The sequence below is a fragment of the Corvus cornix genome, chromosome 9 (assembly GCF_000738735.6).
Source record: "Corvus cornix cornix isolate S_Up_H32 chromosome 9, ASM73873v5, whole genome shotgun sequence".
NCBI classification, from domain to species: Eukaryota; Metazoa; Chordata; class Aves; order Passeriformes; family Corvidae; genus Corvus; species Corvus cornix.
The window spans coordinates 18,331,853-18,403,941 of record NC_046339.1 but is presented as its reverse complement, the minus strand read 5'-3'; positions in this window follow the sequence as shown (position 1 = coordinate 18,403,941).

Genomic DNA, 72,089 nt, shown 5'->3' with positions numbered 1-72,089 from the left:
ATGGAATAATCTCAGAATGTAATGACTGATATAAAAATATAATTACTTCAGAACTATAAAAGCAGACCTTAAATGCAGGTATAGGGGTAGCATTTAAACTATTTAATTTTATTTTAAGAAGTAAAGAAACCTCCACATTAAAACATGTCAATATTTCAAATTTATAATGTTCATTCAACCAATTGTAAAGAAAAAACAGATAACCAACAAAATAAATAATGAGATAAAGTACAAATATGCCACCTTTTATAATGATTATAGGGTCTTATTTTCTCACAAGTAGAATTAGTTTGCCAGCTGGCAATTGGAAATAAGTTTTGCTGAGAATATAGTTTGAAATTTGGGTGATGGGAATAGTTGTTTAAAGTACACTATCTTTTCTTAAAGCAGAAAAAGTAACGCTTGTGGGTAATTTTATTCCATTGCAGATCTTGCTAATAAAGCTGCTTGTATTGCATTATGTCAGAGTATTGATCTGATAAAACTTTTCTATTCAAATGACTATTTCTTCAAATAGAAAATTCAAGTACGTTGTGAGTACTTGAAGTAAATATTTCATTTTTTTCAATATTTCGTAGGGTTTTTCTAGTTTATTTTCAATTACAATTTTAAAAAATGTTTTTTATTTTTTTATCATAAACTCGGTTTCCCTACTCCCTGTCCCAGTGGTCTGGCAGAAAAAAAATGTAATTCCTTTTATAAAAACATTCTAACTAGTTTTAACTTAAATTATCATAAAAAGGCAAAATAGAGAGTTCTCAGAGTTGGAAAGAAAGAAAGAATCTGTCTCTGGTCTGCTTGGATAGACTGACGTGTGTTCACAGCCAGTGGAAATACAGCTGGATGAGGCACTGAGACCACACCTCTTCAAAGGGGAGCTCTGAAAGTTGTTATTGTTTCATTCTGCTGGAAAAAGATCCAACAGATAGTACTATTACTAACATTCCTAAACTGGGGACCTAAAGGTTTAATTAATTTGATTAAAGAAAAGTAAACAAATATGGAAAAGTTCAGAGAGCAGCAGTTCTCACTGATGTCATGGAAAATGTGTTGACTGGGCATTTTTTAAAAATAAGTCACATGTTGGAAAGCAGCTCATGTAACGCTGGGAGCAAAGAAAATAAACACGCAGGCATTGGAAAATAAAGACAATTTTTTAATAGGATGTGGCAACTGGAGAAAATGTCTCTCTCCTCAACCAAACTCAGTGTTCACAGCCGTGTTTCCAACCACCAGCATCAGTGGTCAGATGAAAAAATGCGTGTGCATCATTTACAGTTCTTTTTCTTTGCTGCTCCTGTACTGAACAAAAGGACAAATTTCAATCTATAGGAAGTAACAGCATTGCTGAGCTGTGGATACATAGATGGAGATTATTCATAGCTCTTAGATATCTGAACCCAACAATGGAGGAGTATTGAAGGATGTGCCTAAAGAAATAAAGAAATATACATGTAAAAGTACAAAGATGTAGGTACATACTTTTGCTAGGAATACACTTTTATACTGTGTTGAATTTTGGCCCAAAAGTCTTTTTTTTCCCCCATATTAATTCTACTACTTTGTGACGGAGAGCAAGCTTGCAAATTAAGATGTTTCATAGGCTTTTGATCATCATAAAAATATGTGAAGCTTCTTTGAAGCTCCTGTATTAGCCTACCATGCTGCTCTGGGAAAGAAGATGACTAAGTCAGAGACGGTTTAACGCTGGATTTGGCCTTCAGGCTCCCAGCTAATGGTTTTGAGTGTAACTAAATGTATACTATAAACTAAACATGCTTTGGTTGGATTTGGTTTGGTTTTGTTTTGTCTTTCACAATTGACACAGCGCAATGCTATTTAAAGTGTGAAAAGAATTCTGCTTAAAGAAACTGCAAAGTGGCAGAACAGTTTTCCCCAGAGAGAGAACGTGCAATATCAAGCACACAAACTGTAGGGTCCACTGAATAAGAAAGGGTACAAGGAAAACTCATTTTGAAGAAGCAGAGATCAGTATTTCCTGCAGCAAATGCTGCCAAAAAAAGTAGCATCAAGAAGAAAGATACTGTAACATTAAAAGAAACAAGATTTACTATATTACTTATGGCATGGAAAAGGACTTCGATATTTTTAAAAAATGATTGGTGGAGTAAACTCAGGGCTTTGAAAGATATGGCTGCACCAGCATCTTAATATAACATACAGATGAATGTTAGTCTCACAATTTATCTTAGTTCAGTTGCTCCAGAGTAAAAAACAGATACACTGGTAATTAAATTAAACTTGTTGTTTCTTTCTTTCTTTCAGTATTGGTTAGTTAGAAACCATTTTTTATGACTTAGTAATAACAAGCATTGATTTGTATGCCTTGTAATCTATTTGTTCTTGCACGCATCTCGTCCACACCCACCCACGCTCTCGGCTACAAGTAATCACAATGCCACAGTGCTGGGGGGAACACAATTAATTTTTAGCATGTAATCGCTGTGAGAAGGTTATAATCCCTCACTTTTAGCCAGCTGTTGTCACAATTTCACACTGACAATTCTGGCACAATGAATGAAATGTATAAAAATTGCCCTCAACGAGAAATAGTCCCCATTAAGTCACTCGGTTACAGGATATAGAGAGACTGATTTATGCCCTGAGCCGTGTATAAAGTTGTAGTCGATTCACTTTGGACAAAAATGTTAAATGAACTAATTAAAGAATAAGCCCTAACCAGATGGGTTTGTTGCTGCATCAGTAAATACAGGCCAGTAATAAATGATCTGCAGATTCAGTTTTTAAACTATCCATGGATAATTCTAATTAAATTGCCCTGCTAAGAGTACACCAAAATACCATAATAAATGCAAAGTATCTGATCCAGAAGAATTGCTGGAGTGCGTTTTAGCATATTAGTTTCATTATGTAAATGGGAACCCCTGAGGGTTGTTCTGAGGGCTAAAACCTTCCCTGCCGGAGGTAGAAATATGTCAGACTACCTGCTTTTCCTAGGTAAAGACTTAACAAAATCATGGTGTGTATTCTTCTAAAAGTGTCGAACTAGGTTTTAGCAAAAAGAGGTTGAATTTTGGCTCTATGTAAAGAGATGAGGGGGAAAAATATTTATAGAGTTGTGAATGACTTTTTCAAAGTGAAATTAATTTAGAGCCAATTATCTGAACAGATAACTGAAAAGTCTGACACATGTACGTGCACATCAGCTGACAGTTCTGGTACAGGAGAGTGCACCTAGGGTGGAAAAGTGAGGGTTTGGGTGCACAGAGCTTTTCAGCTGCAGCCACACTCAGTGGAGCTTCTCACACCACAGACCACATGAAGAAGCTCTGAGGCCTCTCCAGAACTAAGCATTTCTGATATGTTTATCTTAGGATGACTAAAATCTATTTAAAATACATAGTCCTTTGGAGGAAGAATGGAGGAAATTACCACCCCTCACTTTTGGTCTGCTCTTAATTACAATTTCCTACCAGAAATTCTGACACAATAAATCAACTATATAAAAATCATCCTGCTTCATATATTAGAAGCAGGTGTTGGTTTCATTAAGTCCATTTCACCAGCTTCTTCGCTTGGCCACATTTCAAGATTTGGCAAAAAGAGAATTGTTTTCTCATTCTCTCTCCCCCGTCTCTCTCAGCCCTCTCTGTTTCTCTTTGCCCTCTTCTCTCCCCACTTATGTTCTCTTGCTTGTGCACTCACACATGCTGTCACACACCTGCTTTTTCCCTCTCACATGCTCTTGCTCTTTCTTTCCCTCCTGCTTATTTTCACCTCCCTTCTCTCTCTCCCCCTTTTCCATCTCCCTTCTCTTATCTTACCTTACCTGAATTTTCCGCTGTGAAATTTGTTGTATCATATGAAAATGAGATGCAAATTATAAATTTGCAGTCGGGTCTAGAAGTATCAGAGCCCATAAAAATAACTGCATAGGATTATGTATCAATGTTCAATCTCTGAAATTAAGAAAATGTCACTGTAGTTGCAAAAACTTTTTTCTGTATATTTAATATACTTAATAGTCCTTAATACTGGAAGAAAAGTGGACTTCAGGGCTTATCCAAGCTGGTAACAACTGAAGACTTGGAAGATCAGAGGCTGTATTTACAATATAATATTCAGCACCATAATGCAACTTTACAGTATTAGATTCTTACCCAACCATTTATATTTTTTCGGACCTGAGCTTCTGCTTGCTGCCTTTGTGCCACTGAGAGGAAGAAGAGAGAAGTATTTACCAGCATTTAATCAATAGATGCTCAAACCTTGGCACCCTCTAAAATACAGCCCACTGCTATAGGTGTGTTTTAATCCTGCTACCCTAAAATGTCTATCTCTTTGATGTGGCAATTTAATTAGCAGAACACTAATTGCTAGAACTGTGGGACCTTCATGGCCACATCTTACAAACAAGCTTCTTTTCCAAAATAAAAATAATAATGATAAAAAATCCCAATCTCTTTGAACTGTCATTACAGAGAAACACCTTGCTAATTTACCCAGACTTTTTTATTACTTTTTTCCTCTGTTTCTCTCATATCTCCTCGGATGTAAAGAAATCCTTGCTGTTCCTAATCTCTTTTCTGATTTTACCTATCTTACCTTCATTTCTCTAGTTTCTCTTGTGTATCTAGGAAGCCACTTAAAGGATCTTGTTCCTGTTTGTACATCCTGAATGTGGCCATATCAATGTCTAGTGCAGGAAAAGATTTTTAAAAAGCTGCTCTGTTTGGTTAGTTTTGTTAAGCAGGATTTCCTCCTACATCATGCTTCTGATTCGGCTCTAGATTTGGGAAGCACGTAGAGCACTTTCTTATTTAACTTTATTAGGGAAGCAGCTCAGCACACTTGAGCCTTATTCTTTTCAATATATGACCATCCTCCTGAGTTTAGACAAAGTCTGTTTCCACAAAGCCACTGGTATTTTAGAAAATTTACATGATGTTAATAGAACAGAAATATTTTTATGATGCTGAGCTTAGCAGTGTTGAACTCCTGGACAAAACTTAGGGACTTCCTATAGCTCTGGCTCTCCAGAGTTTACATACATGCCAATGATTGTAGAGAATCACTGGGGCAAGAAATACTTATGAATGTTTTGGGGGGGACAAAAGAATGTTGTCAGATTTAATGCCTGTCATGTCACTTACTTGAAAGAGATGCACATCCCAACTTGTAATTTTGAGAGGATCATGGTAGGTTAAGTGGAAAATGTGGATATTTGTTAAATCAATTTCTTTGCTTAAAAATTGGGAAGAGATAAACCCTTCAGGAGATCAGAAAATCTTGAGGATGTTCTTTCTCTTTCTTTTTCATTTTAGACAGTCCCTTTATGTAAAAAATAAGCCCCATGGCATGTGAAAGGTAAAATGGTGGCTGCTCAGGAGGGTAAGAGCTGACTAGGCACAGAACAGGAATTCAGTTTGGTGCAGTAAAGGTTTGTAATTTTAGAATCCGATTTTGCAAGTGCCTCAGCATGTACATAACTCTACTCACAATCAGAGAGGAAGGAAGCATAAACACAGGTTTCTGCAAGAGCTTTTGTACAATTTCTGAATGGATTTTTTCCACAAGTCCAGAGATAAATTGATGGTAGTAATTAAACAGCTGAACTTTGTTTGGTTTGGAGTGCATTTGGGTTTTTTTCCCTTTTTGGTTTGGGGTCACAGAAAATCTTTCTGAAAATATTAGATATTTTTTTCCATATAGTATATTGAACATAATTTCATGAGAACACTTACCTGGTTTAGGGGATTTTAAAAATATATTTAAATCTGACTTATTCTTTCTTCTCTTTCCTCTTGTTTGTAGCCTTGATTTTTTTTTTTAATTCACAAGTGCTGTCAGCTCTCAAGGCTTGCTGTGACTGAATATCATCTTCCAGAGACCTGTATAGCTTTCACTGGGCTTTTTCTTAGCAAGTCATTTCTCTAAGGATTTTTCTCTTCCTGTGCTGAATACAGTTTCACTATGATGAGGGTCTATTATCTGTGACATGTCATAACCATGCTTATATGTGTATTTTGTAGCAATATCTTTAAAAACAAAGAAAAGTACTTTTCTAGAAGTGGGAGGGAAATAGATTACCTGAAAAAAAAAAAGGGCATCTGTTTTCAACATTTTAACATTTTTTTGTATTCATGCAGCTTGCACCAAAACTACTTATGAAAATCAGGAAAAATTAATTTCCTTTTAGAAAGCCTTAAAAACGGGTATCAAGAGCAGCCAACTCTCAGCTGTTCCCAAGTGATGAGTGAATCAGGCTGGTGGCTGGAGCAATTCAATCAAACATGGCCTAGTTTTATGTCATGGTGATTTTAGGATTGGGCTTACTCCACCATGTCTGAAAACCAGAAAGCAGGAGATCTGACCAAAGTTTCATTTTAACACAAATTAACCCTAATAATACTTTGCATTAGAAAGATTTTCTCTTAACAAAAACCCTAAAATTTTCAAGGTATTGAAATCTACCTATGTATCTTTTTTTTGAGGAGTATTGGAGAAAAATATGTCCTTCAAAATGTTAGGATTTTTTTGATCCTATCAACCTAACTGAATTCAAATTAATCGCTCAAATATAATCTTAGTTTATGGCATTGCTGTGGGAAAATAAACTAGAAGTATTTTATTACTTCTATCTATAGGTTTTAATCTCTGACTCATAAAGTCACGGGACTTGGTGAATGAATGGCAGTGATATGTAGTCAATCACACATGAATGTGTGTGTATACATATATTCATTCACCTTCAGACACAACATAATCCCTTTAGTTTGGTTCTTTTACAGGATAAAATTAACTGGAATAAGTAATGCTCAAAGCAAAATACAGAAGTCTAGGAAGTCTTTATTTAGAAAGTACTGTTTTAGTTGAACTGGCATCACGAAGCCTTATTGGATTCATTTCTGATTTTTAGCTGAAAGTTATTTGTATTTTTACAGAAAAGGTCTTCTGTCATTTTCCTAACAAGTTTTTTAAGACTTAGATAAAAATAGGGTGCAAATTAGGAAGCTTCACTGACCAGCTTGCTGTTACCACTATTTAATCAGAAATTGGGAGCATTTACATCACGACAGTCTCTTTGTTGCATTTTAAATAGGTCCTTTTATTTGTTTTGTGAGTTTCCCTGATTAGTTATGAATTATTGTTTTGTTATTATTTGAATAAGGCTCACTGCTAAACAAAAGTCTTTCATTCTGGGCTGGGAAGCTGCCCGAAAAGCACAAGGCATCAAGTTCCAAATATCTGTTCCAAATATCAATTCAAAATGTCTCTTCAAGTTAATGTGATTTTTTTTTTCCTCAAATCTAGTTAAATCAGTGGGAAAGTGTCTTGTTTATGTTGAGAAATATCATTCTAAATTTATTGACCCAAGAGTAGCTGTGATCAAGTGTCTCGTCCAGGAGCATCTGAGGAGTAAGTCCCATGCACTTCCCCCTCTGGGAGCAGCAGGAATAATCTCCTGGGCCGAAAGAGGGCCTGGACCAGCAGAGTGGGTCTGTGTTATCATGGGCACACTCTCTTGGATGGACACTGTGGCTACTTCTGTGTGCTGGACGGGGTTTAATTGTGCGGCTCATTTCACTGCAGCATCTCACTGTCTCCTTAGCAAAGTCTTGTTAGAAATGGAATAGGTTTAAGGGAAAAAAAGAAGGTTCGGGTTTTTTTTTTCCTTTCTCTTTATTTAGTTTATACTTAAATCTCTCTCTATATATATATGCCAGTAGTGTAAATTTTTTTTTAAATACCACTAGTGTTCAAAATCATATTTATGTTTTAAAATTAGGATGACAGCTATCGCCCCTTAGGATTTTTAGTGGCAGACTCCTGTTGTAGCTGCTCTATGTATTTCCCATGCGAGATATAAGGAGATATTTGGACACTGGAAGTTATGAAACCTTGTGTACTTATGTTCTGATGTCAAGAAAAATGGGGATCTTTTACCATTTTGGAAGAATTTCCATTCAGGTAGTGTGGAAAAATAAAAATAAGAAAGTTGATGGTACTCGAAGACAAATTATGTGGTGGAAAACTGAAAAAATGCAAAACATTAGGAGACAGAGGTCCCATACTTATTTTTATAACACCCTTAAGTCAGGTCCTGCTGCAAAAGACACTGTATGAATGTGTAATGAGAAAGCTGGTCTGCCCTGAGTGTCTTATGGTTTCTTTAATGTGATTTCCTGTGTGTGGAGGACAAATGATTCATGCAGGATCATGCAGGAAGTGTCACAGCCAGGACAGCTAAGTTCAGGACTGTTCAGTGAGTACCTATGAGTGACAGCAGGAATTTGTAGCTTGTCCTTGTGTGGTTTTGTAGGAAAAATCTAACAAGTTACATAGGAATTTGCTAATCAGTGTGAGAAGGGGTCCAAGGTAAAGGGTAGAACGCGTGTATATGAGATCTGCCTTTTCCATGTATGGCTGTAGATGGTCAAAGTTTGTCTGATTCATTTTAGATCTGCCCTTGAGGCTTTGCCACTGTAGTACAAGCAGGTGGAGAGAAGGGAAGTGACCAACATGAGCTCACCCTACGTATGCAATTAAGTTTGGAAAATTTGTCTGGATTGGCAGGTTGGGCTGGATAGCACAGATTTAGAGTAGCTGGAGAAGCTCACAGTTCTGGGAAAGAATGAAAAACTTTAGATCAGTGATGGAAACTTAGGAAAGGCCATGTAAAAGTCCACATTTGAAAATGTTGAATAATGTTGTCATTGTGCAGAAGGTTTTCTTATTTTACTTCTTAGAATCAAACAAGTTGCTCAGTGCCCTTTAGGCATATATTTATTTTTAATAAGTCCTTATCTTGCAATCCACTTTGAAGCAAAAACTAAACAATAAAATAGAATAGAGGTAGGAAAAAATAAATATTTTAATGAAACCCATGACTTAAACTGAGCCAATTCCATACATCATATGTAGGAATTTGATTTATGTAGTAAGCAAATTAATATGGCAGTGAGATTTCCAACTGGAGAGCACATTAATTTATTTTTATTGAAATATTTCATAGTTTGCATTTTTAATACATTATGAAATGTGAAAGGAGTCTGGTACCCAGAACACAAGGCTCCCTCACACTCACACATTGCTTAACCCAGTTGTGCTAATAAACCTTTATAGGGTTATGTTTTTCCAGCCCAAATCTCAGCACAGCCTCAGAAGCACAACCTGCTGAAATTTATGGGAAAACAACAACAGCTTGAAGGAGAAAAATGTGGTAGTAGAGGGGATAGGAAATGTTCCTGTTCTCCCCACTGAGAAGACAAATGATGAGAGACTTTTTTCTGATTCTTTTTCTTTTTTTTCCTCAAACCTCACAGCGTTTCCCTCGCTTTCTATAAGAAAAATTAGCCTTAAGAAAAAGAAATTCAATGATCATAAAGCATGAAGAGAAAGAGGAATTGATCTTGGATACAAGATGGGATTGAGTTATAATATAACAAGTTACAGGTCTTTTCCTACTGAAAAGCAGAACCAATTGATTTATTATCGTGACTCTCAGCTTGCATTTTTTTTAGTAAGGAGCTGTAGATGCAAGGTAGCACGTCTCCTTTGATTTGCCACACTATGTCTTAATTACCAATGCTAGAAGTTCATGCCAGCATTTTCCAACTTCAAAGGTTTCAGCAGCTTAAACAGCATGAATGGATCAGATTTGTAAGAACAGTGACAATGATATGGTGTCTTCATATTTTAGAATCGTCAGCTCATTTTTTATTTACTGTACATCAAAGTGAAAATAAGCACACAGAGAAGATAATGGGTTTAGTCAGCATTCTCTTCTTTTGCTATCGGAGGAATTGAAAACATTCTCTTGTTTCAAGAACTGAGATTCAGAACTGCAGTTAGTAGGGAGGGTATTATTCTCATGAAAGAGGTAAATATTCTTAAAATTCTATTCTAGATATCTTTGAGCTTTCCCTACTTTTTGATATTTACATCATTAAGACTCAAAGAAACTCTGCAAATATGCTAGGAAAAGGCTGGTGTAAGGGTAAGAAAATGTGGCACATGAGATCAAGGGCATGGCATGGGTGATTTTGCTTCTGTAGAGTCCAGTTCGACAGATCATCTAGGGAGTTCTTTTAGTTTAAGGATGGAAGTAGCCATTCCTAAAAACGTGGTGCGGTTAGAAACAGGAGCAAGTCTCTCTCAGTGGAATTGCTGACTGGATGTCAAATTGTTTACTTGGTGCAGTGGTGAAACGCAGCATAATGATGGTGCAGCAATGGCAGGGTCCATGCCAAGCTAGAGCATGTCCGCTGCGGGCATTACTAGAGCACTGAAGAATCTTTAACCAGGTTGGGGATGACCAGAGGATGATTGCCCCAGTTCAATATGAATGTTGGTTTTAAAATAGCGATATCTGTAAATTTATGGAAATTTATTTTGTATTGCAGTAGAGAATTAAAATGTAGCCCAAATTCTTATGTAAATTGCCTTAAATAATTATTTATAAATTAAAATATACACAGCATGATTTATATGCTTCCATTTACTCAATCTATTAAGGATTATTCTCTGTATTGCCTTTTGAGTTATCTGAAATGAGCATTACTGTTTATAAAAGGTCTGCTGGAGACTTAAAACCTTGCTGGTTTCTCCTGCAGTGAAAGATAGCTGAAAGGTCATTACATTTCTTGCTGCTTTATGAAACCCAACCTATAATCAGTGCATCAGGTGAAATATCTATTTTCTTTACTCAGTGATTGGCAGAGGGGATGGGTTCAAATCTCTTTATCGCTGTACCATAATAAAGAACAAAAAATACTATTGCTCTTCCCAGTTATCTGGCTGTGAAAATAAATTAAAATCATCAATGTCAGCAGAGAAAACAAGAGGAAAATATTATGATGTAGCATATGGAAATGAGACAGACAATATCTTGCATTGACATAATAATAAAATCATATCTTTATAAAATGATGGAGGTTTTGTTGTCCAGAGTCTTTTTAAATCTTTCATGCTTGAAAAACATTGAGAGCTATAAGTAATATCTGATAAATCAACATGCTAAGCACTAATTTGTTTCTACTATCTGCCAATACTGCCACTGTCAGGACATCATTTTGTATATGGTAAATCTTTCACAGATGCACATCTTGATCAGCCAGGCTTTTCCCATGCTCTTTTTCTCAAATGAAATGATATCAAGTTGTTACAATATTTTTGATCCTCATGGAGGAGCTTTCTTTTTTTTTTTTTAATTTAGGAGTTTTTTAATTGAGCAATTCAAAACACTTATTGGTGTATAATATTAAAACACTTGCATGGTGCACTACACTGGATCAAGACATGCTTAATTGGGACTCTGTTTAGTCTTAGAGGACTGATTTCAAACTGATGGCAATGACGGTTGTCTAACTGGAATGGTAGTTCTGTAAATAGCAGATATCAGTCTGCAGTTTTGTCAGATTTGAATCCAAACTTTGCATCTCTGTGTCACAGATCACACAGCTGAAAAAAACAAGAAGACTGATTTATTTCAAGTAACACAGGAGAACAAGAAGAACATATCATCCACCTTTGACACTTCCTTTCCTCAGTCTTCTCTTCACCAATCCAGTTTTCCTCCCTTTTCTCTTTTTCTGATGGATCCCTGTTGCTTACACTCGATGTACAGCCTGGGTTCCCGAAATTTACAGAGGGAGCTTTGTACAAGGATCTCAATGAGATATTATGCAAAGGAAGCAGAAGGAACACTTTGAGCCTTCCACCTTTCCAGATGACTAATAATTCCTCTCATTCCCCCAATTAAGCTTGCAGCCTACTTCCACTGTGTTATCTGTTTTGTTTTCTTTTCCTCTTCTTTTCCTCAGCATTCACAGTAAATTCTTTGTATGTTTTCCATGCCCTGAAGCTGGTTGTGGAGGTTACCAAAGATCTGGTTATATCTGAATTATTCTCTTGATTACAACTCCTTACCCTGCTCCTTAACCTTGCAAGGATGGATATTCCTCTTCTGCCCCAATACTGGCCCAGTAGCTGATCCTCAGTCTGCCTATTTGCTGAGGTGTCTTGGTTTGCCTGTTGTCTGCCTCTTTCTGGCCTTTCTTTTGCTTAAGAAAAGAGGAGGCCCAAATTATCTGCCTTCTTTGGTGCAGATGTCAGTGCTGTAGGTAGGGAGGAGTAGACAATCATATGATTGGTTAATAGAATATTTATTATAATGAAGAAAAGTAAAAATCTTGTATGCAACTGTGTCCCAATTTCACACCCTATGGCAAGTTTTACAGGCTTAGATACCCTGATGAAGATATTCTGGTGTTTAGCCTTTTCTTTTTAAGATGCAGGTGGACACAGTCTGTTTCTGAGGTATGTTGTCATGGTTGTGAGTACTTTTGCCCAATATGATAAATCCTGGCCTAAATATTGGGGTCTGTGTTTTGCAAAATATTCTTTGTAATGGATATAAGGTTTATGACATTGTAAATAGAGGGCATGGCTGTCTTTTTCATCAGAGGGAATAAAGAAAACAGTAAAATTTTTTACTTTTTTGTGCTGTTGGGTCAAGGTTTGACTTAAACAATAAGCAGTGAGAAGTGAGTTCAGCCACTGCGTATAAAGGTGATGGCGGTATGAATTCACTTTTCTCCAGCTTTTGATAACCTGTCTTAATAGGGCCCTGACCTCTGCTTTCACAGTGTCAAGCACAGTAGAAATAACAAACCATGAAAAAGTGAAGTTTGATGGCAGGATCTATTGGGGTTAAATTCTTCCAGCAACCTTTGAAAACTTGATTCTTCAGCAGCAGGAAGAAACAGGGTGTCTGTGGCAATCAGCACAGTGGTTGTGTCATACAAACTTGCAGTAGAAGAATAGGTAGCACTTTTATTCTCAATTTTTTCAAGGAAAATTGGGGGACCATGTGAGTGATCATTTGCATTGACTATCTTAGAATGCCTTTTGAAAAGACTTTTATGCAAATTTTAATGTAAGTGAGAAACAGGGTCTTAATCTGTTACTGATAATCCTTCCCAACATTAGTTCAAATTCTTGCCTTACAAGCAGTGTGATGTTAACCAAGTGGAAAAAGATAAGAATAAGCAAATGCATAACTGTACTTTGCAGTGGGTGCTGTTCTGTCCTACTTAGTCCCCAATGGGTGCAAAAGAAATTCCTCTGTGTTGGCCAGTGAGTAGCCAAATCACACTTGAGAAATTCTTTTGCTAAATTCACTTTAGGTGATCCAAACTACAAATCACGAATGTAATGCTGTTTCTCAAAATTATAGGAGTGATTGATATTTAATTAAGTATATAAAGTTCTTACCTCACCAGGCAAAATATATTGTATTGAACAATAGTGGTGTTAGTGAAAATTCATGTTCTTCCGGTAAAAAAAAGTTGATTTTTGAATACTGTTACCTGTCTGGGTGTTTGTATCATACACGAATATATATAGTTGGAAGAGGTCTTGAGGCAAAAGTAGAAAAAAAATTGTTTTGACAAGTATACTTTAAAAAAAAAGAAAAAATTGTTATGAAGTTTTAAAGTTGTCTGACTTCTTAATGACTGTACATCTTAACTTTTATAACTTCTGTTATGAAGGACTCAGACTGCAGCCTAACCAAAGTGTATTTTCCAGCAGAGAGGTCCTTCAGCTACGTGCACGTACTGAGAAAATGGGTACCATTTTGTTCAGCAGCCTCTGAAGTGAACAAACAAATTGTTCTACCATCCTGTGAGAGACGGGTGGGAAGAACATGGGAAGGAATATTTAGGCTGTACTAAGGGCATTAAAGCACAAGACATAACCTAGAGCATCCCCTTAGCTGTTCTGAACTTATCCGTGCTGCACTTTAGCATTAGAGATTTCATAATGAGTCAGGACAAAATGCCATTTGGAAATTTGTTTATGTGGAGTAGAAAATATGCACACACAGGACCAGACTTGAAAAGAAGATGTGGAGGATTGTTAAAGAGGAGAGAAATTTGGGAGTTATGGTAATGAATGTAGAGAAAGGCTTCTAGTGTATGTACATATGGACTCTGTTGCAGATATGCAGCAAGGCAAACGTGTGTGTGTAGAAAGGAGACTGAGGGAAGACTACAGGGCAACCACTGCAGAGCAGGGCAAGAGGATAAAATGTGGAAGAAAGGGATTTATGAAGTATTGTGACTGAAACTATGTATGTATTCTCAGTGCTTCCCAAAGCAAGTATTGCACAATAAAGCGCAATGGAGTTCAAACTAAATGTACTCCATTGTTAGAGCAATGCTGTAAACCACCTGAAATATTACAACTGTTACCTGGGGCATCATTAATATCCGGGAATTATTTCATAAATCAGGCCCTAAAACATAATAGAGTGGAGAGGGTCGGTGCTTTTTGTAAAGACGAGATTGAATTGTAAGAGAATTAATGATACCATCATTACAGCCTTTAATCTATTTTATAGAAAACTGCTTCTCCTTTTATGAACACTTTGCCCTTTAGAAAATTCTCTGTTTCTGAGTAAGCAAATTTTTTGAAGTTTTCTTCCAAGTGTTTAAAATAAAGATCTTTTGTTTGGTCTTTCCACGAGGAAAGGAATAAAATCTGTAACAGTTTGTTTAATTTTCTCGGGGGAAGCAAATAAATACATGATGTTTCACTAAGGCCAAGTTTATCTGTATGCACTGTACTTCTGACTGAGTAAACCACATAGTCACCAGTGTAGCTTGTATCCCTGCTACTAATGCTTGAGTAATTGTGGATGGAAAAATAGATGTATGGGCCTAATATTTAGGAGAAACAAAGGCTGAATAACTAACTGCCACAAGAAACAGCCAAAAGAAATTATTTATTTCTCAACTAAGACATTGACTTCCTTGCTGAGTCTCTTAACAGAGCAGTTTAACATTTGTTATTGGCTTAGGTTGAACTTTGCATCAGGGAAGAGTTTCTATTTTTCATTTTTGATCATTAGATCTCTGTTTTTTACTTTCATGAATTGTACATTGGACCCACCTTCTCTTATGGAATTTTTTGTGCTAATTCCTCCAATCTAAAGATGATGCTCAATGTAACAAAGCTATTGAAAACCTGACCTTCAATCTAAACTGTAACTAGTTTATAACAAGGTCTCTTTTCCTGTGTTTCATTACTGTGACAAAATCTCTTTTTTTCATACCTCAGAATGATAAGGCAGAGTGGGAAAAAAATCATTTTCCATCACGAGGCACACATGAAAGGAAGATGGGCTTAAGCATGCAGAATTGATTTATTTGCATTCTTCTATTGCCTTGGATGCTGCATCACTGAAAGAAGTTAATATCATATCTTTGATTTGGCCTCTGGAATGGCAGGCCCTGAAAATCAAGCATGCCTATTAAAGCAGACAAATAATCTAGTCCAATGGAGTCACAGCATCTATTGATTCTTTTGGAAACACTGCTGACTTGTAGCAAAAACCTTTTTGGAATCTGTGGCTGGCCCTGTGGCAGGCTTTGAGTAAAGAACATTTTGGAATTTGTTAGCTCTCCTGAAAAAGTAATTATCTGCTTTTCTTAGTGCTTCTGAATATCACCCTAACCCCACCGAAGACTTGTTTGTAATGTTTCTCTTTTCCACTTGTTATTCTATTCTTGGCATTTTTGTTAGTCTCCTGCAGGCTCCTCACACAGTGAGAGTCGTTGGTGTCAGCAGAGTGATGACATAACCACAAGTTTCCTGTTTGTTTTAAGAAGAGTACAAAACTCTCCTGTTAATCTTGTATCTCATACAATTTACTACAAAAAAAGGTTGCTTACTCAGATATCTCCCAGTCTAATTTCCTGATTCAGCCCCCATCTTCAAGCGATCCCATTAACACTTCTCCCAGTTTACACAGTGAGAAGCAGGAAAGTGCTGGTCTCTGTGATAGTGGTATGAGTTTGTTCATTAAATTCTGATTCTGCAAAAGGCACTTCTTATCATATTGACAATGTGATATGCCAACATTTCTGCTGATGGGTCATCTTGGTGATGGACCTTGCCTTAATCTTAACCATAGATTGAGTTTTGGAGCAGGGAGTCCTTAGTGAAGTAAGTACCATTCCATACCTTGAGCTGATGATGAATCATACCTCTGTTTTAAAGAATAGCAATTGGAGGTAGGAGTCAATTTTAAAAGTGCCCAAAGTGACACTGGAAAATTAAGGCCCTGTCAGAACTGGAACCCAGCAGCTCAGTTGTTGTCATTTTAGTCCCTCAATGGAGCTCTAGCAGAATTAGTCCAAAGGAGGGCCAGATTAGCTCCTGACCCTCCGAAACCCAGCTGCGGGCTTTGAGGTCATCTTTCTATCTTCCATTACATTGCAACAACAAAAAAAGAACACCTGAAAACTCTGACCTAAGTGAATTTCATTGTTCTTTTCTTTCTGAATTACTCCACGGACGAATTCAGTCTGTTTTACTTTTTTATAAGGCAAACCTTTTCACAGACACAGCAGTCAAAAATGCTTTAGAATCTGTGAATAACAGTGTCCATACCTTTTTGTGTCTGGTTTTACATTAGATAGGTGCACAGTTTAACTGTGGAGCAAGAAGCAGCAAAATCTAGTCAGGCGGTACAATAATCAGCAGCAAGTATCTCGGCTCAAGTGGAATAATGACCAGCAATCAAGGAAGATGCTCTCCTGCCTCTCAGTCAAGAACTTTGATACCCAAATCCATGTAAAACCACCAGCCTGTCAGTGAGTTGAGACTAAGAATCTACACTTCAAGAAAAGGAACCCTTAAATTAACTTCTAATGCTGATGACATTTCCTTCAGGAGACTTTCACTGGCCTTCATGTTTCAGCACTTTTGGACTGACACACTTTTAGCTTCTATTTTCCATCCAGCCCCACAAGCCATGAGGAGTTGATTATATTAATATTGTAATGCTTCAGAAATCTTTACAAAAGAAGCTGAGTACATTTCACATTTGGGACAGTTAGCAAAAGAGAGAAGGAACCAGCAACATGGGTTTGTCTTTGGTAAACGTGACTGTTAGAGGTGATCTCTGAGAAAGCCCATTACCTTCTCCATTATATGCATTTTGTAAAATTTGCCACATAATTAGTGTTGAATCAGAGAAACCACCATTTTAGCATCCTTGCTCTTTCAGAGGTAGATATATAAAGAATGAGTAAAGAGAAACGTGTACAAAGCTTTCGAGCACAAATACTTTTTTGGCTTTTGGCGCACTGCCCTTCTTCACCTTAGTCCCATTTCTTTTGGGAATTGACTCCAGAAGGGAAGTAGAGCTATTTGTTTAAACTTGGACTGGTAAAGTAAAAATTATAGCTGATTGTTGATTTGTTTTTCTGAATTAAAGGTGTACTGAAATTGCAAATTGTCACCAAAGAGTGAAATATTACTGTCCGGTAAATATTAAACGGGCCTGTGGCAGGAAGGAAATCAAATGTAAACTTTGTTTTTCTGAACGGTTTATTGCCTACAAAGTACAGTCACAGTGTTCCCTATTTCAGCCACATTCCTAATTGTAGTTCCTAATTATTTGGGGTCATTATGTATCTTCCATCTTCCAAAGGTCAAAGATACTAATTCTCTTCATGAATAATTTATTTAACAATTGATTGGGTAATGAGTGAAATGGCTGAATATATTTTTCAGTGGAAAATATTAAACTATATAGTGATATAGTCATGAAATAAAAATAAATGGAAGAAAAATTGTTCGAAAAAGAAGTAATTACAGCAAGTAACTCAGTCAGCTGTAAGACTGGATATTTTATTTGTCTCCATTAACTTCATCCTTGGAGTATACTTTAAACTCTCAAACTGTAGTGTTATATGCATATTTCGGTAGTTAAATGGTAAGATATTAGGTTTTATCTTTATTTGCGCATTGTTCTTAGGTAAATGAACAGTTTGGAAAAAATTTTCTGTGTTTTATTTTTCACTTTTTCATTGGAAGTGTATTTATATCAGAAGGTGTCCTAACTCTGCTCACTCTGTTACCTTGTTGTGCTGGATACCACAGACACATCTGATGAAAGGCAGCTCTTGTCCAGATGATCTCAGTTTAAATAAGCAACATAAGTAATGTACATCAGAAGTGCAGGGAACTGCAATTACCTGCCTGAGTGATAGATATTCTAGTAGAAATCAGGAATCCTGTTTTCTTATTTACTACTTTACTCCAATGGGTTGGGCAGTGCTGGTTGCCTGAACATTTAAAACAAATTACAGTTAACATAGCTTGATCAGATGTTTGTTTAAAATGTCAAAATTTTTAAAATAAGTAATCTCAAACTTCCAGTAAGATTTATTTAAAGACATCTGTGTTTCTTTAAAATTCCTACTGATGCACCAAACTTCTTAGACAAAGTCTCTGATTTCCAATAAATGGTGGTAATGTTAATTAAGTGTTAATTCTTTAACACTTTGTTTACAAAAGCAATGAAGAAAACCAATGCATACCTTTGTTTCATCTTGATTTTCAGTTATAAAATATCAGGGGACCCAAAAGAGTAAACTAAATTCTAAAATAAAATTTGGAGTTTGATATTTTTGAAAATCTCTTGTTTTCTGAAGGCTGTGTAGGGCTGCTCAGAGAGCTGAAAAAAAAGTAGAAGTATTTGACAGTGATTTAATATCTGAATCATTTGTTTAGCTCTGCAAAATACAGTCACGCTCCTATACACTTGCTTCATTTCTCTCGTAGGAAGTAGCAGAGCCTGGAACAATGAGACTCTGCCAAACATATTATGACACTGCAGATTGTTATTCTCTTTCTGAACCAAAAGGGAAATCTTTTACAGGGACAGACCGTGCCCAGTGCTGGCTGTTACTGAATGCAGGCAAAAGGGTGGGGACAGAATAATTGCAGTCTTCTGGAGATGCTCAGGTTCTTTTATGGTCTCCCCCCCCCCCCCCCCACCTTCTTTTATCGTGTCCATAATATTTTTAAATATTTGCTTATGCTAATTTCAATAAGATTCAACCAGGTAGATAAATAAAATATCCTCACATTCCATAATCTTGTATGCTAGTTTAACACTATAAATAACCTGCAGCTGTAGCAAATATCTTTCCCCTGTCTTTCAGAAATCCTTTAGGTAGTGTTGGCTAACTTATGCTCACAGTTTGAGTTTCTTTTCTAGTTGTAAAAGAGAAATAAATTTATTTTCCTTGTATTAGAAAGTCTACTGAAGAAAGATAATAGACTGCAATAGGATAAAAAGCTTTACACAGAGAGCTTCCACTATTGGAAGACACCTGGGTATAGACACTGGAAGAAGGGATTGGGTAGGAGCAATTCTAGAACCCACTTAGTGTTGTCTTTGATGCAAAAGTCAAATGGGGACTGGCTTTTCATCCTGTCTTTACTCCTTACTTATCAACCAGAAGGTCTGGTCCATGATGAGTATGCGTCTCATCATATAACTATGTAATATAACAATTATTTTGGAGGCCCAGCTAAGTAAAAATTATATCTGGAAATGATGATTTAGATAATTCTTCATCAGCAGAGTACTATGTACATAGCTAGATATCATTATAGGTGGTGATGAATATTATCCAAGCATTTAATGGCAGAGTGTAAGGAATTCTATATTTATAGTGGGCTCTTCAACATATTATCTTACTATACATATTAACCAGCCATGCTACACTGAAGTCTCCTAATAATGAAGAGACTCCATTCTCAAACTTGAGTTTAAATGTATTCTTGTTTTACTCTGTGTTTAGTAAGTCAGTTTTAACATGGTATCATTGAATTCGCACAACAAAATAATAGCATAACAGTTAAAGCTTAAAATCATTATTTGGAGAGCAAATCCTGTCCTCCAACCTATGTATCCCAGTTTCTCTGATACATCATGCTTGTGACAAATAGCATTGTGAGAAAGGCTGGCACTCAGAAGATTCATTTAGGAGGCTGTTTCATGTGACAAAATGCTGGAGGCTGAAGGCCACTTCTTCTTTCAATTGTATAATATATTTTTTAAGTCTGAAATATTTTCTCCAGTCTGAACTATATTTGTTTCATTAGTCACTGTTCTAGTACATAGACTGTCGAATTTGGGCTAATGCTTTACAAAGTGTATATCATTCTCAGGTTAAAGATCAATAAATAACAGCCCATTTCTATGCTAAAAAAAAAACCTTTCTGCCAAGTTTACAGCCATGGTAAATTCAATTTTATTCGGTAACCTAATATCTACTTCTTATGAAGGGTTTTTTCACCCATAAACATCTGCTTTTAATCTGCCTTTGCACTATAATTGTTTAAAAGATACCATCATTTTTTGACTTACTGTATCTATTAGAGCTGTTCAGATTTTATCAAATTTGTTAATATTGTGCAGCTTTTCCCTTTGCTACTGAGAAAAATTTTAATTTGGAGCACAGATATAGAACACTTAATGAAATAACTTAAATCTCTATTTCCTCATTTTTTTCAGCTTTAGTTTATCTGTAAAATAATCAGTGGTATCAAGTAATATAGTGAACTTCAGGATAGGTCTGTTTGCTATTCTTTAAATTCTATGACTCACTAAACTGAAGGCTACATTAAAGCCAAAAGATCAGTTTTACTAAGAGTTGGTTCATATTGCATATCCAAATGATATGCTTTAATGGGTGTCTCTTCTTCTAAATCTCTAGAAAAATGCTGCTTTTGAAAGCTGGTATTTTTATTGGAAGCATTCTGTGATACAAAACTTACTGTGCTGCTTTTCACTGAGTGGGCTTTGCAGGCTGTAGATGCTACTGCAAGGAATATTCAAATGCTTATTATTATGCAAAAATTTCTATCATTCTCAAGACAGCTGTATTCACAGAATTAATGATGTCATTGTTGGTTTTCTGTAATTTGAAGACAACAACCCCATTTGTAAGGGTGATGTAGAATATACATGTGAATAGGTGGTGGGGTTAGAGATGACCTTTCTGATCTGTGAGTTCCTGAATATGGATTAAGGAGGTCAGGCATTAATGCCATTCAGCTAACAAGTGAGCGATTTTATGCAATTCATTTGAGTCCCAGAGCACCAACTCCTGCATATATTAGTTTCAATATGCAAAATGTATTATTGTTCATCATTTCTAGTAATTGCTGGGAAAAGAATTCTGCATACTGCTGCTTTTGGTTATGTTGAAAGATTTAGTCAGTGGCTTAATGTGAGTCAGCTTCCAGAGAGACATGAGCCCACAGAAGCACACTTCTGGGGTGATTCTGTTTTCTGGTGATAATTTGTTTTAGATTATCATGATTGTCTTCTGCAATGACTGATTTTCCTTTAGAAGGTGCCTGTGCATTCTAATAGAGGTGTTTGTATAGCAGATGTATCTTTCTTTTTATGAGTTGTGACATATTTCTATGTCCACATCTACCAAGACTTTCTGAAATAGTTTTTAAATGCAGAAACCCTAAGGTATTCAACAAAACAAAAGGAGCTTGGATTAAATCTTTTTCCCTATCTTCCTGTTAGCAGATATAGGCCCAATTCAAGGATTTTAACCAAAAGGTAGTATGATGGTTCCAAAACCATCTTCTTTTGGACCAGGCCCAATTTCAATCAAATTTTCTGAGAATGCCCAGTGAGGCTGTGAATATGATCAAGGCCTCTCTCTACTTCCTTTTTCATTCAGTGTATGGGATTCAACCTGCTGTGTCAGCCCTGCAGCCAAAGATATACCTATTGAGCTTGCTCTAGAGAGGTTAAAGCAATTGATTTTTCATCTTTAACCACATACTCAGAGTTTTAGAAGTCTGATGTAGTTTAAAGTTGTTGGGGGTTTTTTTAAGAAACAAAACTCAACGCTGCCTTCACTTATTTGTCATGTCCTTCATCTGTAGGATTCAATCATCTCACAGCTTAGTCCCTGCACAAAGGGATCAGGTGAATTCTATTTACTGAAGAGCAAAGACACCTGGATTAGTTCCCTGCTGCTAAGGCTTAAGGAACTGAATTGTGCAGAATAGAGTTTATTCAGTTTCTGTGTTTTATAACCTAGTTTGTTAATGACTACAGATTACATTATTGCATAACTCTAAATTATTGTGACTCTTTAGTCAACATTGAAACACAGGAAATTTGGTTTAAACATATGATAATTCTTTTTACTGGAAAGGAGATTGAGCACTTGAGAGATTATGGAGTTTATATCCTTGGAGATACTCTAAACCCAAGAGGACAAGGTCCTGAGGAACCTGGTCTAGGCGACCTGAGCAGGGCATTTGAATCAGATGACCTCCAGAGGTCCCCTCCATCCTCAACTATTCCGTGATTCAATTAAAGGTTTTCAGCTTCCAAAAGACAGGATAGCAACCTGATTCCTTCAGCGAAGTATGCCTCAAATGTGAATCAGATCCCTCATGTAAGGCAGCCTTTGCACTCCAAATGGTGAAATATGTTCTCATTGTGTAATTTCAGCCATGGAGGAAATGCACTCTTTCAGTTTGAGCCATACTAGTGAATATCTGGGATGGGGGAATGCCATTTCCAAGTCAAATGTGCAATCATTCTTTTTAGTCATCACTGAAAAGTTGAGTTCAAGATATGTAAAAAAAGCTAGAAATACACAAACTTCTTAATTTACTTTATGACATAACATTGGTAAATACCACTGAAAAGATTTCATGTGTCCAATGACATTTTTAATGGAATTAAAAACTCCAGAAAAGAAGCTTGTGCAGGGGGCGATGTGTGGGAAATGTCTGTTTCTGGTTTAACACAGTGCTGCCAGTCAGACATGGCTAAGGAATGTCTTGCCAACATGGCAAGGTTAACAAAAGAGGTAGCAAACTAGAAAAAATAGGTACAGAAAATTGTATGACCAAAGATCAAGCAACAAAGAAGAGAGAAACTGAAAGATCAGTGTGAGCTGGTGCTGCTGAGCTCCTGGTTTCAAACACAGAGCAAATCAGAGCCTAAGCTCTGCTTGCTGTAAAGAACCCAGACCCACTTTCTACACGAGGTTCTCTAATACATAGCAAAAAGTGACCTTTAAACTACCTTGACAGATAGCAGCTGACTAGAAAATTACAGTCATTAACAGGATATCGAGAGAGCAGACTATTGTAAAAATGATACTAAAAGGCAGATGTTAACAATTTGCAACCCCAAAAGACAGCTGCAATAAAATCCTACATATCTAGTGTTCTGAAAAACTTGTTACTGAGATTCAGCATACACAAAAATAAAAGGTGCATATATTTTTCCTAATATCTCTAGAGCCAAGCTTTATGTGAACAAAATGTAGAGAATATTCCAATAGTTTAAATAAAATTTGTTGGAAAATTCAGTTACTTGAAGCAGTTGAAAATGAAGCTTCTAAATGAAATTGGTTTACTCTTGTCCAGTTCAGATATTTGTTAGTTGAAAAATCTATTAGGATTAAACCAGGGAAAAAAGAAGGTAGAAACAATGCCTCTAGAATTTCTCTCTTTTGATATGATTCTTGACCCAAATAGAAAATTTTTTAAAAAGTAATTAAACCTTTCTTTTCGAATTTCCATGGCAATACAAAAAACAGGTTTTTTATGAGCAAAGAGTTGAGACTAAATTGCGGAGATTTTTGCACCGTGCATATACTCAGGGGACTGGCATCTTATTTATATGAGTCTGTTTATTGTCCAGAAAAGAAATTGTGTAGAATTGGTTAGCATTTATTTTTAATATCTACTGATATCACTTGATGGAGCAGCTGAAAATACACCCCTGGGCAATACTGAAACATGTTATGCCAAAACATTGTTGGTCGCCACAGGCTCATGCTAGAATTATCAACAGTGGCATTTCAAATGGAACAGGAAGTTTCAGGTGCCCAGTGAATTTCTCAGGAATAATCCATGGTCAGCAGCAATCATAACATGAGACAGCATCATGTAGTTTAGTTTGAATGCCACCATACATGGACTCATTCACACAGTTGTGACACATTTCTGCCAAGATAATAAAAATTTGGATGGAATTCAGAGAACACCATGAAGGGGGGAATAAGAGCAATACATGAGGAGAAAACCTGATGGAAATTACTAATGGGAAATGATAAATATGCTATAAAAATAAATCACAAAACTTATCTGTAGAAGGTAGAATATAGAATAATATTTCCTCCCCAAAAAGGAATGGAAGTCCTAAATTCTAAATTTAGTTTAGACAAGTGTATTTCAGTGTAAAAGAAAATCTGCATATGCAGAGAATATTTAATAAACTAACTAGGTTTTTTGCTTTTATTAGATATGACTTTATTCAGTAATTCTTTTTCACAATTTGCTGAAAATACATATCAAAGTCATAAATCCTCATAAATCCTTCAAATGTAGAACTTTCTAAACCGAGTGTTATGATTCATTGATATGAAAGACTTTGCTTAAATAACAGAACGGGTTTTGTTAAAAAGTTTATTTTCATACAAATCAAAGCCGTATTTTTTCTTTCTTTTTCATTTGAGACATCCCAATGTCTGCAAATCTTCCTGAATAGAAGCCTCTCCTCCAGATGTTTCTGGAATGCATCCATTCTCTCTTCTTCTTTTCTTTTTTTAATCACTAATTGCTCTATCTTTTGAGGTGGATGGTTAAAAGTTAAGTGTTTGGGGAATGTGACTGTGAGGCCATGTTAAATTAAGGCCAGCAAGGGCACAAGAGGGACCATAACTCATGAGTGTTTCTGATCACTGACCCTGAACTTGCCTTACAGTCTGTCACATAATTATGACAGACTGAAAAGAATTACAATGAAATATGTTTTTGGGGAGTGGCAGTCTTCCCCTCCAGTCTTAACAGAGACCTCTGGAAGCACCGTGTGCTGTCTTTGGAGCCCCTCATTCTTCAGATATTTAATTTGAAACATTTGAAATCTGGCCTTTTGTGTCGTTCATTGTCTCACTCTTTTTAAGAATTCCTGAAGTTTCCTTTCCTCTCTATAACTGGATCAAGCAAACTGTAATTTACTGATTAGTTAATCACTTTATCCATGGCTTTTATAAAGCAACATGGTGATTTGATACTTTGCTTATTGGTGGACTTGAGGTTTCTTTGACTGCAGCCTCTTAAAAGGTTTTCTCCAAAAGATGAGGTGACACCTCTGGTGCAGAGTAATGGCAGGTTCTCTCTGGCTCTGCTGCCACAGAAGCTTTGTTTATAGTGATGTGTTAATGTAAAACTAAACTATGTCACACTCCTCATAATGTCTGCAAACTACTGGATCGTTACACCAATACTGACCAAGGGGAAAACAATAGAGAGAAAATCTAAATGCAGTAATTTCTTCCTAGCGAGTAAACTCAGGGAAGGGATATAAAGGTTAGAAGAGAGAATCTCTTGGTTTCACACTAATTTACAGTCCCCACCACTGCATGGACTGTGCTAGTAGAGCTTCTTGGGTTGAAATAATTTACTGTCATTTCCTGATTTTACTACCACTGGTCAGTCTTTTTAAAGGAAGGTTAAATTTTGCCAACTTTATTTCAGGAAACTTCCTGCTTTTCATTCAAAAATGGGTTTACAGACCTACATGAGCAAAGACTGGAAAATATTGTCCCACCTTTTTACCCACTGAGAAATATTGGGAGGCAAAAACTGTCAGGGATTCCTCCTGCTTTTTTTTTGAATTGGGGGAAAAAATCCTGATGTTTTTGTGAGCAGCAATCAGGCAGGTGAATGAAAATGGATTGAAGAAACCAGCTCTTTTGCTAAGGAGTGAAGTTTCAGTAGTCTTTTCTATCTCTAATGTTATTTTTAATGCAAATTTATCATACATCTTAAACATTTGAACACAAATTCATTATGACCCCTACATATACTTTTCCACATAAAATATTCAAGAAGGATTCTTTTCAGTTTTTACTTTTTCATTCTTCTTTTTCATTTCCTTTTCAAAATATCTTAAATTAGAGGCTTACTGAAGTGAAACTGGTATCAGGTTCTCTTTTAATAATATTTAAATATTATTTTTAATAATTATTTGTAAAATAATTATTATTGGTTTTTGACAAATAAATTGCTTTCTGCCTTACAAGCAAAGTTTTCATAGATTTTGTGTGCTTTTGGTTTACTGCTGAATTGCTGACATACTTTAAAAGAACCAGTAATGAGTTATGAGAGGATATTATACTCAAAATGAATAAACGTAGTTCAAAAACTTAGAGTTTATGTAACATAAGCATAAGATATTCCACAAGGTCCTTCTTCTCATCCCATTCAAGACCAATGCCTAGGAGCCTTTAGGGAGTTTGAGATCTCCTGGAAGCCAGTGTTTTCCCAGGAACTGGCTCTTGTGTATGTCAGCAGTCCTGAGCCTGCAGCTCTGTCAATTTACTCTTCATGTTTGCAAGTGGAAATGAGAACGTGTAACTAAGCAGAAGGGCAGGTAGAGGGTTCCAGCTGGTTTCAGTTACTTGTGTGGTTTTGTTGGGTGTAGGTTTTTTATGATTTTCACAATTTTTTTGGGCTTGATCTAAGTGTGATTGAAAGCCAGTACAAAAAAAATGTCTGGGTGACTTACAGCATGACTTGCATTTGAAAGCCAAAGGGACCTGTGTCCCTAAATCAGTTAAAGGTACCTGGGAATCCCACTGAAGCTACAAAGAGTCCTCTAACTTTACCATGAATTAAATGTGCCCTGAGATCCAAAGATAAATTTCATAGTGAGAATTAATTCTACAGTCTTGTTTCGCCGGTAGCTGCGTTAGGCAGAGTGGTAGAATGGCACTGAGAGGTGTGAGTGTACTAGTTTTATAGGTTTATGCTATTTTTATTCCCACAGCAGCAGTGTGGGTCTTGTTCATATTAATTAAGTTTTTATTTTGAAGAGTTATGGCTATTTGAATGATAACCCAGGAAACATAATTAATTTATTAATTATTTGTATTAGGTTCTCTAAAGGGATGTTTAGGTTTTGATTCGACATGTCGTGGAGGCAAAGAAACTCCATATAACCATAAATTTACAATAATATTAATCATGAGGGTTTTTTGGTCTCAGGAGTACTCTTGGGGGAAATTATATTACTAAAAGCTGGCATGAAACCCAGAGGAAAAAATGTTTCTTTTGCCCTCCTGCTCATTTTTTCTAATAACCTCTTTTCAATTGCTACACCAACTTTACCAGCCCCAGCATTTGTCTGAATTAAGTGTGTGGAAAGAATCTAAGAACACATACGCACCAAAAAAAAAAAAAAAAAAGAAACAAGGTTGAGGATATTCAGTGCTGTGGTGAAACTGTGCAGACTGAGCATCTACCAAACCCTCCCATTTGATTCCTATGTATAGAAAAGTCAAAGGGCAAATTTTCTACTGGAATGTGTTGAATCAATTAGCATTTATGATGGAAAGCAGGCACAGAGGCCACTTGGTTACCTTCCAGACATTTACAGTGGGCAAACTGCCCAGGCCAGCTTGCCATGCACTGAGTGCTTTGATCGTGGAGTGGAAGACTCCAAAGGTTCTTCTTCCTGAATGCTTCAACTTCCAGCCTTGTGCCTGTGCCTTATTCCAGCCTGATAATTAATATTCTTATTGGTTACTTGGAATACACTAAAGAATGAGTACAGTTTTGCTGCAAAACTCTATGTAAGTATATAAAGTTTTGCATTATGAAGTCCCTGTAGAAGAGGTAGGAAGCTTCTTGTTACATACTGTATGTAAATATACACTGTCTATGTATATAGAAACATTAAGGTAAATTTTTAATTTTACATGTTTAATGTTATGTTTATGGAGTTTTTTATATACATGTAAAACCTGTGTTTAATAGATAAATTTACACAAAAATAGAAATTGCAGTTACCAGGTAGGTCGTCTAATTGACAGTTTTATGACAAGTACAAAACCAAATTGAATGCCATTTGTTACACTAACTATGACCAATAAGAATACAATACATAACACAATACAATTATACAAATTATACAATAAAAATAAATAAAATACAATTTATTGATCAAAATATGAATTTCAGAAACAGTCAGCAGATAATGAATAAAACAAAAATATTAAGAGGATGAAAATATAATTTTCTACCAGATTTATAAAAGTGAAAAAATAATATCACGTAATTAAAGAATTAACATTCAATCAGTAAAGTGCAGAGGAAAAAAATTAAGCATGCTAAAATGACACAGTTAAACTGATTGTGTCTAAAAAAATGACATTTCCATTCTAAAAAGCCTGGTAATAGATCAGCACATGTGGATACAGGGCTATCAATGCACAACTTCTCTACAAAAATGCTTTGCAAAATGGCTACATTTAGATTTATTTGCGTGTGTTTTAATATCTGTTTTGCCTTCTGTACATATCCTATCAATAATGAAATCTAATTATATATTTGCCATACAAACAGGGTTTCTCAATATAGTGAAAATTTGTAGTGTAGTTATGCATGCAGTTGTTGGGATTTAAAGAAATAGGCAGTTCCACACAAATTACTCAGACACAAAAGGGTATTAAAATAAAATAAAGCATAACTTGTTGCAAGGACTTAAAGCTGAATTCCACCTCCTTACCAGAGTGGGAAGATATTAAAGCACTGAAGATTTATGACATGGCTCTCAGTGGTGTGCAGTTGTAGATTTATTGCAGACCTACAAGTTTGAATGCTTGCTGGTGCACAAATATCTTCCATTTGGATTTTAGTCATAAATGGAGGAGTTTAAAAAGCAAGAGTCCATAAGAAGGGGAGAGAATGACACAGCCAGAGCCTCAAACAATGTCTAGGGAACCTCGGAATGTCAGACCTGTCTGATTTCACGGGCTATGCTAAACCCTTAGAAGATGCATGAACTGGAAATTTGGCAGCATCTATTGCAAAAGTGAAAGTGCATTCTTGTCTTAAATTCACAGCTCTCAAAGCAAGGTTTTCCCCAGGTTGTAGGCTGCTGTTCACTGTGCAGTCAAGGCACTATGGCACTTTAAATCACCTGACCTCTCTGCACTTCAATTCATTAAAACTAATAAAATACTTTATTTCTGAATGCGTCTTTGTGCCAAAGATCAGGGATCTTGACTGAGGTTCGTAGGCTCCCCACAGAAGAAGTATGACACAGTAATGGTGCATTTGATTATTGTTAGAAATTACATTTGCTGGATGATCTTGCTTAAAAAGGACAGAAAAAGATTGGTTTGAATTAGGTTAAGCAAATCTGTTCTTAAACTCATAACTGCTCAAAGCTGTCTGTATTCCTGAGTACTTGATTCTGATGCTCGAGAGATTCCGGGAATTACTGGACATTCTGTACTAAAGTTATCCCTTCCTCTCAGCTCACTGTTCCCTTCACCATCTGACACAGAGCCACTGGATTATCACTTCCATGGTACAAACAGAGGTTAGGGAGTCTTCTCTCACCCCTTTCCTTAATAGTTTTATTTTCCTATGTCGTACTGTTACCCTGTTTTTACAATTTGGTAGTGTTCACCTCATAAGGAAATGAATCTTTAATTAAATGAGGCATGGAAAGAAATAATTGAAACAAAAGAGTTATTGTTTACTTGGTAAAACTTTGGTTAAATTCAAGTACATAAGAGAATGTGTCTGTACAAAGGCTGTGTCCAAAAAATAAGCCATCTTAAAAATCCTTCACTTGATAAAATCTCTGAGGGTAATTCCAATTAATTGAGTCTTAGACCTTTCCCAATCTATATGTACCCACTGATCAAGAAGCAATGAAACTAAAAATGCCATACTGGGCCAGGACTCGGGAGACTTAAAGGAAATTTTTATCTATGCAGAGATTTTTTAGGAATTTCTGAACATTTTCTATGAGTTCCTCTGCCTAGAACTTTTCTAGGTATTTGTGATTTCCAAGAATTTCTCTCTGTTTTCTAGAAATTCTAGCTAGTATTTTTCTAGGTATTTCCCAGTCCTTTTCAGGAATTTGTCATTCCAGAATATTTCTTGGAAATGTGCCTTGCTTTCTCTTTGAATTTCCATGTGCTTTAAAGGGTTTTTTTTCTGTCCACAATATGTCTGGAAATTTCCCACTGCCTTCTAGCAGTTCCAAATTCTAGAACACTTCTAAAAGTCATTGAATTATTTTTAGGAAGTTCATTGTGCTTTCAAAAATTTCACTAAGCTAGAAATTTTACAGGGCATTCAATGAACAATTTAGGAATTTCAGGGCACTTTTGAGGAATTTCTCATTGTGTTTGAGGATTTTAAAGATGTTTCTTAGGACTTTTTCTGTTCAGAACCATTCTGAGTTACTTAGTACTTTCTAAGATTTGTGTGTATTTGTGTTCTCTAAGAAACAAACCTAGAAATTTTGAAAAATTCAAGAAACCTTGACCTAGAAATTTTCTAGGAAAATTCAAATGATTTCTAGGCATTTGCTCATCATATTCCCTTCAAGGATTTCTTCTGTTTAGAATCTTTATAGAATTTTGCATTCTGAAACCATTCTAGGAACTGAAAAATGATCTGCAGAGATATATTTACAAAATAATCTGTATTGGGTAAAAAAACCAAGTATAAAAAAAATCCCCAGTGAATTACAGTGGCAATTTAGGTCATGGAATTTTCACCTGTGCTAGTTATAAAATCTGCCTGCCAAATCCATATTGTTTGGAGCCAAGCTTTGGTATCAAAGATTAAATTAACACCTCAGCACAACAAGGCTATGGGATGTCAGACTTTGTAACTGCTCAATATTATTTATAGTTGATTCAATTTTAATGATCAGACTCAAGATCTCTGTTCTTGAATAATTTTTATGTCTGGCATGGCAGAGAGACATACAGCCATTTAATTCTCCTGATGGCTGTAAATTAATTAAATAGCTTGTATATAAATAAAATTCATTTATTTCCTGGATATTTTTTATCTTGTCCATAGCCTATAGGTTGTGCCAGGGGAGATTCAGGTTGGACATCAGGAGGAGCTTATTCATAGAAATGGTTGTTAAACACTGAAATAGACTGCCCGGGGAGCTGGTGGAATCACCATCCCTGGAGGCGTTCAAGAAACGACTGGATGAGGCACTCAGTGCCGTGGTCTGGTTGACAAGGTGGTGCTCAGTCAAAGGGCTCGATGATCTTTGGGGTTTTTTCTAACCTAAGTGATTCTATGATTCTGAGAACTACCACTGTGTGACATATCATAGGACGCATTTAGGAAGAAGTGATTTTACCCTCTTTCTTCATTCTTTTTCTTGTGCCCAGAGAGCGTTTCTGAATTTATAGACAAAAGCATAAACTTTGTCAAGTGATAGTCTACCTGCTGAAGCCAAACGCCATTCCTTTCAAAACTTAGCAGAACTAATTCCTTACTGCAAAGACTACTTCACACTTCCAGAGCATTCTTTACCTGCAGAATCTGCAAGTGCTTTACAAATTACAGCTTTGCAAATCCAAAGTACTGAACAATTCCAGGTTATGACCCACACTTCCTCCTTCAGCAAGTGTGGTTTTAAGGGGCTCTGCAAACACTAGCAGCCATGCAAATCAATGTGCTCATGTAGGATCCAGTGCCAACTCCTATCAAGGCTCTTGTAGCAGAGGTTCAGCACCTTCAAGGACTGGGTGTGTTCAGTGTTAGTTGTGGAGAGGGTTAGAAACATTCTCTTGTACCTCTAGGCACAAATACCTGGGCATTAAGGAAGTATGAGAGTATCTGAAAAGATCACATAATAAGCCAAGCACAACTGAGGGGTAAATGTCCTAGATCTCAGATCCTTTGCCCTTTGAATAAACGTGCTGATTGCCCCAGTTATTTAACTAAGTATCATGCAGGGGCCACAGAAGAAAGTAATAAGTTTTCCTCACAGAGATCTTACTATAAGGAACTTCAGCTATGGAGTGAGCCTTGGATCTGTCATTTATGTAGACAGAAATTGGTGCAAGAGTTGAGAGGTGATTCTACCTGTCTCTAAGGCCTCTTGGATTGGTTCAATCCTGACCCAGTTGCTGAGTGTCTGCCAGAAAATATCCCCTAACAGCACAAATCACCATTATTTTTTTGTGTGCAGCATGCTGCTTTGTCTCCATCTGAGCAGTTGAGGTCTTTCAGTGTTAACAGTTTTGTCCCAGTCGCCTAGAAAGAATCACCATCACGTATTCCTTAAAATATCTTTCTAGAAATCAAATAAAATAATGTTATTACTTGAAACTAAAAAGGCTTTTAAGTAGCAGTGCTTTAAAATACAATGGTTCAGACTCGTCTGCAATTTCATGGGTTCTGTAATAATGCAGCTGTTTTCCTCAGGGTGTTCTCACAAATTCATAAAAAAGTCTATTTGTTATGAGCATTCTGAAACCCCAAGGAAAGCAGCTGTGTTTTTGACAAACTGGGCCACATTTTCAACACCTCTAGCAAAAGAGACATTTATAGAGGAATTTTATGCCTTATATATCCATGAGCAACATATTTTTTAACACTAACAACATACAGTGCTCTTAGCAGAAGATTACATAGCAAAGCAGCCAAACTGAACATTGAATTGAGCCGCAATATGAAATTAAAGCCCTGACCTCCAGCAGAAGACTTGCCCTAAGCTTAAAATATGCCACCCAGAGTGAACTTAAAGACCACTAGGGAAATCACTGAATGATAGAAGCATGTGAGATGTGAACTTTTCAGGTTTTTAAATGCTTTTCTTTCTTTTCTTTGTTTTTAATCTGTTCCTGAAGCTATAAAAGTGTAAAGGAGTGACACTGTTAGGGGATCTTGGTGAATGTGCTTACCACAGTATTAATGAAATATGAAGTCTGGACAAGATAGGAACTTTGTTTCCTGTGTATCCCATTCCTCCAGGGGTTTCTTTTATTTTTTTTTTTTTCTGTCAGTCCAAAAGTGATTGTAGACCCAAATATAGTTATTGCTGCTTTCAGATTTTTACAAGTTTCATAGAGGTTTTAGTCTGTACATATTTTTATGCCATATAATTTTTTCTACAACTGCTCAACCATATTCAGTCCTCCCTGGTTTTCATTCCTTCATGTTTTACAAACCCATTCTTTATGTACTAATCTCTTATTTCTCTAGTACTTTTCAACAGCATATATTTTATTACTAGGGTTTATCCATTGTTTTTTAAAGTTTAATTTTTTCAGTTCTCAAATTAAGTTTCCCACTTAGACAATCCATCTGAAGTGTCTTTAATTCACTGACTTTCCTCAGTCTACTCTCCTTCCCCATAATTTCATACTGGTATGGAAGTTACTCAGATAAATGTATTGTCATTTCCTCTTGAAACATCTGTACATCTAGATGTCACTAAATTTTCCAGGTGGGTTGTGGCTAATCCATTTCCTTTTAATGTCATCCTTCTAATGCCTCATTCTTTGATCCTGGTCTCCCAAGATATGCTTTCTCCTTGTCCCTTTCTTTGATCTTTATCTCTTTATCTCTTTCTTTTATTGTACTCAGCTTTCTGAGTTCCATGTGAGTTCCATCTCCCTTTCACTTTCCTTCATCTTTCACTTGCCACTCTGTTGCAAGGCTTCATCCATCAACTCCATGCTTCAACTCCCCTTTTTTTGGCCTTAGAGGGGAGCACTTATCTACTGGGTCTTTTGATCCCAGTCTATAGTCTGTCTATTAAATTTCATTTCATATCATTCTTCTTCCTTAGTCTTATTCTTTGTCTTAGTTTCCCATGCAAATTAATTGTATTATTCCCTTATATCTAGCTCTTCTGATTTCATTTTTTAGTAGCTCTTAGCCTCAGTCATCTCAGTGTCAGCACAAGACCATGTTCCATTCTCACACTCCTGATTGAAATAAGTGAACTGCACTCTGATTTTTCTCATTAAATAATAAATAAATCTATTTCCTTTATATTTGTTCAAAAGGCATGATCATTCCCCAAGCAGTTGATTTTACCCATTTTAATTTCATATTATGAACAATGTTTCCATAAATGTTAACGCTCAGGGAACTAAAATTCCATTTCCGCTGCCGTTTATTAAGCTTAGCAATTCCTGAATTTAGAATACATGTATGAAAACTGAAAAATAAGACGTTTTGCAATTTAATGAAAGAATGCGAACATGACTGAGAGAAGTGTTGAGAGTGAGACCCTTACCAGCTGTGAATCAGTGAGCAAAATGCTCTAAGAAGGCACAAGGACTTTTCTGCTTCCCGTTCCAAGCATAGGTCAGAAGTCTGTAATTACATGTAAATTGCCATTTTTAGAGGCGAAGGCTAAGGAGTACTGGCACTACTCTATCTTCATCCTTCAGTTTGGCAAAGATTAGAAAATATTCTGGATGAGTTATCTGAATAAGCCTGCTCTGAGAAGTTAAAAAGTCTGAGACAGGCCCATATTTTGGGTTGCCGTTCTTTTATTTTTTATTGACAGACGTGTGGAAGTCAATGGCAAGACTGAGAGAGACCTTAACTGGTTTAAGTTACTGCATCTCTGCTTAAGTGAGTAAATTTACAGCAACATAAATATCTTAAATCTAGTTCACTAAATATAGTCCCACTTTTGAATCAATTCTACTAAAGAAGAATTAAAATGATGCTTTCTATTAATTGGCCTCCATTGATTCAGCAGGAATTAAATTTAAAGAGCAAGAAAAGAATGTATTTCTTAAATTAGCATTTTTAAATACCATCAAATGCTCTTAAAAGTAGACCACTGTATAAAAAAAGGTATGAAACTGAAATGGACATCTTAATTACAGGTTTAGAGCATAAGTTTCCCCAGTTTATATCTGCTCTTGAAAAGGAGAGGAGTAGAAATATTAAAACTTTAGGGTCAGATGCAGTAAATTAAGGAGCTCTATGAATGGCTTAATGCAAAGCATGGTATTAGTGCAGAAATTCCCATTAATTTCAGTAAGATTTGAATCAGACTTGAAAGGTGTTAAAGGCTACACAGCAGGAAATATTTGCAAGTAAAATCAGTGTATTCTTAAGCATTGTGAATGTGCCTGCAGTTTACTCCTGTGAGGCTTGCCAGTAGAAAAGCTTTGAACTCAGCTTCTTTAGTTCACTTAATGTTGGAGAGTATGGGGTTCTCAGGTCCAACTAATCATATTTTGGTGTTTCAATAATTACCTAGGCCAGGAATCTCTTCACGAGGTAGAGATAGCACAAAATGGTAAAATAGTAAAAAAAAAGTAAGACTGGAAAAAAACCAAGAAAGCATTTATGGAAAATTACACCATTTTTTATTTTTGGAGTTCTTTGTTTTCTGTTTCCCCCCCGTTGTAAGAAATGGGAAGGAGATATAATCTGGAGAGAGAAATAAAAGTGACTTTCTGACAGAATACACCCACACTTTCATTCTTGTTTGTAGATTAGGATTATTCACATTAAGAAGGATGTATATCCTTCTCAGGGGAGTTTGTGGGGGACTGTATAGAAGAGCAAATCCAGACATTTCCTAGATACGACTTGACAGTGCTCAGTGCCCTCCTTACTTCTCTGAAGAATTTACCCTCTCAGGATTTCTTTTGGAAGTGGAAAAAAAAGGAGGTGGAGGGAAGCATTATTAATTATTACATATAATATAATTATATGTTATTTCATTATCAAATTAATAATCAGAATACTTTAAAGAGACTCCTCTAAACTCTGTCAATTGTCATATTTACACTGTCCAAGGAGCTCCTCCATAGACCTTATCAATAATTTACAATATCCTTCCATTAAAAACTATTTTGTTTCTGATAGGAAACACTTAAACAGCACTTTAGTTGGTAGTGAAAAGTGAACACAATATTTGCTTGTCAGAGAGCACATTCCACTTAAAAATGCACGTAATTCCATGCTCTGATGCTTGCAGTTATACAGATATGTGCTTTATTACATCATTCAGTAGATATTACAACACTAAAAATTGATGCAAGAGAACTGGAAGATGACCCGTGGTGGATTTCTCTTATAAATGAAATATCAGACAATTAAATAGTGAGGATGAGGGGGGAGAATAAATTAGTGCTCTTATTATCTGTTGGATATTGAGTCTATCCTGTGAATGAAGTAGTGCAAGAAAAGACAGGAGGTGGTCAGAAAACCCAAGAATATTTAATACTGTGTCTTTACAGGAAGGCAGAATTAAGTTTCCTAACTTACTGGCTCATTTCATACCCTTGGCAAGGATTTTCTAGCACAGTAAAGTGTCGGGGGCTGTGCAGAGCTCCCAACGCTGCTGTTTGCAATCATGTCACCGTGCCAGGCATTGCTGGTATTTCGTTCCTTATCTCTGTGGAGGGTTTGAGCTCTGGAGGCAAAGGTACCAAAGTGCAGAGCACTTTGATTCATGACCCCTGCAGCTTCGTACTGACTAGGAAATTACTCAGGAATGCTTGCGAGACTGGGGATTTTGCTGGTGGAAATCAGAGGATTGCAGGCTGTATCTGCACTTAGATCTCAAAAGCTCAAAGAGATCTGTCACCCAGCTGAGCCTGCCCTGTGGGGATGTGAGTGCTCAGGGCACTACCCCTGGCCGCGCCCAGCACAGGATTCTGTACAGCCTTGAGCTGCAGCTGGGAAGCAGTCCTGGTTTCCATCACACTGAGCGAGTGGCCATGAACCCATCATGGGATGGGAGTGGCCATCATACTGAGGGAGTGGCCATGCAAGCAGGCCGCAAAGGACAGTGGAACTGCCAGCTTCCCAGTAGTTCTGGTTGGGAAATCAGGTCATGGATCAGGCTGAAGTGGCTGCCCATACACACACAGGCCCTTTGACTGCAGAACAAGCCCTTGAACTCACTGTCCCTGGATATGTTTAAAAAAAGACTGGACACGGCACTCAGTGACATGGTTTAGTTGATGAGGAGGTGTTAGGTTAGGTCATAGGTTGGATTTGATGATCTCAAAGGTCTTTTCCAACCTAGTTCATTGTGTAATTCTGTGACTCTATGATAATTGATACTGGCAAGAATGTCACAGAGCCCATCCTGCGCTCAGAGGTGTATAACCCATATGCAGTATATGGGAATACCTTCAGCATTGTCCTTTCTCTTTTTTACCACCTTATTAACAACTCTTAATACACTTGATAAAAAAATGAAGACTCTACTGTGCATATACATGTAGCAAAGCTTGGAACAAGTGCTGGGAAAAAACCAATAATAATAATAAAAGTCTCCTTATTTTGCAGCACATGCTCCAGCAGTGTGGTGGCTGCAAAGAGGTATGGACACGATGTGTCCTAAATCATCCAGTTAGAGTGAGAGACAGCTGTTGTGTCTGATTTTACTAGTAATTTTTAGAAAAGTTATTCAGGTAAAGGCAGCTGATATCTGGTCTTTCTGAGCTGCCTAATTCCTGTCCTGCTGAACCCATTGTTTCACAGTACAACAGAAAATGCAGTCCATTTGTGTTAAACCAGACTTTGCAGGGTGACATTCATATTTTTTATGACATATGTAGAGACTGTGTGTCAATGTGTGCATGCATATTTTTATGACAAATGACTGGGGAATAGATAATTTGATTTCAGCAGTATTTTTGCAAATTTTTGCAAAACTGTAAAATTAGTTTGAGAGGACAGTAATTTTTTGTGTTTCTCTGAAAGGCAGCATACTGATGTTTCAAGGACAGTGTAAATAATTCAAAACAAATTTCAGCATTCAGATTTAAGATTATATTCATGCTTCTCACTATAATTAAACATGCAATCTTATCATGTTTTGTTTACGGAATAAATTTTTAATATACGTTAAATAAAATCTGTTTCATCTCAGTAAATATATATCACTTTAAAACATTAATTTCCACTTTGTTTGTACCAATACCTTTCATTATTTAATAGACCAGTTTTTATCTGTGAAAGAATTGCAATCAAAGAGCAAGAACTTTCTATTTCAGATTGACAGCACTGTACAACATAGGGGAGCACCTTTGTTTTTAGAATTCAGAGGATAACAAGTTTTCTTGATTTACATATTAATCAGTTAAATGGATTTTATGAAATGAATCTGTAGCACTGTCCAAGAGAAACTGACAATATTACGTTAAAAACCTGTAGTCAACAAAGTTTTGCTATACCAGTTGTAAATTAAGTAATGAAATTTTTCCATTTAAACATTCTTTATAAATAAATGTTTTCTCCTTCAAATAAATCAGTTACCCAGAACAGCAGTATTCTTAAGACTGGTTTTACATATTCACGCATGCAGAATCATAGACTGCATTTCAACATCAGAAAAACATTTTGTTTGCATTCTGCAATTTTGGTAGAGCCCTCACCCTAAAGCTGTGACTTCCTTAGTTCCAGTTGGATCGTGTAAATCTTTGGCAGTTCTATAGATAGGCCCATCCTTACCAAAGCAGAACAAAAAGTACCTAGTTTACAGGTTGAATCAAATCCCATTCTGCTTTAGAACTGGGAAAATTTGGGCTATTGGGAGCATACAGTTTGAAATTCCAGATTACCATTTAACACAGGGTTTTTTTCACTGTTTCAGGAAACTTTGCTGAAATAATTCAGGTCTGTATCAGGTTTCTTATTTGATCCCTTCAGATATATGTAAAATTACTACTGGCTAAATTATTTTCTTCTTTTTCTCAAGATGTCTTCTATGTTCCCTTTAAAAGATATCCAGTAGAACCATTTTTTTCACAGTATTTTTAAAAGGCTGGAAAGTTTTTTCAAAGAGGGCTATGAGAAAAGGAAGGGTGCGGAAACTGGATGAGTTAAAAAGAAAAGTTCAGTGGCTTCTGCAAAAGGAAAAGCTGTTGAGCTCCAGGAAGTCTAACATAGTTTTGGAACGCTTTTTTTTCTGTAATTCACTATCTGGCCTGTTACTGCATTGTAATATTTAAGAACCTATCTGATACCTAAGCCAGATTTTCTAGGAAGTATCATGAATCCTTCATTCATTTAAAGGCCAGAAATAGGATTAGAAAGATCATGGGTCTCAGAGGCATTGCTGACAATAAATGTGCAGCGCTACCAATATTTGTCATAATGCAGAAGAAGAAAGAGAAAAATTCACAGTTTTATTTATAGTAAGTCTAAACCTGGAGATAGTAAATAATTTTAAAATAAAAAATCTGAAAGAGATGACCATCTCTTATTATTCAGACATGGATATATTTTTAGTCTTCTATTTAGTATTTCTATAGCAATCAGGATTATTTTTTCAATCAGTTATATTAAAACAATAATTTTGTGTTTATGTGGATATTTATATATTCCTACATCAATTATAGACAATTCTGAAACATTTATTTTGTGAACAATGACTATGAAATAGGGCTTTAGTGCTAGTTCCACAAAGGCTCAGCCTGTAAGTCTTGTGCTCCGAATAATGACTTCTTTTCAGTTTAAGTATCAAAATAATGTAATATGATGAAAGAAGGAGGGAAGAAAAAGTCTTAAGGAAAGTCAGGACACTTGACAAAAGAAAAATTGTTGTGATTTTTTATGTTATATTCAGAAAAGAATTGTCCAAAAGAGAACTGTCTTGCAGTAATATGTCAAACTTGGTGACCTATTTAAATTGTTGTGGCTGCCCCATCCCTGGCAGTGTTCAAGGCCAGGTTGGAGGGGGCTCTGAGCAGCCTGGCCTCATGGAAGGTGTCCCTGCCCGTGGCAGGGGTTTGGAACTAGATGGTCTTTAAGGTCCCTTCCAACCCAAACCATTCTGTGATTCTGTGAATTTAAACACTCCTAAGCTGGGTTTAGAGCACCTGCTGTGAACCAGACAGAAATAGACATTGTGCTGGGGGAAATAAAATGCATCCTATAGCTGCAAAGAAATGCAAAGAAAAAAAATTGTGTCAGGAACAAATGTCTAAGGCTAGACCAGTCCTCCCTATCAGGCTTGAGAGCTTTGTTCTGCTGCCAATCTCTGCGGCCCTTGCACCCCTCTATCCAGAGGAGAGCAACAAACACCCATCCCAGCACACCAACGGCCCTCATCTGACAATCTGGGACACTCATCTTTCTAAGATGTTCTTGAGCCTTTTGTGTATTAGACAGGGTAACAAACAGAAGCATTTAGAGAAATATTTTACTAACTTCTGCTATCTCAGCAGTTTCTGCTGCTGTTGTTAGCATTATATCTTCCAGCAGCTTGACCTTTAAACATTAAGTATCTGCCAGCATGAGCCAATAAAAGAAAGAAATTGTAACTTTCTAACCCAGCATATCTATTTTCAGAAGTGTATGTATGCACAAACACACATCTGTGTGTACACACACACTGATATGAGAATTACACATGATCCTGAAGGAGATTAATATCTGGTTTAGAATCCATTAGGGTAACTAAGACCAAAAAGGATATGTGCACTTCATGATGAAGAATTTCTCCCCATTTTTTTTCCTGTCAGAGTTATCTTCTCACTCATACAAACAGCTTTTCCCTCGCTATAAAATCTCTGTTAGATGGCTACATTCATTATGCTACTATCAAAGCATCTCCATTTAGATGTGAATTTCTTGCTTCCCTTTGTTTTTTTGCTTCTCTCCTACCCAGATGTATCTCAGTTCACTGATCCCTTCAGCTGCCTAAAGAGTTTCACAGTATGCAGGAGTTTACAAATGCAGATGTAGCCAAGCAATGCGGCAACTCTCCTCTGCCTTCTCAAACCACTCACTCTCCTCATCATTGCTATAGCTGGAGAAAATATTTTGACAGTAGTTTGTATATGAGTGATATCTCTACAGTACTAACAGAAAAACAAATAGAACTTAAACAAACAGTTGTATGGAATACTAATGTGTCTGTTCCATAAATAATTTCTCTTACTCCTTAAAGAAAATATCCAGCTGAAACCTCAAGAACTTCAGAAGGACAGAGTCACTCTTTGAACTCTTCCATAAGTAAATAGGATAGTAATGGAATTGAGGTTTTACTGTTTCCAGAGCTTATTTTACGGTACAAAAGGTTAAATCCTGTCCAAGTAGAGCAGGGGTGATTTGTGCTCTCCGTTGTGTGGGAGTACTCCTTTGGTCCTGATAGGACAGCCTGTGTCTTCAGTAGTCACAGCCAGGGGATGTAAAACACTACTCTCTAAAAGAAATACACATAAAAGGACTTGGGTCTCACACCCCAGTTTCATACCTCTGAGTTTCATTTCTGATTTATAAACATCACAGCTAATAATATAGAATTAGTCTATTGCATACTCACATCTGATTAAGGTAAGGATTTGATTTGTAAATGCCAAAGGGACTTGAGTATAAACCAGGCCTAAGACAAACAATTCCAGTACTGTGTTTGCTGTGAAATTTGTATGCAGCTATATTTTAAAAATTTCTCAGGCAGCTAATATTTGTGTTTCTGATTACTAGATATGATTAAAAAGTAAAATACAACCAAAGAACACAACCCCACCACCCCACACGTTTGTAAATGTGTTTGTTATAAAGCAACAGAATTCAAACTTGAGTTATTTATAAAAATATCTTACAATATTTTCATTATCATAACTTGGATCTCAATCATGATAGTGTTCTTCCTCACAGTGGTCCTAAAAATAAATTCTAAGCAGATTTAAAATTAATAGAATTGCATCAGTTTGCATCAGTGTCCTGGTTAAAAGCTGAAGCAGAGATTTCTACTGAGTAGCAACTTGATGGCAATGACTGGGAGGGACTCTGCCAATTGAAAATAATCACATGGTGATCCAAAATGTAATCTTGGTGATGATCCAGAGTCCATTCTCCTTGGGGAGAAAGATGGGTATGGCTAAAAGGAAGCACCCATGTTCACTTGAACAGGTTTTTGGTGAGGCCATCAGAGCAAGGAGATAGGGACAGTCACAGAAGAATTCCATTTAATACATCTGGGATTATTTTTTATAGATTTTTTTTTTCCCACACTTGTAGCTGATGCTTGAGTTAACAGAGGAAACTACAGGAATACAGAAGCATCACTGAATCTCAGGGCACTGTGAAATCGCTCATAAAACAAAAATATAAGTGAAGGATTCCAGAACTATCATGAAAAGAGGAAATCTACTCAGTGTTGGTGGTTTGTGTTCTTAAACAAGAAGCCTGCATAGTGCTAGGAAGTGCAGTCATTAGAAATGCGTTAACACATCCAGTTCTGCCCAGACAGGAAGAAATAAGCACAGCAAACAGAAAGCAACAACTATGTGCAGTGTTTGGGTTCAATGTGATCTAGTGAGATTTATGTGCCCAATTAGCTTTACGTACCCAGGTAGCTCTAGAACTCTAGCTGCAAATTCCTAAATTCCAATGAAAAGAAACAAGATGTGCAGAGTTCCGATATGAAGTATGTACTGCTAATTGTCCAAGAAGCTACTTTATAATAATTATTTATCATATTCAACCCTAGTAAGATGATATTCAGGTTTGGTTTAATTAATTTTGACTGGTACTAGTTTAGGTCTCAAGAAAGTTATGAGAAATGGCCTATATATATATATATATGTCTTATAAATCAGGACTGTGTATTTATATGGTTTTTCAACGCAAATTTTCTCATTCTGTGTTTTAATTTGATACAGACCAAAGATAATTTAGTAAAAAAACCAAGAGTAAAACCCAACAAAGCAATTTTATACCCTGGTTGCATTTACAGCAGACATTGGCTTATTTTTAGCTAGGGATTCTAGATGTGATGAATCTGAAGGTTTGTTTGATGTCTAAACAATCTCTTTTCTTCCACTTGGTGCAATTTTCCCATTCTGTGCTGCTTCCCCCTTCAGTCACATTACATATTGATAATCTGTAAAGATATTCAGATATCTCAGGACTGTCAATGCTTAATGGTAGGTTTATTACTCTCTTTTAGTTTTTCATGGAACTCCTTTAACATAATACAACAAAGTCCACTCTTACAGGAGAAAAAATCAGTAATTTGTGTACTTTATACCTGAGATGTTGATACATAAATGGAGGTTAGAATATTGTTTGGAATCATTTTTAAAAGAGCACTGTTATACCTGAGTTTATAGCTTCTAGTTATTTTGTTATTTCTTAACCCACAAAATGGAAAATTTTATTTGAAATATTAATAATAATGGAATTGTTATTTCTTGCTAATAGATTGAAAGCTGATGATGATTTTGCACTCCTGCTTTTTTTTTTCATTGAAACAAGTAAAATAAAGATAGTAATTTCTTGTCATCATAAGGAGGAGAAGTAAAAGAGATAAATTAATGATTTGCTGTATCAAGCAAGTTATTTTTCATGCTGAAAGAAATCAGGACCAAATTTTGACCACTGCCACCTTTATCAAAATCTCTCTAAACTGAAGAGTAATTAACAACTAGTCCAAACTTCAGAATTTATTTCAAAGTTCCTAAAAAATGTACAAGTGTTTTTACAACAGAAAGGGTCTTTGCTTAAAATATACTTGCTCATAGGAAGAACAGTTATTAAACCCTGCTTCTCAGAAACATTATTCTCCAGCCTTATTTAAATTCATAGAGTTTTTGACTAGGTGGCCTGGCATGTGGGCTCAGTGTTTTGCATGAGTATGAACTAAATGAAAATACATTAGTCTATCAAGCAGCTCAGGAATATGGCTGTCCTACAGAACCTAGATTGCCTGGTTGGGTTGATACCGGAAAAGGAAAATTTTGAATTAGTAATCCCGGTCATGCTGTTTTGGCAGTGTTGTAGACCAGCCTGAGATCAAGGGAAGAAATCAGACAACTGCTGAATTGGATCTTTACAGGAAATATTGCTCCTGCAAACAAATTAAGAAAAAAAAATCACAGCAAGCTACCAATTATCTCAAAAAAGATAATAACTTTATTAGCCTGTCTTTATTTCAAAAGGTATGAAAATTTCAATAAACAAAACAAAAACAGCATATCAACTGAATCAGAAACACGGAGTTAGTAATTTCAATTATCTAAGGAGGCAGATTGCTCTACACTGATGAATCAGGGGAAATATTTCTGTGCAGGTGCAGGGAAGAACGCTATACACAAATATGTAAGCATCAGGCAAAGCTCTAAAGCTAATAAAAACATGAAGAGTTGTGACTAACCACTAAGATGGTCTTTAATTTTTAGAGAAACAATATCTGTAAAGAAACTTTATACAGAGAGGACTGGCTAAATGAGGCAAAGAACAATTCACAAGTGCTATCAGGTTTGATATCCAAATCCTGCCTTTGCAGTTGTATGTTTACTTATTTGTTGTTAGATAGGAGATGAGTGACTGAATGCATGTTAATGAAAGTGCTTTGAATCTCCAAAGCATCTTAAACAAAGCTGTGAATCATTCTGGCTCAAATCCACCTGGAAAGTACAGTGTGTGTTACAGTGTGTGTCACTTGCACCCATTTCCTGTCCCAGGCCAGCAGTGTGACAGTAAAGCCATTGTGTGATTTAGCTGGACATCATGAGGAACAAACAATCAAAGTAATAAAATTAGAGGCTGGGCTTTGTTGCTGTAAAATATTAAATGTTAGCCTCACTGATAATTATCTAAAAAGTTTGACTGGATCATTAAAAATAATAATAACAACCACCACCAAAACCACACCAAAATTACAATGTGTCTTTCCCACTTTGCATTAGTGATATTGTTCAAACAGTGGCTGCCCTTTGCAGGATAAAAGAAAGTATTTTGGAGTGGATTTTGGCAGAAGCCACCCTCTCTCCTGGTTTTTCTACAGCCATTCCTTTTGCCCATCGTTTGAATGCCCTCACAGTACAGTTGATTTGAGCAGTCATGCTGCCAGTAATTCCACTGAATGTCACACCTGTGGGGCAGAAATTTGTATCTGCTTGACAAGCTTGACACAATAATCCCTTATTCTTTGGTTCAATTTCTACACACAGAAGTTACATGAAGAAGGCAATGCCACAGTTTTCCTATCTTTCATTACTGCTACAGTATTCTGCTATTATAAACCACATAACTTAAAGTTCTGTCATGTTTCAGATATGTAGGAATGCAGCTTGGCACATACAGCAAAAACCTTTAAAATCTCAGTTATATGATCTCCGCCTATGAAATCTTGTGTATTTTAAATAAATGAAAAGTTGTATTCTGCTCTATGAAATCATTGTCTGCTTTGCAGAAGAAATACACAGTATGCATTTAACTCCATTCTGTGGCAGATCTATAACAGCTTAAGACCTTCGATAGATTTTAAGGCTTTAACAAATTTTCTGTGTGCTGAGCAAGGATGCCAATGCCAAACTGGATAGTGTGTTTCTGTACCATCACAACAGTACTAGATAGACGTTGGCCAGGTGCATTGAATCCATTTGAGAGCTGCCTAAGTGAGAAGAGAAATGATGCCAGGAAAACACACCCCCAGTGCCACATGATTTGTGATGTGTCTATTGAAGCCGGCACAGGGAGGAGCGGTGCCCCTCCATGCTCTGCCACTGCCATTACCAGGCTTACAGGAACTTTATTCTCCTTAAGAATTCCAGTCCAGTCTGAAAAAATGACAGAACTGCCACGTCTTTGCCAGGAACTCAAGCCTGGAAGTCTATTTGTGGTTATTTTAAAGGGTTGCTAATATCACAGGAGCAACATAGGAACAGGAGTGTCAAAACCTCTGTTGAAGCTGCTCCTTATGTTTCCAAATTGTTCTCACTTACATATTCCTACACATGGAATCCAAGCCAAGATTTCATTGTTGTATCCAAGGAGATATTGGAAAGCATCACCTCTTTCTTCATAATAAGTGTGGGAAGACATATATAGCTATTATTAAGGATTAGGATATTATTAAGGATTCTCTTTTCCAGTAGTAGAAACACTGCAGTTGAGAACCACTGACATGTGTTGCTCCCTGGGACGGCTGCACTGTGGGTATCGGTGCAATGGCTTTCATTTTCAGCTGCGAGCATTACTCATCTGGAGCTCTCAAAAAACCTGCAGAGACAGATGTTGCTTCTACATGACGGGGAATCCAACACTGAGTGAGCCAGCTTCATGTGCTTTAGATAAAAGCAGACAAGTGTCCGCTTTCCCCCTATTCTTTTTTGTTTTCTTTTACTGTCAATTCAGAATTTTGGTGGGGAGTTCTTTAGGTGGTTTTTTTACAGTAGTTTTTCAAGGCCCCACAATTACACTGTAGCTTGTTTGGAAGGGGCAGGGGACTGGCAGGGAGAGAGTACCTGCAAGTTTTCAAGTTATATTTAAAAGGAGACCCAGACTTCATCTTTTGTGCTCTTACTGGTTATAGCAGTTAACTGAACTTTATTTTCTGTGGATAACTACAAGAAAAAAATACAATATTCTAGAGCATTAGGACATGTCATCTTTTTCCTATAAATTCCCTACCCAGTGCTGCTTCTGACATAAGCTCAGCTGGTATTTCATCCTCTATCAAACTTAATCTAAAAAGTAGTTCCTGTGAATATCAAGGGAATTCCAAAAGGAGCGTGTTCACACATGAATATTAAACTGTTCCTCTAAATGGCTTTTATGGAGCCATTGGATACCCAAACGACATTTAATTGGTGGCATTTCAACATTTTTAATTACTAACTATTCTCCTAAGTTTGTTCATGGGGCATACCACAAACATCCAACGTGCTTTAGCCAGTTCCTTCTAATGTGAAAGCCAGCCAGTCACTAGTACAGCATCAAAATGAGTAAATAGCAAATAATTCCTCATGAACTCAGGCAGTCAGAGCTGGATGTAGAGTTAGGATACTTAATTAAACATAGTCGGATGACAAACAGCCCCTGTACAGCAGGTGTGGTGATGATTGGCACAGAGCAATTAGACACTGTGACAATTAATGTATTGCAGCAGAACTGTGAGGGTCAGTGGGGTCACAACTGTGAGCTGAAAATGACCGATCAGAAATCACATCGATCAAAAGTGGTTTTTTCATCTACAGATATAAAACTTTCTGTGGTGTCTCCAGCGCTCTGTTAGTGCTTTGTTAATAACAGTGCTGTTATTGATACATACAGGTCTCCCTCAGGTCAGAAAAGTAGTTGCCTACTTAGCTGAAATTCAATGAATTCAATTAAATACTGCAGCCTTGGGCTAGAGTTCTAAAATAATATTCATTTTGAGCCTTTCTTGCAACCTTGGAGTTTTTCCTTAATTGTATTGAACATCCTCAGGGCCCGTGTATGTGAGGAAGGGAAGTTCAGGGTCTGAAATAAGCCATCTTTTCAGATTCACCACCAGATGTGTTTGTTTAAGATAATGATGCCTTTTCCTGGTCTTAAAATCAAGAGGCATACACGGTTAGAAGGGGAAAAGGGATTTTACCTTGGTATTTATTTTTAAGGATCCTTAGGTGTACACGTCCAGATCATATGCATCGAGATGCACCCCACCGAGTCTTTCCCTGTGTCTCTGTGTCTCTCTCTTCCTCCCCCCCCAACACTGGGTATAACATTATAGGTTTTACTAATTAGCATATCTATCAAAGATTCCCCAATGAGAGGCTCAAGTGAGCCCCCCCCTCCCCAAGGAACCTTCCCCTGGATGGTTCTATCTTGGTTTACAGAATGTGTTCTGGGGAGGACCTTGGGGTCTGGGGCACACTGATCCCTGGCTACGAAGCTTCTAAAATGTTTAGTCTCTTAGCTTGACAAACAAGTCCAAGAATGTAGGCAAAAAGCACTAGGAATACAGAAGTTGTAAAAGGTATAACAGGGGTATAAAAGAAAAGGCAAAAATCTTCATGGCATCAATAAGACCAAATATTTCTAAATCTGACAGAGCAGAGAGAGGTATAATAGTTACTGGCACTGGAAAAGTAACATTTCCTGAACTAGATCCTCAGCTAGTGGAAACTGAGGAAGCAGTCTGATGTTACCCGAGTTATGAACATGTTTACCAACATGTATTTCTGTATATCTTTTGTTTCTATAACTAAAAGACAATGAAAGCAGGATTAATAGAAGTAACAATGATCTGCACTTTTTTTTTTAATTCATCCAGTGCAGAAAATACTGAGAAATTAATGTTTATCAGAAATTAATTTCAATAAATCCTTCATTGGTAGCTTTTTCTTTGAAGTATGTATAGATAAATATTTGCAAAAGAAAGACATAGATTTCAAAACCTTTAAAGATTCACTCCTTTGCCTTTTATTTAAGCAAATTATGATATTCACTGAGAAGTCCTAGAACTCCTGAAGTCAATGCAGACAAGCATGAGAAACATGGCACTTCAGAGCCTTGAATTCCTTCCATCCAAATTCACTGCAAGCCACAGATTAGTGGTTAAACCCCAAATTTTCCATACACTATATGCAATTAAGTTTGTTTCTCCTTAAAAGTTTTAAACCTAGAACAAAGATAATGTTTATGAATGCAGGCCTGAAGGCATAGCATGGAAAATAATAAAAGCTAATTCTTAAATGCTAAAATGTCTTTTGTTTTACAAAGACTATGCAATGACTATAGAAGCCAGAAGTAGTTCTTAGGCTTTAGAAAATCAGTTAAAAGTTCGCATATTTGTTTTCCCCAAACCTTACCAGATTTCATGTGATTTGGTGGAAGAAAAACAATGTAGTCTAATAACCCAACATTAAAATGGTCCTGTGGCTTAAAGGGAAAATGGCCATTTCAAAGTACTTAGTAAAATGTAAGATCTGATTGTAAAGACATATTTTCATAGAATCCCTCTATCACCATCTGGTTAAATGGCAGATCTATAAATCTAAGCTAAAAGATAGCAAAGATGGGCTTTTGGGCAAAGAAAGAATATCAAGTGTTCGCCTTGATCTGATTGCAAAATCAAAGTTCAAATAGAGTCACTTACAAAACCAAAGAAAAGGTAATGTCTTTATGACTTACTAGTTGAAGAAAAATTATGGTCTCCTTAATCAGAAAGATGCAGTCATGGTATTTTGTGTAGTATTATTTTGTGCAAATTCATCAATCGTTATTTAATGAAAAAAAAACTTGTAACATTAATAAAATTCAAGGTAATAGTACAGCTGGTGTGCATCTATAGCCAGGACATGAATTCTTGAGCTTGAAGCTTTTACAGTGGGTTTATTTTCATGGGTCAGAGTCTCAGCTGATGCAAGTTACCTTTTGTTCATTGAAATCAGCAGAGTAATGATAACTTACACTGGCTAAAGATGTGGCTTACTATTTCAACTGAAATGTTCAGTTGCTGAATTTATGAGGATATAATTGAGATACTCTTAAAAAAAAAAAAGCTTTAATTTTCTCATTTATAATGGAGGTGTAGGGTGGGGAAATGGACGGACCATGAAATGATTAGACAGCTTGTGTGACTAATAGGAATACTGTCCCTAAAGGGAAAAAGAACATCTTACCAATACAAGTACACTCAATTAGAGTTTTAAATTAGGGTGTAATTATGTTTTTTAAGGCAGAAAAAAAGAAGAAAGCTTTTAATCTTCTAGGTGGCCTAATTTTAGCAAAAAGACAAATTTAGGAAGTGTTTTGTCTAAGATGACACTCTGCATCTTTCATAATTTTGGACTAAATCCAATCCCTAAAGGGCTGGAAACATTTGTATTATCTTTTTTGTACCTGAGAAAGGAGGAAACACCTCACCAAAGCAATAGCACAACAGCCCATATATTTCCATTTTTAATTATATCTTATTTTTGGAAAAATGAAAGGATTATTTATGTCAATTACTTGCATCAATTACTTATATTAAATATTATGCAACATTCTATATTTTTGCTTAGGGGTCAGTTGTGTCTGAGGAACAACAATGGAAAAACAATAAATAGGCAAGCCTGGATGTGCAGGCTCAAGTGGCTGTTCACAAGTATTCGGGTATTACACAGACCATGTTGCATGTCTTAGACCTTGATCTTGCACAAACAGTGTGGTTTTGACTGTTTCAGTATCTCAGAGATGGTGCAATAAGATAATGCAGCTTCCTTATTTATTGGTGTTTGCTGTGCTCCTGTCAGCTAAACTCAATAGGTATTTAGATGCTTCACCTCCCTGGTGCTCCAAATACAAAGGGAAAAAAATTCTGCCTTCCAAGTTTCAAAAGAAAATGTTTTGGTATTTCTGAGAAATGCATCAGAATGCAAAAAATAAGTGTTTATGTGACAGGAGCAGAAAGCAAACTATAAATGATTAAACTACAAGTTCACTTGGTAGTCATCTTTTAATATAAGGTGAATCAATAAGAGGGAATAACTGTGATGGGAAGAAGGAATCACCATTATGGTCTGGATTAGTCCGTACCAGCAAGAGCTGCAGAAAACAAGTGAAGAAAGCTTTAGAGTAAACTCAAAAATATTTTCTAACAGGTGCTTAAAGAATCAAATAAGCTAATAATGAGCTTTTCTTAAAACATAGATCTTTCAAGATACTTAGGTACCTAAGAGTTCCTAAAACTTTCAGGCCTAAGTCTGTCCAGCTGATGGTCAGCTGCCAACTGAAATCAATTCTGACCAAAGTTCCCACCAGGAAAACTTAAATTTTATATCTACAGAGATACATGTACAAACAACATATATTTTTGCCCTTGGGCTCAAACATTCAGCCACTAAACCCTAAGCAGCCTTGATTACAGACTGTCCCCTTTGGAACTTCATAAAGAAGATAACACAGCAAGAAGATGCAAGCATTATAGCCCCTGTCCTAACCTGATAACTAATTTATGAATAGTTATACAATATTGTATCTCTTTGATTGCAGATAAGGACATAAACCTGTTCTGCTTCCCCAGACACCACTCCCACTGAATTGCTGCAGGATCTTGAACAGGCTGTGTCATCTCCTTCTTCTGAAGCCTTTAGTATTCACAGGGAAAAAGACCTCTAGTATGATTCTGTAACCCTGGAATTAGTGCACCTGCCAGAGGAACCTGGAGATGGTTTCTTCCCCAGTGACAACTGGAGAACTGGAAATAGAGGTACTGCATCTTCTAGTGCCTGTGGTATGTGCAAAGAAACAGAGGGAACATCCTCGCAGGAATAGATAGTGCAACTTCTAACTAGTCTAAGATGAAACAATATTTTTCTCCTTACCTTTTATTTGTTAAAAATAAATTAACATATCTTTAAAGTAAAAATAATAATGAGTTTATTATTACAGGGGGCACTGTAGAAATAACAAGTTGCAATCAAAATAAAAGCTTGACCAGTTATGTGTTTATCATCTTAAAATAAGAATCCAGGGGAATATAGATCCCTGAATGCAAAGAGGAAGTGGGCAGTATAGAGGAGACAGGACATGCACAGAACTGTGCTGTGATCTCTGTTTTATTTCAAAGTATCACTTGGCTGTTTCTTATTTGCACCCTTTGTGTGCCAGTGCACACATGGAGTGCAGCAACCAAGGCACAGAGGCATCTGTAACTTTCTAACAGTCAAAACTTACTGACTGGATCCATTCAGTGCTAGAGCAGATAACCAAGTAGGTAATTATGTACATTTTCAACAATTCTTGTGCTAGAAAACTGTAAAAGGAGAAGGTAGAAGCAGTGAAATGTGCTTTTGTGATTAGCTGGGAAGTTTATTAGACTGGACTTTTTCTTGAGACTGTACAAGAAAAGGAAATTTTCACCCTTGCAATCTGAATATAATGAAGCCCTTCTTTCAATTCTTTCACTTACGGTTTTATCTTTTTTGTTTGCAATAGATTTGACACCTGCTGTTTTTACCTCCTGTCTTCACCTAATATCACCATCTCTCTCAGGGTAAAAGTATTATCTTTTTATAATAATACCTTTGGAATTGTTTTCCCCATTATGGCCTAAGTATTTTTTTTATCAAAGCAATATAATCTAAGCAGCAACCAGGAAGATCTTGCAAAGGCATTCATTCTTCCCCATTCCTTTCAGAATATGTTATACCAGTAAGCCTTGGAATCTCTAATTTGTGCCCAAAAACACCCACACAGAATCTGAGAAACAAATGACCTGCAACCTGAAACTGTCCAGGTTCACATAATACATTGATTTTGTGGGTCTGCTGCAAACATTCCTATCTGCATGTAGCACTACCTCATAGCAGGAAGCACAGTGCATTGACATCAGTTGACAGCAGATGAATATCTGGCATTGTTCTCTGTCTTTCTGTGTTCTTTAATGATTTTTTAATTCTGACTATGAATCACACAATTGAAAGGCTAGTGCAGCAAGGTACCACATAAATCCTATGGGTATTTCTATTGTTGCTGCAAATGTATTGCCTGCTTTCCCACTAGTCAGTCAGGATTCTGGGGGGTTTGAAGCAGCTTTAGTCCCCAATTGGTAATAATTTATGTGTGGTAAAACTTAATGACACCAACAAGACAGCTCTTGCACAGAAAGTTAAGTGTTATTTCCTAATGCTGCTCAGAACACTTTCAAAATTGCTCTTAAAACTCCAAGGTGTGAGCAAGCCTCACTTCTGGTAATACTCCTATGGCTTCCTGCTTAAATGTTCAACGGTGACTTTATGTGACCTTTAAAAGAAACCCTTCTGACTGCAGCACTTTAAAAGAGTATTTTAAGAATAGAAAATCAGAAGATGCTACCAGCTGTATGGGACTGGATCATGTTCGTGGCTGGGTGCTGAGAACTGTTCTGCTTTGCTTCATTGTACATTTACAATTCAGTCTCGGGCTTATTCAGGATTATGTGTTTGGTTGTGCTAGAAACAGAGAGGGATTTTCACAGGGCACAAACAGGTCCATCCATGTCCTGTTGCTAGAACAAATCATGAGGCACAGAACACTGTATGCTGACCATTCCAGTGGTCTACATGAATGCCAAGGAAAGAGCTGGACTGTGGTGTGCTTGGTTTGCAGAAACAGCAGAGAAAGCCAGCACACAACTATTAGTTCAGCTGGAACTTTTCAAGTACATGGCACAGTACAGATAATGTGAACAGAGGGGATTGTTCTTGGCCACATCCAGTGGCATTATCTGGAATAATAAAATAATAAATAAAAATTATTTTCTGTACTGAGATCAGGGAGCAAAGCCACACTGTCATCTCAGCCTTTTAGCTCTGAGTCACAAAAGACTTCTATCTCCTTCCCAGCTACAACTGGATGGCAGATTGTTTAGGGTGACATTATCTGGGTCCAGATGGTCCCACCTACTGCAAAATCTGTAGTGCTTGTTTATTTTGTAGTGGTTCTATGCCCTGATCTTTTAACAGCTCTCTGGAGAAGGAGTGGGAAGGATTAGGAGGCTCAGTATATTGCTCTTCTGTGCCACCGCTGAATGGTGTTCCCCATATTTTCTTTTCATTTCAGTTTGTGACTGAGTTGTATTCCAGAGGAGAGCACTGAACAGATTAGAATTTAATTGAAAGTAGACAATGATTATTTCAGTTGCCCAATGATCTGCTGACATAGGGAAATTATACTTAGGAAAGGACAGCACCTCCTTGAAGTGCAACTCTACTCCGAAAAGTAAATCTGAAACTGTTTCTGACAAGTAAATATTTGCCATTTCTCAGGGATCCCATGGCAAACCTATTTAGACTCACAAGAAAAATTCAGGTGGGAAAGGACTTCTCAGGAGATCTCTGTCAGGCTCTGGCTCACAGCAGGGTCACCTATGAGACCTGTGAGTTACCTGGGGCTGTATCCAATCTGTGGCTCTGCAAATTGTTTGGGATCCGAGAATCATCTTGTTGTGGTTTGGTTTTCAATTCTGGTTCTGCACCCACAGATTTTGGTATACACATTAGGCGTCAGGGAAAAAGGCCTAGTTACAGTAAAGTTCAAATGCCACCTTCACCTTGAGGCACTGGCAGGGAGTAGAGGTTATGACTTTGGAAGTGCAGTCCTATGGACATTCCTGAAGACAGACCTGAGCATATCAAATAGTTGAATATACAATTTATGCTGCTTTATGCTACTTTACTCCATTTCCTGGTACATATTTAAAGTGAGGCCCCCAGGTGTGTAGGGGGTGATCAGATCTGAAAGTTCGTGTGGAAGCCATGTGTCCTGCTTTTAGGGTTGAGAAGACAACTCTGATAATTATCGTCAAATTAGCTTCTCATTGAAGCTAATTAGAGCACAAGGCAGCAGCCTGTGCCAGCCTCAACAGGTACATCAAAACATTGCAGAGAGACCAATTTAGGCCTTGACAATGGTATAGTTACAGTACCACAAGCTGTGCTTTAGGGAGCAATCAGAGTCAGGTCACTCAGGATAAACCTGTGCCAGTGATTTTCACATGTTAGTGGGGTGAGGAAAAGGTTAGATGTTATCACAGTCTGAATTCCATCTCTGTGGAAAGACTATGAGTCTGGTCCTTGCAAAGATTGTTCTTCAAGTTTAACAGAAACAGACACCTTTTCTGCTACCAAAAGGCAGTCCACAAATCCCTAGATCTCTGAGCTGTCCTTAGACTACAGATTAGGATGCTCTCTTGAGCAATAGAAACCATGGATTAAGCTCTGGGAGGCCTCCAAGAGGCTCATATACATATCCACCACTTTGCTGGCTGGTTACGCCATAGAAGTGTACTCACAGTTCCTCAGCTAGTGTTTTAGAATGAAACTGCTGACTTCTGTGCTTTCTGTATTTGGAATTTCAGTGTATTAAGACACACTAGGCCTGCTGAGTCAGGCCTTGAGGAGATAAGCAGGTGTTCCTGAACTCTAGGTGACAGCAGTGTGTAGGCAAGAAAGAGAAGCCTCACTCTAAATCCAGCTTGGTCCAGACCTTATTTTGCTGAGAACAGGTAATGCACAGGGCAGCTCAGGCAGTGTCCGTGAGGATGAGTGACTTCATCTCCTCAGCTGCACCACAATGGGGAGAGGCTGTCTGGAAATGAAGACCCAGTCTGGCAGCAATTAGACAGCTGACCCATATCCAGACCTCTGAATTATGACACTTCTGACCTAGTTTCTACCCTAAGTCCAACCTCCAACAATCGTCTACCCTCTGCTGTGAGATGCCAAGAACGTGAATTCAAGGCCTCAGTGCCATTCTTTTGACAGTTTTAAGGCTGTTGTGTGAGAAAAAGTATCCATTTCACCTCTTAAATCAATTATTTATCCTTTTCCATATTTGTTCAATATTTATAATGAATCCTTGGAATGAATGTTTCTTCCCTTCCAGAATTTATTTTGCTGTATATCTGAGCACTGTGTGAAGAACTCAGACCATCACACACTGAAGTTACAGTAAATTCCTATTAGCGTGCCAGCTACTCACGTGGAAGTGTGGTAACAAAAGCTGATGTACGCACTTTCCCCCTAAATTTTCCTAAATGTGATTAAGTACTTAAAGCATCAGTTCTTCTTCACAGGGGAACTCCTCACAGTTCCAGCACAATGCTGGGATCCTGTGCAGTCTTGAAGGACACCTAACTGTGAAAGAGAGTTGTGATCAAGATGTCACTAAAACGTCTGGTGTACACCACATTCTTACTCTTGCCAAAACTGATTTGATAATTTTTTAAAGCTTTAAGAAAAAAAAAAGGAAAGCCTACTGAATTGCCAGTGGTCTTCAGGAGCAAAAAGCAGCTGAAGGCACCCTGCCTTTCTGGGTGTCCATAAGAAGGTTCAGTCCTCAGCAGAATTACTGTGGATTAGGGGAAGCATAAATTCTCCCCAGCCCAGAGTTACAGGAAGAAAGAGTCTGGAAGGAGTAAACTTCGTATTTCCAGAGCTTTGCAGTATCACAGACTATTCACCACACATTCTGACTCTGATAACATTTACTTTTGCATTCTCTGTGGATTAGAAAAAAGAAGAAGGGTTTGTAACACAGAATTACTAGTAAAGGCTAGTTAAATGATGCTAAGTCCAAAAAAAAGCTTTTCTCTGAATAAAGGAAAGGTTAACTAAACTGCACAAGGTATAGCAAATGCCATGAAAAAATTTAGTGTAGTCTAACAATCAATATTATGTTTATACTTTTAGCATAACCTTTTTTTAAAGGCTCAAATATGTGTGCTGGGTTTTAAGAAGTTTTTTAAAGTACAGCACACATAATAATGTTTGAATCTTGAGACCTGAAAGCAATAGCTACCAGTTGCTGAAGGGGCTTTCCCAGGAAGAAGGTAAGGATGTCTAGGCCTTAATCAATGTCTGAGTTGATAGTTCCTTGGGAAAAATAGCAAAAAGAAGAAAATGCCCATTTCCCCATCTTGTTTGTATGATTCTCTGTAAACGATAGCCAGATGAAGCATCTGTGATATGTACCCATAAACTGAAATATTTTACTGAGCCCATTTGTGGTTTTAGCAAAATGAAAGAAAATAACCCCTAAATGCCTTGCTTTCAATGATCCTCTTGCTCACATAAATCACTGGGGTGTGTGTTCTGCATCATCTCAGCTCTTTTGTTGTAACAACAGTAGAGATGATCAGACCTGGATAAATATACAGATTTTGAGAACTTCATGGGTGTGTCAAAAAATGTTGCTTTTATATAAATGATCTCAACCTTTATGAACCTTTGGCAAGGCTCACTCCAGCTCTCTTTATGCTTTCCCTGTGTTGTCTTCCCCAGCATCTGCTTCTAGTTAGAAGTGCAAGAAGACATCAGGAAACCTAATTCAGTGGTAAAGTAACTCTCTCCAGAAATTCATCAGGTAGATATTTCTAACACTTCTCAGATAGTCTCAAGAGTTGTGTCCAGTTTAATCTTTTATTCCTACATAGAAGTCCTTCCTTTTTGTGGAATCATCAAGGTGAATTTTTGCTTAGTTGTCAGGTTTCACACAGTTTGGATTCTTGCACACCGTGAGTGTGAATCGTTTCCATTACGTCGTTCAGTCGGTAAAAGTCTCAGCTTTACCAAATTCCAAGTAAGTGTGGTAAGCAACACAAAAGAGCCTGAAATGCCAGTTCTGTTTGTGCCAGTACTTGTTGCTGGTTCCCTCAGCAGCTGCTTCCCGACTCTGCACCTCAGGGCAGATACAGCAGCACATAACAAAAGGTGGGTGTGGGTGGGATCTCTCACTTCTTCGGCTCTTGCCAGCAAAGTACTCTAATCTCGTCTGAAGGCAGTTCACCTGTTTGTAAATCCTCCCGCCCGACTCGCCCTCTGCTCAAAAAGTTAAAGAAATTCTTGTGAAGCCTCACGCAGATCACTGGGAAGTCAGGAATCACAGGAGCAGAGGCATTCAAAAGCGCTTGGGTGATTTAGAAGTGTGGGTCTACTGGCTTTCGGTGAGGATCAAACTCTATTGGATGCCATCAGCCTTGTAACTGTGTTTGAAGGGAATAGAACACGTTGAACAATTTCAGGCCTTTTTTCTTTTTTCAGCTGCAATTTTATTATTGCTCTGTAGTCTACAGTCAGAATTTTCTGCTTCCCAAAGCTCACAGAAAATATATTGTGCTTTCCTTTTCCCCCCTCCCTTCCCCTGTTAAGTATCAGTAGTTCCCAATAACCCAGTGCCCTGGGGTTAAAATTTGCTGTAATGAAACATAGGATCAGACAAGCTAATGCAAAATCACAGATAATACCTGGACAGCTGATCAATACTCCTTTACATGCTTATAAGAAAGAATTGCTAAGTAGTTCCTATTATTGCCTTGCTGGTATCTACATTAATGGTAAACATTCTAAAGTGGTTTTAAGTTTCCATTATTAATCTATCAAAATACTTACAATCCTGGCTTCATCAGTTAGCATTTATTTCACTGTCATTAGATCTCATTTTGCAAGTGGAGAGAAAGTTATTATTATTACCTACTTCATTCTCTTTTCTAGTACAAATTATATCATTAGGACAGGCTTTACACCTCTGCTTCTTAAAATTTGGAACTTTTTGAGATTTGATTCCACTTACCAGCTTTCTCTCCTTCAGTGGTAAGTGTTCACTCACACACACGTGTGTATCAGCAAAGCTTTCACAGAAATGATGACTGGCATTTTACTGAGACCTGCATTGTCACTGCTTTGACCTTTTAGAAAGAACGTGTCCTGTGAGAAGTGCTCATTTAATAAAATGTACATTTTTACAAAAAGGTAACACCTGTTGGAGGAGCCACAAAATAGCAGTGACTGGAGAAGCGCAGCAGTTCTCCCTTTGACTGGAATAACTTGATCAGTTGTCCTTTATAGAGTACTAACCCACAGTGAGTCCACAACATCTGTAAAGCTATATTGATATTTTAGTCTAGGATTTCTTTGGGAACAATATAGAATTAACATTACAGGACCTTAGATATGTGCAGTCACCTATTGTGCACAGCGCAGTGACCCTGACATGAGGCTTTTCCTTTCCACCAGGAGAATAGGGAATAGGCATGGAATATTTCCACTCTGCTTCCATAATAACAAATTAAAAAGAAAGCAAGTAAGACAAAGACAGATGCTTGATTCATAGGTTTTCAGGATTCTATTGAAAACTTCTCCAGAAAGTTAAATAATAGTATATTTTGTATTATTCTATTTTATATCATTATATTGCGTAATATATATTTTATTGATGACACTGTCAGTATCATGAGATATTCAAATAATCAGTCTCTAGCAAGTCTAAAACCCCCTTCATTTTCACATACATGCCAAACCTTAAAGAGGTTTTTAAAATATTCACTCTACTGCCTAATTATCTTTTTTCAATCTAGAGTTCCAGTTAAATCCCCCTGCTATCTTGTATCAGTGATATAGTTGTGATACACTGATTTAACGGTGATAACATTTTAGATGAATGTTGCATTTCAACACTGTATTCAGGAAAATAAAATGAAATTTTAAGATCTTTCAAGCCAGCTTCAGGATTTCTCTGGAAATGTAGGGATGAAACAAGCATCTGTTTCCCGTCCCACTTTGCCACTTACAACCACTGCGAACCTGCTTCCCTCAAACAGCAGCACCTTTCCCGAACTGAAGTGCTGTTGTGGCCCTATATATTGTCTCTTAATGCCTCTATGTGTTTTACTTTCCCTGTCTTTTCCAAATCCTTGAAGCCTGCCCTCCACCCAGTTCGAGTGAACTGCTAAAACTAATTTTCACCCTGTGATAAGGTGACAACTGATGAACAGTGGGTGTGTATAATTGATTCCTTTTTAAACCAATGATTCTTTTATGTACAAGGAGAAAGAAAATGCTCCTCTCTATTAGAGACACAAAGCATTTTTGGAGTGAGTTAACATAACCTCCTCCATGACTGACATGACATTACTCTCACTATTTCCTCTATGATTATATGATCTCTGCCATATCTGAGATGGAAAATCCATGTGCCATGCCAGTTATACAGTACATTCTAGCAAGGGGTCATTTCACGGGGCAGTATTAAATTAGTTTCCAAGACTATGACAAACTACAGAGTGGCCAGTTTTGCTGGCTGGCTGGAGACACTAAGGAAATCGAGAAAATGCAGTTGTCATTTGCAGTGGGACTTGATTCTTGTCAGTAAAAACCTCTTCTGAGAATCACAGGTTTGGCAGAGAAAATGTGACAGTGAGAGGAATGCAACTGGAAAATCATTCATAAGCTTTTCCTAGTCTATTACTGTGTCTCATTTAATGGAACTAAAGTGCTCTTGAAAGCACAGTCTTTTGTACCATGTCAGTTGACCTCATCCCTTGCAAATGGAGGTATTAATTTTGCTTCGAAAACTATTCCTTAAAATAGGGAACCAGGAAACATTGCTTATATAATTTGCAGTTTAATGAAACCTTACTATGTGAACAAGCTGGCCAAAGCTAAGCCCAGCTACCTCCAGGCTTAAGTGGTTTGGCTGGAGAGGGCGTTTCAGGGCAGACCTAAATACTGACTTTGGTATGGCAAGGGCAGAGCACAGCCATTATTGGCTTTGGGCTTCTGAGTATGGGCTTAAACACCAGATAGGAACTCCCAGTCTCCTTCTCTGTCCTGTTTGAATTCTCATACACATCTTTGCTTCAGTCTTCATCAAAGGGAGGCTGGTTGCTTTATTTAGACTGACCTGAAGATAGTCACCTATGAGTCCCTGAAACAAGCAAAGAAAAGAAAGGGCTACCACGAAGGAAGCCCACTAAATCACCACTGAAAACTGCAAGGAACACAGGCTGATTGCCTTCACTACCCTCACATAAAAACACACATTTGGAACAGAACCAACCACTGTAGCAGTAACAGTACTTCACCCTTCAGGAAACCCAAGCTACCAAGGATCTCACGTCTAGAATGTATCTGTACTGCCCTTATTCCTAGCTAGCAGGTGAGGATACGAAAATCCTTGTATAAGGTAACTTTGTGGAATAACAGGAGGGAAAACACTTTATTTTTTCATGCTTTACAAAGTTGTTTTGTCTCCTTTCTTTATTGAGCCTATGAAATCTCAGCTCCTGGAGAAATGCCAATTTATACAGTTTCATAAAAAAAAACCACTTTTAACAATAGATCAGTGTATATTCCCTGTAGGGAACATCATCAGTTTATCTGTTTATGGAAGCAGACCTTAGGAATTTTATAAAAACACTTTGATACTTAGAAGATAAGACAAAATGATCAAACCTACCCAAAGTCGGCTGAATGATTTTTAAAAACTGAGCCTAAGATAACAGGGGTGGATTGGAAGGGGTTTAGATTTGGTATCCTACTAACAAATCCATCAGTGTTCTTCTATTTCCTCTGAAAACCTTTAAATTAGATTAATAGAGTTGATCTGTTTTATGTCTAACCTAGTCTTCAACTTGCTCTCCCTCTGACAAAGCCATTAACTTGGATAAGCCTTACAGTACATGTAATCCTGATTTTTCCTACATCTGTCTTGCAGGTTCACATGTTTGACCTGTATCTGTACTAATTGGTTGAAATATCTGTAAAGTCTATCTCCTTTTATAAGGCTAGAAAGCACAGTGGATTTAGGGATTTGCATACATATTAAAATAACTCAACTTGTTAAAAGTCTCTCCCTGTACAAGCTCTATTACATTCTAGGAATGAGATATTTCATTCTGGTCCTGCAAACAAAATGTATTTATTCATTGAAAAAAGAGTAGTAAGAGCAGTTCCTCTTTGAAACTCATTCAAAAGAATAACATTGATTGAGATCCTTATAAAAACAAAGGCTTGTGTTGGAAACACACTGTTTTAATAAAAAATATTATTAATTTTGCTTACTTTTTGATCAGTTATAATCAGCTGATTCTTCATTTCTAATGTGACAGCATATTTTGCTGCCTAAAAAAAAGGGAGAGGCCAAATAGCTGATCCTACAACCTGCTACCTCCAACAACTGCAATACTGACAAGATGTGAGCTAAGTACTTACCTTATTTTCCATATTGCTTAATCTCTGTTATACAACCTGAGTTTTATGGCTTGGGATTACTTAGCAAGTATTATATCTAAAAATGGAAGCATTGTAAAACTGGCTACCATTGCTAAACTTCACCAAACTCAGAAATTCTCGTAAGATCCCTGCATCACCCATGATTTCCCCGTGGAGCTGAATTTAAGCATTGATTTTAGCGGCTGAATATCAAGTGTGCAGATCCAGGTGGTCTTTGTGCAGTGTCATCTGGAGCAGGCAGCACTGGGGAATGTAATGCAGAGGCTCTCACACACTCTTGCACCCATGCTTCACTGATCCATATTTTTTCCTGAAGCAGATTGCCTTTCTCCAACCACTCTCTCCAATCTGCTAAGCTCTGTCCATAGTTATTAGCTCAAGTACAGCTTGAGTGCAAGAAGATCTATTGCCTCCAATATTTGAATTCCTTCCAATGCTTTTTCCTGAGTAGAGAAGATTTATTGCCTTCAACTGTCCCATCTGTGTGAGACTGTGCTGTGTACACAAAACTGGCCTGGCTTAGCACTAACTTGGGGATGGCCACGCCAGACTCGTGGGGAGGGGAACCAAAGATAACCTTTGCAAGCAGCCAGGGGTGTGCCTGGGACAATTTCAAGGTATACAGAGCACAAGCAATATGTGGATGTGCACACATCACTACTCCTATTTCAATCAACTTGATGATTTTAAACCAACTTCTAGGATAGATCTCTTTCTGATCAGTCTAACAATACAAACACCATAAAACATATGAAATGTAATTCTCACAAAGCACACAGTGGTATCTATTTCAGCAGAAATAAATGGCTATAAAATGCAGTTTTCATACAGAAAAGGGAGCTAAAGTATGATTTCAAGTTTGGTTCAGCATCAGTATCATGAAACTTCTGTTCAAATCCTCAACTTTCTGTCAACAATCTTTGATTATATTTACCTTGAAGAATTTTACTCTTCATAGGTTCAAAATGCATAAATTAAATGTTTCATGTTGGGCTCCAAAGGGATCAATTGCTCATTATTAATTAAGCATTTTCATCAACCAGTCCTTTTAAACCTTGGCTTTCTCACTATCACAAATTAACTATTGGTGCTATTTTAAGACCAAGTAGTAGCATAATATCTTCATGTATTTATCCCTGTATTACAGAAGGAGCAACAAGAATGTTCTAAATAGTCCGAATGATGGCAAAAAAATCTCAGTGACTTGTGTCTTTTTAAGTTTGTCCCCTGTGAAAATGTGTATATTCTTTCATTTGACTACAATATGATAGAAATGGTGTGAAATAGATCTGTAAAGTAAAAACTGGCAAAATCTCTGCTTTATTTTGTACAGGAAAAGAGATTTTGTTAAGGGAAAAGAGATTCCTTTGTCACATATGCATTAGAAGTAAAATTTCTATTGTGCTGACATCAATGTCAAATTCTGAACAGTTTCAGCTGAGCAAGAATTAAATTTCAGAAGTTTGTTATATGCCAGATAACAACTTCTCCATCTAAATCACATATTCCACAAAGCACTGTGATAGTTTCTGGGTTTTGTCAAAGGAACTATTCAGCTCTCTGGCTGGATCAAAGCTATCCTTTCCATTGTCATAATTATTAATTAGGTATTAGTAATTGTTAATTAGGACTATTCCTAAAATCCTTATTGTATTTGACCTTGGAATCATACTGCCTCAGAGAATTTTGCATTAATGTTTGGTAAAATGTTTTGCACCTAAGAAGGTGACTTAAAAAAGTCATTCTAAATAAGAAGAGATTTTCTTAATAGGTCATTTTCTGGTGTTGATGATACTTATACCGGGTTTTTTAAGGCCTATAACCAAAGTGACTAAAATATGGACTTTTGCTTCCCTAGGTAATCATTATTTAGAATATGCTTCTGCAGAGATGCTCTGGTTCATTCCTTGGGGAATGTTAACTGCCTAGGGAGCTTTCCTCCAAAATAAACTACAGTACAGCGGAGGTTTTAAATCTGACAGTGTGAAAATATCATATTGTGGCCAGTATGACTTCAAATGCTGTGAGCAGCAAGCTCACATAATTTTGTTGGGGATGTATTTCCACAGGTTATTTTACCATGGAATTGGCAGTTTTGTCTGATATTTAATAATAATTCACTTTCTTTATTCTGTCAGATTACACTTGGCTGTTTGTTAATTTGTGTCTTTAAGGGGCTCCAAGGGATGGGTACTGTGAGGGTACAAGAGGCAAAGGGACTTAAAAAACCTCTTTGTAACAAGCCGTGTGCTCAGACGTGAATATATATTTTTAATGTATGTTGACATATATACAATATACATGTTCATATAGTTACAAGGTTAACCTTTAACACCTATTTCACTCCTAGGCCCAGGTCAGCTTTGGGGCTATTTTATTTTCTTACTCCTTTTTAGATCATTCAGTACACAATCTACTGTGTGACAATCATATAAAACTGTGTCAGACTCAGCCAGTGACTTTAATTGTGTCACAAATGTAATGTGACATGAGCAATGCACCCTGGTGTTCCAAGGAATAACACAATGTGTCACAGTGGCAATGTGTAAATTAGGCTTCTCCAAGTGCCATTGTTATGGAAACTGTGGCCTTCAAATGAAGCTATTGCACAGGAGTGCAGGAATCTGAGCCCAGGAGCAGCTCTGGCCTGGGGTTTGGTTATGCCCGCATTGAATTCTTTTCTGTGATCCGTAAATAATTTAACAATACTTCTAACTATCCCAGATAGACTTCAAAAGATTTTAATCAAATGGTTGCTCTAAAGGCATTTATATGTATCAAAAACCTACAAGACTGCAGATATGTTTTTTTCTCACCAAGTGCATTTCATCTGCCAGAGAGGGGAGTCCTTTTTCTTCCTCCGCACATCTATAAATATACCTGTACATATAAGGATTTCAGCTACTGTGTGTATGCCACATATTCCACTTGGAATTCAAATTTCTGTAAGTCATGTTCCCCAATATTTCTAAAACTTGAGCAGATATTAATTTAACATTTTGAAAGAGACAGTAATTGGATGTTTCTTGTGTGATAGCATAGAATGTTCAAATTGCAACCATCTCTATATTTTAAAGCTTAATGCTTCAGTCTATGTGATATTTACAGACTGACTCCAGTCAGAAGACTCTTTTGTTTTGTTCATTAAAAAGAGATTTTGATATGTGCTTGGTGTGCTTGATTAACAAAGCTAACAAACTTCTACTGTCTGTAGTTGATAATTAAATGATATTCAGTGGACTGTGATCTTTGCATGAGACAGCCATTTAGGACCGGGGAGCACTGTACTCATAGAGCTTGGTTAAATGTTATTACAATTCAGGTTCATTAATTTTTTTAATTAATCTGATTGATTAAAAGTAGTTGTGAAGCCCAGTTGGAAAATCAGAACAACAAAGTTATTGAAAAATCAGCTCACTGTGGAAAAAGATCTGGAAACATGCTACTCTAAAAGATGAGAACAAACAAAAAAAAAGAGCCCTACCTACAGTCACAAACCTGGAGTGGTTAGAATGATTAGTCTCCACTGCCTGGAGCTAAACCGTCCCTAATGGTCTTAGTTCCAGCTTATTTAAGTCAGTTAGGTAATGTCTTTTTTCTGCTCTGGCTTTTCCTTCTTTAGCTTTTGAAAGTCAAGTATACGTTTGGCATTTTGTAGGTGGGTGCTGAAGCAATCATTGAATATAAAATTCAGAAAGAGGCCTGAGCCCAGCACTCATGGTCCAAACCAGTGGGAATATCTTAAGGCTACCAGCCAACTCCACAAGATTCTAACAGCTTCAAAAGCCTTTCATTGCTGGGGCAATGACAGTGATGATGGTGCTAAAGACTCAGCACCACACTTGTGTTTGAATTTGTGTGATTATAGGCTGGGCCTGTGGACTGAATACCCATTAGTAACTGGAATGCACTGGTGCATTCCTGAATATATATCCTGGTTTAATCTGAAAGGAATCCAGTTTGCCACAGACTGGGAAGTGGACATAACTGGAAGCTCCTCTTTAAGAACACTCTTATTCCAAGCTGAAGTATCAAGGCAGACTTATCTGTTTATCTCCTTTCAGGTCAGTCTGGTTCATAAGCTTTCCGTTCTCCAGGCCATTATGCCATGGTCATCAATATTTTCTGTTAATTACTGTCACAGATGTCTTTTTCATGGCTGCATCACTGAAGTGGGGCATAGTCACTCTTTGCGTATTGGCGTTTCCACCCAAGTTAAGCATTTAGAGTGTTTGGGTTTTTTATCATTTCCAATTAATGGCTTTCTTTTACACTTTTGCCACGAGCCCATGTGCACTTTACTGTGTTGGAGAGATTCAAAATTGCAACTTATATATTAACAAATATTATATTTTTCTCACAAAGTGCCCATTCATAGGAGCCAGCATTGAGGGCTTGATTTCTGAGCTTTGTGTTTATACTTTCTAGGCAGGAGGGACAAGTCACAAACTCTGGATCTGTGCAGGCTAGTCTGGACTTCAGAGTGAATGTCTGCACACTCTGAAGAGAGAAATATATCAAAAGTCTATCTGTGTCCCACCAGCACAATTAAACTCTCCAGAATGTGTTGAAGTTGTGATTATTGAGCTTCTTAGAGGTGTTGAAAGAACTCAAAATTGCCCCTTTACACCAGAGGTTTTCATTTAATTAATACTATCAAATAGACTGCAGTGTCCTATTTCAGAATAATCAGATTTCAATTATACTGCAGTCAGGGCCCCACAAGACCACATAACATCCCTGTTTCTGCAGATTACACTAAGCTATGATGATATTTTGAATATTTTGTCTTTTTTGTGTGGTTTTATGTCAGAGAGGCAAGTTAGATATATTTTTCCAACCAGCTGACTTTTTCAATTAATTATTCAGATAGTAGGCAGTTCTGAAATATTCTAAAAGGCTTCTCTAACCTTCATTTCAACAATTAGCACTCACTGTTAATGTCAGTCTGTTCTGCCAAGCAAATCGCCCAGCTTGGCCTTCTTTGTGCCAGGATACTTTTTTCAACAAAAAGGAGATATTCCTGCTTCCATGTTCCATGACAACCAAACACAGAAATTAGGGAGATTACCTGGTTACAAGTAATTAAAAATATTAACCACTAATATGTTGTAGAAGATGTTAATTATGTGTGTGGGCTTCCTTGGCATGATTTGCTTTGGTATAACACAAAGAGAACAAAAATCAGTGGAGGATTAATGTGATTTTAAGTATAAAAAAAAAGAAGTTTAATTATTTCTCTGTACCTGATCTGTTCCATTGGTGGAACACACAAACACCAATTAGCATATATCACTTTTCTCTGACAGGACTCTGAAACTGAGTACTGAACAATCTGAAATCCCTGAAAGGTTTTCTATGATCTTCCAAAAACTTTGAATCAGGTTCTTCCGACAGTTGATTTACTTTTCTTCTCTAGCCAGGGTTTCAGATTTTAACATTGAGAATTGTTAATGTAGTAAGAGCAGCAGGGCTATTAATACCCTAAATACAATGTACATAAGGTAGCACTAGAGTTGATCTTTCATTGGATAAAGAACAAGACTCATATTTGGGGGACTCATCATTAGATTATGATATCATAGTAACGTCATAGGAGCAAGAATAAAAGATTAAATTAATCTGATGGTCTTCACCAGTCTCAAGCTTTGCAAAGTGATTTGAATGGCTTGGATTGTAACAACTCTTACAAACATATAAGACAAAGATTAATTAGAAAACATAAAAAGCTCTTGGCAAATAAGAATTTTAGTAACAGATGCTGCTTACAAATAATCCTTGTAGAACATTACTCTATTGTTTCATAATTCAGGCATAAGTGGGGAATTCAGTTCCATTATAATGCTCTAGTGTGAAGTGTGACAGCTAAAATTGCTTCAATGACCCTCATCCAAGAGGGTGTGAATACTCAGAAAGTGATTCTTATGCAAGTTTTTGTATTACTAGATCTGCCTGCTGTACTCCCTTATTTCATAAATACTGTATCTCTCTTTTGAGTTGTTTTTTTCCAAACAATTTCTTCTTATCTCACTTACTTTGCTGACAGTTGTCAAGTATAGAATACAGTGATAAGAGTGCAGAGAAAATTTAATGACAAAATGTAACAACAGCTGTACACACTGTAGGGTGGTAAACAGTCCAGTCAAAAACCAAAAAAATTAAAGAAAAAAAGGAGTAAGGACATTCTTTTAGATGTCATATAGACGAAAAACAGGTCTCAGTAACAAAGGATCTAGGTTGGCCTTCATACATTTGAAGATCATATTTCACCCTCTTTAGCTCACATACAAGGAGTTTTTCTGCTTGGCTATGAATCTTCTAGCTTGAGGAAGACACAGGAGAAATAACTAACCACAGAAATATTTGGAAGGGTTCGTAGTTGCTACAGGAGTACAGCACAGTTGAGTAGAGCAGAAGGGCACTGACAGACATGAGTTTGACTCTGCTCACCGAGGTAGAATTCTTGCTTGAGAAATCCCCCTGCCCCTCACCTGTGTAACTCCATCTGTGGAAATCAGACTATGAGGTGCTCCATGAAGATGAAAATCTCAGAACACGACGTAGTGCCAGCTGAAATTCACTAGCAGAAGGGAAAGCACAAACAGTTGAGATGGCAAAGCAATGACCAAATCCATCCTGCCAGGACCAGGTGGATAATTTATGAATAATTTATTCACAGAATTTCAGTGGGTTTTGGGTTCAGAAATAGTGTCAGAATAAACTCTAGTTTTCTATGATCCATATTCTGTTTGAGAGTAGGCTCTGTATATTTTTTCAAACATTGTTCTGATAATCTGCTCATTCAAAAGCATTTTTTTGTGACTTCAGGTATTGGGAGTAAGCCATCAGTTTAAGAAATATGCCTAACATAGTTTCTGTTACATTAAGCAATTAGAAAATATCAGTCCGGTTTTCAATAGGTAACCACAATTATGCATTATTATTAACCAGCATAATTACCTACTAATAAGTAATGTCTACCTACTAATCTACAAAATAACTTACTAATCTGCCTACTAACCTACAAAGACCTGCTAAGATCTACTAGTAAATATTAATCACAGTCCCAAGGCACTGGAGGACAAACACCTCAGGCTATATGCTTCTCAGGGCATGTTACTGGGACTACTGGGACACTGAAGGCAAGGTGAAATCATATTTCAGCTAAATTGTGGCTGAAGACTGGTCATCCACAGTCCATCCTGAATTCTGAACCTTCTTTACTGGAATTAGCAGCAGACCTGGTCCAGTCTTCCTCCTGTCTCCCCTGTGACAGCGTCAGTACGAGCTCAAGGGTTGTGTTCCTTTCACCCATTTTGTTTGACCCAGAGATAATTTCATCATCACTGCTATGCTGTAAGAGAGAGAATATCAGCAGCCATGTGGGTTACACCAGGTTTCACATGCCTGCAATCCCATCTGCCCAGGAACTGCCTGCCTTTCTTCCCCGCTCTTCTCCCCAGTATCGTCCCAGCACCATCAACACGAGTATCATGCCTTTATTACCACACCCTGGTATCACCATTGAATCCACTGTGCTCTTCAGCCCCAACATCTTCATCATCTTTCTGATCTCCAAAGCCCTCAGCAATTATTGCTTCAGGCAAGAGGGCCTGGTGACATCTGTACTCTTCCTGCCCACTTTACTGTGTCTCTTTCAACCAATGTAGTTTTAGTTAAATTCAAGGTCATCTCCACACAGATCCCGTCCTCAGGATTTTGCAGACACTGCAGGAACATGCTAAGCTAAATATTTACCATCACAAGTTCCCAGTGACTATCCCACAACCACTCCCTCAACCCAGAATCACTCCAGCTCGCAGACAATCCCATGACACCATAGAGTCCTCTCCTCCCACCTCTCACTCTGAAGGGTTACATGAAAAAAGGCAAGCATTACCTCATGCTAATAGGGAAAGTGTGATTAATATTTTCTCTATATATTTAATCTAGTCAGCTCACTCACTGGATGACATAATTAATGAATATATAGATTTGTATTCCTACATAGTTCTTTGTTCTGAGGGAAAAAATATCTTCCGTTCAGTGTAACAGTATGCAAATACCTTGCTAGTGGGTGCCTACCTATCACCTTACCTGTGCAGTAGGAAACAAGAGAATTTTCTCAAGACTTTTTGAGCTACAAAAGGACTGGGAAACACTGCTGCTAGTATTTCCAGGCACACACTTGGCGATTGTACTTCTCTCAGGCCCAGTTAAAAGAATGTAAAGCTGGAAACATCTTGTCTCCTTTGCTCTGAATTGGGAATGAAACTGGGGTAGCTTGTGTCTAGGTAGCTACTGGATAGCAATGTCTCTTCCTATGCTTAAGCCACCTCAGCAGTATGGCTGAGATGAGAAAGAGAAAAGATAAAGTACACATCACACAGAAAAGGGCAAGGTTTGGAAAAAACCCTCACCTGAGTGTTTATTATGCTTCCCCTCATGAGTCTGATTTGCTTTTATTGCTTTGACACAATTAAATCTGTCATTAAGCTACTTTTAGAGAGAAAACAGTCAAACAGCAGATATGGTGGAGAGAAATGGTTTTAACAGAAAGGTCTGTCATGTAGGATTCATTCAACTTTCTTTGTGGAATTCATCCAACTCACAGTAAAGAACTGAAACCTTATGACAAATGTCAGGGAATATAGGATATATATTCCCCCACTGATGCCGTCCACACTTTTTTTCCTCTTTTTTCTTTTAGCAGCCATGCTCTCTTCACCTTAAAAAGAAGCTCTTGAAATTAAATGCCTCTATGGAAAACCCACATCTGGGTCACAATTTAAAGGCTGTTGTCTCTGTGCTGTTAAGATGATTCCTTGTTGAGCACAGGAATGAGTAGACACATGTGCAAGCAACTGGGCACATTCAGGCAAGACATACCTGTCAGCCACTGAGTCTTTACAGTGATTTATCTGAATTTAGGGTTCACTCCTGCTTTCTGCGCAGATTTCAAAGGAAATTGCAAACATACCTATTCATCATCCTCTCTTAATGGAGGTACAGATTCAGGAACTAAATAAGAAATGAGCTTTATTCAAAATTACAAAACAAATGGAATAGACTGATAAATACATTGGGGTATTTTTATGAATGATGTTCCATGAACTTTGCACTCTGACTGATAAAACTGAGGGGATTTATTTTGTTGTCCCTTGGAGGCACATTTTTGATCCCTAACACACTTGCTTTAGAGTAAAATATACCAATATTTAGATCACTTTTACTTTCCATTCAGACAGATCAAAATTCACCTGTATGACTGTTAGCTGTAGGTTGTCCCTGGTGGTATGATGGTCATGTTTGAAGTTCTTTTGTTTGAGTAAGGAATATATGTTTCAAGCCCCTGTGAATGTTCTTCATGCTGTAGTTGATCAGGTTCAAAGGGCAAAAAGGGAATGGCATTTTATCCTTTGCTGCTGAGAACTCCTTGAAGTAGTACAGTCTTCATTTATGGCAGTCACCATCTGTCTGACCAAACATCTCACATTCCAGATTTATTCATCCTCACAACAACTAATAGAGTGTAATTTTCCTGTTCTTACAGTGGCGAAAGAGAAATATTTTGGGGGAAAAAGTTGTAAATGGCCAAGTAACTTTTAATGTTAGAGTGGAAATTATATCATTGTTGTCCAGATCAAAGGAAACACTTAAGCCAGTCCAACTGGCTTTGGATTTAATTGAAAGCAAGATACTGCATTGAGCAAAGATCCGTTTGCAGCAATATTCATTTTGCATTAATGGATACCACTTACAGGAATAAAACTTTCTTAATGAAACTCCACATAAAGAAGCATGAGAAACAGCTTATATATTATTATGAATCCTGGTTTTATATATTTGAAGTTTAGATGGAGGAGGTAGGCAAAGGCTAATAGAGTAGACTGGAGCCCACCAAAGAAAGGCCAGTGCAGTTATCTGTCAGCGTCCTGTCTCTTCTTCCTCTGTGCCAGATGGGGAAAAGATGGCTTTACAGACAGGGTCAAGAAATGAAAACAGCAGATATATAACTTGCATTTGTAAATGTCAGCTCTGCCTCTCTGTACATCATGGGACACAGAGCAGTTCAAACCCTTTCGTTTACACTTCATGTTTCACCGTCTTTCTCCTTTGCTGGTGTCGCAGCCTCCTGTGCATTGGATACACAAAATCCAGTAAGCTCTGCGTGCCTCCACAGTCCTTGGACACTCATGCCTTTGTGCAAATTGTAGGTGTAACCAGCTGGAATGATTAATGGGGAATATTATTGCTCTTATTCCCTTGTTTGTCCCAACGTTAGGATTATCATTGCCATCTTTAGTTTCTTACTGCCTTTCATCCTGAGAGAGCTTTCTGTCTGTACACAGACCATCTGAAGTACAGCCACTTCAAAGCGTGAAGAAAGTATTAAGTTGTAGAAAGGGCAGCTGAGGAGATGGCCTTCAGACTCTGACCCACCAGATTTGCATCTTTGGTGCCCACACAAAGCAAAGGAGTTTCGTTTTTGAGGCTTGCTCTCACAGAAGTGCTGTGTGTGGAGGATTGTATGGGTTGCAAAAGCAGCACTGCTGTGAAGTCTGGTTTCCTCAGATGTCTGTTCCTGGTGTTGAGAGAAGTGAGCCCAGACCAAAGCTTTTCACAGAAAGCAGGAGTGACAGCATTACTTTGTTTTGTATCTAACAACACACAAAACTGTGCTGCAAGTTGTTGGGGGCTCTAACAGGGTTTCTGTCTATTTTTCTGAACTTCCTATTTTAAGGTACCCCCAAATCTACTTGTTGTTTGAAAAGTTGCTTGAAACTCCTTCAGAATTTACAGGGACTGTACAGGGAAACTGATCCTTCAGCATACACATGGATTGCACAATTTTTATGGAAACAGTTTCAAAATACATATAAATGGTGTGTCAAGGCTCTGTGACTGCCTGCTCATAATGGCCAATGGAAGCACTGGCCAAGGGCACACGAGTCGTCTGTGCCATAGATATTTTTTCAGGGCAGTTCTGCATCTTTTCCCCTCCCCAGCTTTAGCATAAAGAGGACACCCTGCTACTGCTCTTAAATCTGGTGCTAGGGGATATCTGTGGAGTTCTGTTCATTCTTCTCCTATTTTCTCTTAAGTGTTTGGACCGGAAGTTGAGTAGCACCCTTTCTGCTTTAATTTGACAATTTTCTCCCCCTCTCCGTCCACAGAGGGTGAAAGAAGTTTAGTTCACTATTATAAAGA